A 72,089-nucleotide genomic window follows, 5' to 3' on the forward strand; every position below is an offset into this window, starting at 1 on the left:
TTAGAATGCAGTAGAGTATTAGTAGAATCCAAGTTCTCTAGATAACTTTTCAAATTTGGTTGATTTCTGGTTGAGTGTAGAAGCCTTTTAGTTTGTACCAAATTGGCTATATGTTATTGGGAAGTCCTTCTAGAACTGAAGAAAAAGTACAAGCTTATATTTCTAAAGAAGAGAAGTTGAAAGTTTCTTTGTGTAAGATTCACATTTTTGGTTGTATATATTTGTTCTTTTATTTTTCATCAAAGGCATCCTTTTTCCTTCATGTCAAAAGAGGGAGAAAGGAATATAAGTTCAAGGAATGTGGTTTTGAGGAATTATATGAGTAAAGGGGAGTTGCCGCAATCATGTTTTGAATATGTTTAGACATCAATGACAAAGGAGGAGATTGTTAGACTTATGTGAGTAATATTGTCATTGATGTAAAATGAGTCATTCGGTTCTATATTAGATAGTGTATGCAGACTTGGATATCAGTCCGTATGTCATGGACATCATGGATGTTATATAGATATAGTTATGCAAGAATTATATGCAGTCATTATGTATGTGTAGTTTAGGCGTTGTAGTTTTTGGTTAGAAGTTATTATCCAACATGGACAGCTTTGGGTGATGACTTTTTGAGGTCTCATTGAGTTCTCTTTGACCTCGGTATCCCAGTGTTAGGAATTATTGTTGATCCTAGTATCAGTTATGTATCCCATAGTTTGCATTTTTTATGGCTATCGGAAGTATCTCTTCAAGTTTTGTGATTGTGGTTTCCACATGTAGAGTCTACATTTTGGAGATATTGAGCTGAATCTTGTGATGATAGGTCCATTCTCTTGGGTTTATATAACCCTTACCCTTTTTTTGGTAATCTCGGTATATGCATTGGTAATCAAAAGTATGTAAAAGAATTGTGTAGAAGTATTGCAAAGGCTAATATGAGCTTATTGATAACGTGTTGGGCTTGACCGACACAATATTCTATAATCTTACCCTCTAGTATATATACATGTACATGAGTGGTGAATGATGACAATAAATCAAGAGAGATTTTGTGTGATGTACGGAAGATAGTTGGCAATGAAAGAAGTAGTGTATGTGAGAGTTGCAGACATCGAAGGTAATCAGTAGTGCAGTAGTCCTTTATCAAACTTGTTGCAGAACAATGGTGCAAAGATCTCTAACTAGATCTTTTGTAAACTCTAAGATTTGTAATTTAGCTTAACCTAGAGTTGATCTCATGCATTTGGAGATGCAAATATTTTTAGTTCAACCTTTTCAATTGCAGCGAGAATTTTGATAGTTAGTCATTTCTTTTTTGTATCTACAATGAGCAATTTGGTAGTGAGCTATTTTTGTAATCTGGCAATGAGCCACCCGAAAGTGAGCCGCCTATTTGTAAACACAACTATAACTAGTTATACTTTCTTGAGAGTTAACACTCTCTATGGTTTTTTCCCATTTGGGTTTTCCAAGTACAATTTTTTGTGTTTATCTTGTCGTTATGTTCTTCTTGTTTATTATGTATTAACTATTTACTTCAATCAAGTCTCTTTGATATCTTTGAGGACAACTTTAATTGGTAAAATTTTTAGTGTTTTAAATAAGTGGGAATATTTATTGACTCCACCCCTCTCAGTAATATAGTGCTTTCAACCTGATCAACAAGGTTACCTAATTTCTCTTGGTTATGAATTTTGAAATTCTGTTAGTTTTAGTGCTCCTTTTAAGACTGAATAAGCAAAAGTTATATCTTTGGAATTTACTCATGATGTTTGGAATAAATTATAAATACTTATGAAGGAGATCGTATAGTCAAAGAAGCTAAGTTACAAAATGCTAAGACTAAGTTACCTGCAAAAGATAGATGATGTTGAAAATGAGATCAGAGGTCTTGGTGGTAACTTGTTGGAAGATGAAGTTGTGAAAAAGGTGCTTATAATTATTTTTAAATCCTATATCTCTAAGGTTTCAACAATAGAAGAATCAAAGAATCAAAATAAGTATACTAAAGAATACTTGCATGGGTCATTACTTGCTTTTGAGATGAGAGAATTCGGTATTACCAGTGCAAGAATAGAAACTGCATTTAAGACTATTAAATCAGAAAAATATGAGGAATCTAATGAAGAAAAAATTGATGAGATTGAGGCAAACTTTGTGAGAAGAATGAAGGAAAAGTAAAGTACAAAGGCGAGTTTCCCTTTAAATGTTTTAGTTGTAGAAAGATAGGTCATTATTCTTCTAGATGTCCTGATAGAATTGCAATTCAAAATAATAAGGAAAACAAAGGAAAGTTCAATATGAAGGCTTATTATTTTAGAGAAGATGCTAGTATTTCTGATGATGAATCTAATTATGAAGAAGACAGTCAATGTTTTTCCTTCATGGTAAAGGAAGAATCTTGTATTGCTAACCCTAGCAAAAATTTTAAGGAAAAATCTCCAAAAGATGCTACTAAAACTGAAGGTAATGTTGTATCTTCTTTTCATGCTAGAAGAGATAAAGATGAATGGATTATTGACAATGGTTATTCAATTTATATGAATGGTGACAAGAGTAAGCTTATAAATCTTGAAAAATATGATGGAGTTATTTTTAGATCTAGAGATGATTAGACAACTAGGATAGTTGGAATTGGTTCTATCAGTTTTGATGGAAAATATAATATTGACAAAAAATTTTATGTTAAGGGGCTTAAATCATAATATTTTGAGCATTGGTCAATTGTGTTGAAATGGATATAATCTTGATTTTCAAGATAATGGGTGTGAGATTGTAAAAAGGTCCAAAACTATGATTGCAATAGGAAAGAGGACAAATGGAAATGTTTATTAGTTGAGGACAATAGGCAAATATTGCTTGATGGTACAAATTAATGAGAGTTGGTAATGACTTGAGAGGATGTGTCACATTAATTTTGATAATCTAGTGAGGGTTAGTTAAATTCAAGCTATGAGATTTTTTGAAGATTACAAAGCTTTCCAACACTATCTGCAAAGAATGTCAAGTTGGAGAACAAACAAGGAGAACTTTTAAGGTTGAGGAACAATCTTCTACTAGATTATTGGATTTAGTACACACTAATCTTTGTGGTCCTAACAAAATAAGAATTCAACAAGGTGATAGGTATTTTATTCTCTTAATTAATGATTACTCTATAATGACTTAGATTACTTTATTAAAACAAAAAATTGAGTCTCTAGAAAAGTTCAAGAAATTCAAGGCTATGGTTGAAAATGAGATAGATAGAAGAATAAAATGTTTTAGGTCTGATAGAGGTAGAGAGTTTATTTATTATAATTTCAATACTTTCTATGAGAATAATGGGATGCGAAGGAATTTGTTTGCTCCTAGGAAACCACAACGAAATGGTGTGGTTGAGAGGATGAATAGAAAATTCAAGAGGCTACTAGAAAAATGATGAATGAAGCAAGTCAAATGGAAACCTACTTGAAAGAGGTAGTACACACTGTGGTATACACACTAAATAGAGTACAAATTAGAAGAAACTATGGTATGGAAGGGCTCTATCTGTTTAATATTTTACAGTATTTTAAAGTAAATGTTACACCAGAAGAGATGAACAAAACTTGGGAAAGTTTGACACAAGAATTGATGAATGTATATTCCTTGGCTATTCTACTAAAAACAAAGCTTACATATGTTATAACAAAAGAATGTGAAGAATAACTATTGTATTTGTATAAGGTTTTTTGAAATGGGAAGAAAAGGAGAAGCAGAAGGAGTGAGGGAACATTTCTATAGGAGATTGTGTTGAGGACGATGAGGAAGAAGATGATGTAGAAGATGAGGATCTTCCTAACCCCCTCTCTCTACATTTTTTCATGGTTCCTATTAGGTAGGAGATGCACAAAGGATCGATTGATTAGTGTGGTGAGGGATGAGAGAGAGGTGGGAGTAGAGTTGAGGGCTCTACTATAGTTGGAGGTGAAGATGAAGATACTAGGGATATGAGAGTTCTCTACCCCATCCTGGAGGCTACCATGGTTTTTGGTGTGTTTGTCTATTTTACTTTCGAGAGGAATCTCTTGTGTGGGGTGTTATTTATGCCGACTTCAAGGATTCTTAGTAGCCATCTTCTTTGGATATTTTCTCTCGCTGGTGTGTTGGATTGGTTCAGCTTTTGGGTCTTCTTTGGGTGGAGATCTTTGTCTTATACATCATTCTAGCCTAAGGATTATTTTCCTCAAGGGCTATGTGGAATCTTTTTCTTCCCTGACTAGGAGAGCTTCACATTTATTTCTTTGAGGGCTTCTTTGGATGTCTCGGCTTCTTCTATGCCCTTGAGGTGGATTTATGGTGTTTTGTCCATTTCTTTTCTCTCCTTGCACCCCTCTATTTATTTTGATATTATGGGAGAGGTTTTTTTGTTTTAGATTCCTTTATAATATCTTTGGTATGTTTTTTTCCTTATGATGGGGTCTAGTTTTCTCTAGTTACATTTTTTGATTCTTGGGTCTCTCTAGGGTGAGGTTTATCTTGTCCCTCCCCTTCTTGGTTCCATGGATTTATTCTTTGGGCTTTATTTCTTGCATCATTGGGTTCCTCTGGTTTTTCTTATAGAAGTGGCCCTATCTTCTATTGAGGTGGAGATGGATGTGGTTGGAGGTGACCTTACTCCTATTGAGGTGGAATTGGATGGTATTGGTTATGATTGGAAGTGTTGTTGGGGGCCTAATGAAGCCTTGTCTTTTGGTTGCAAGGGAGCCGATTATGGCATTTTTGTTGACTTATTTCTTTTATCTCCTATAGAGGTGGAGATCTTGATTGGCAAGTTGTTCTCAGTGGTGATCACTCTCAAGGATAAGGTTGTGGGAGCCTAGATAAAACCCATGGTTATGGCTAAGGAAGCCTTGTTCCTTATGTTCATGTATGTTTGAGCTCCTTATGGTTGGCTTCCACTTTATTCTTTTAGTTTGTGGCTAAGCTATTGAATTTCTATATTGTATCTTACTACAATGTTCCATTGTGGGTTCTAGATCTATGAAAAATCTGAGGGTTTCAGGTCCCTTCAAAACTTGTTGTATAGGGTTTTGGGTCCCCCCAAAACCTGTTTTATTCTTAATAAAAAATAAAAGGCTGTGAGGAATTGTTGAAATCACAAATATGAAAGTTGATGAGAACATTATAAAGAATACTATTGTAGATATTAGATATGAAGCATATGAGTCTACCAATAAACAAGAAGAAGAAAAGGTTGAAGAAATAGAAGTATTGAATGATAAGGAAGATGATTCAGAAATTTCCCCTAAGAATTTGAGGTATGTGCATAAAACCATTCAAAGAAATAGATTATTGGAGATAAAAATGGAGGTGCTGTCACAAGAAGTAAAGCTACTAAAAAATAGGTGAACTTATGCTTAATTTCAGAAATAGAGCCAAATACTAAAAAAGAAGCTTGCATTGATCAACATTAGATAAGAGCTATGAAAGAATAATTGGAACAAAATGAGAATAATTAGACTTGGGAACTTGCCCCAAGACTAGTTGACAATAATGTGATAGGAACTAAATGGGTATTATTGAAAAAATTGGATGAAGATGGACACATAGTAAGGAATAAAGAAACACTTGTATGTAAAGGGTACTAATAGGTAAAAGGAGTAGATTTTGAGTAAACTTATTCTCCTATGGTAAGAATGGAAGCTATAAAAATGTTTCTAGATTTTGTGGTACATAAGGATTTCAAGGTCTATCAGATGAAGAAAGGCTTGATAGGTGTAGACACCTAAAAATGGTCAACGCTTGCGAGGTCATACTTTAACATTTGCGCATTGCCTCATTTTAGGTTTTTGCGTCGCATTAACATTTCTCCTATGACTCGCACTTGATCTTTATCATTTGCGAGCATCGAGTCATTCTTCTGCATTCTTTAATCATCTCGTCCTCGAATTTGGTCTTGTCAACAACACTATCCAATCATGATTTTGATCAATTTTATCTTGCCGCATCAATGTGCATGCTTATTTGTCATCATTTTGGACATCGTCAATCCTAATTAGGGTTTTGTCCTCTTTTCAATCCTGTCAATCTTGCGATCAATTTGTCATCGATCGTTGTCCTCTTATCAATATTGTCGATTTATCATCAATCCTTCAATCTTGTCATTTTAATGATTGATTTGTCATCGATCGTTGTCATGTTCGATCTTGTCATTTGGCGATCGATTTGTCATCGATCATGGTCATTTCCAATCTTCTCGTCTTGCAATCTATTTTATCATCGATCCTCGTCCTTTTGTCAATTTTGTCATTTTGCGATCATTTCGCTATCGATCATTGTCTGTCTCAATTATGTCAATTTGGATCAATTTGTCATTGTTCCTCATCAATTGGCGCATTTTTCAGTCAAATCGTTTATCACATTGGTTATTTATCAATCCAAAATCAAATCAAATCGAGTCAATTATCTTTCAAGACCTAATTCGTCTTCTAGGGTTTTATGATTTATTCATTTAACCTAATTTATCATTTCTTCCTCTAGGATTACTAAATTATTTATTAATCCTAGGTCTTCTCATTACAATTAAATCTTTATTTAATTGGCTAATTATTCTTCCTCTTGTAAATTAATTAATAAATGACAAATTATTAATTAATTTACCTAATTTCTTCTAGTTCCTAATTTCCTATTTTTCCATCAATTTCTAATTCCTAATTGTCATCAATTTCAATTTTCTAATTTTCTTAATTTCTAATTTCTTTTCCCTCCTATTTCATCTCCTAATTCCATGGGAATGACATTTCAATTTGTCATAAATTGTCATAATTGATAATCAATCAATTTTGACATAGAATGTGTCATAATTTGTCATCAATTATCAATCAATCAAATTGTGCATGGAAAGTGCATAATTTGTCATAATTTGTCATATTGATTTGCAATTTCCATTTGAATTGCATCATGCTAATCTTTTCATTTATCCAATTCTTCTATAAATTGGTTGATTTTCTTGAATCAACCCCGAATCCCTAATCAAACTATTGAACTTATGCTTCTAGTACTCTTGACCAATAACCAATATCAATCTTGCTTTCAATTGTGTGTGTGCACTTGTAGGTGAGATCCACAAATCCATTTGAAGAGGAAAGAAGAACAATGGAGCCACATGGAAGAAGCATCCAAATCGTCATCTGGTTTGCATGATATTTGCTTTTGAATGCTTTGTTTTTATGTCTCTATTGAGTGTGCTTAGGATTAGATCATTGCAATGTGTGATTGAGCTAATAATGATTAACATGTCTTTATACTTGCTTTGATGATTCCTAATTCCGATTCTACATTAATTGGTGAACCCAACGTGAATACTAACCTTCTAACCCCTTTCCTGTGTTTTGGAGTGCTTTCAAGTTGATTTTGCAGGTCAAAAACCCAAAAATAGGGTCGTGCAGGGTATTCTGGACACTTCTGCGCTTGTGTAAGACAACTTGCGCCTGTGTCCTGCATCTTGCACTTGTGTAGGTGACATTCTGCGCTTGTGTCAGACATCTTGCGCCTGTGTCATGAGTTCTGCGCTTGTGTAAAGTCCAGAACAGAGGTGAAAAATGCAGTGTTTACTTGAAATTTTTGGTGTTTTTGCATTCTGTTTTCTGTGCTTTGGATTTTGGTACTAATTATTTGTGCAGAATCTTGGCATACGCATGGCAAAGACTACAAATCAAATTACTAACATGTGTTATGCAGAATCGATGGTCAAAGACAACAAATCAAACCTCTAACTTGGGTTTTGCAGGTTGCCTTGGAGAAACAACCAAACTGTGTGTTTGAGATTTTTAATTAGGCACTTAGTGATTTATAAATAGGTTGGAATGAACATTTGTTTTCTTTGATTGTTAAGTGTGACATTGGAGTAGGAGAGTATGCTCTCATCCTTCATAGGGTGATCAGAAATCCAGATCTTCGATACCATGCTTGTGTTGTTGATTGTGTGTCACATTTAGAGGGCCTGCCTTCCCGACCACTTTGCTTTTGCAAGCAAGTGATAATCGTGAGAAGGGAACGACCCAAAGTGAGTATGGCTAGAATTCCTTGGCATCCTAACTCACTATAAAAAAATACCCGATGAGCGAAAGCTTTGAAGGAAGTATTACGTGGGAATTGCAGTTACTTGGGAAGTGATGACCCTTGGACTCTTTCTCATATCAACATCTAAGTAGGGCCTCTTGGTCTAAATCGTGCTTGTGCAACTACATTTGTTTGGTATCTTGATGGGCTTAATGTCTCAATCACGCTTGCGTGACATCAAGGAGTAATGCTTAACAGAAATCCTTACTAAACACCTTGTTTTTAGAGGCCAAAAACCCTTCTAGTTGCTTTAGAAGGACAAATTCAGATACTTGGAAGAGATACTAAGTTTGCCATGGGGAGATTTCCATGGGGACTGATGCTTGGCTGCCCTGAGAAGTGAGTGCCGTGGAGGGGAGCCCATGGGGTCAAGCATCTATGTATTCTCCTTGAATCCCATAATGAGTCTACCTCTCAAGTACCTAATGTCCTTGCCTACCATAAGAAATGTGGAAATGAGCATGATTGTCTTGAGTCTAAGTTGCAATATCTTGTATTCTTTGCTTGTCAAAAGTTGAATTGCATCCCATTTCAAAGAGCAAAACAAATTGATTCAAAACATAAGATTAAACACAAGAGACATTCATCCAACAAAAATTCAACAAGATTCAAAGATCATATTCCTAAAGCATGGTTATCCAACATTGTTCAAAAACTTGTCTCAACATCTATGTCACTTACATTTAGGTTCATCCTAGGTTGCATTTTTCAAAGTTCATTGTCAAGTACCAAGGTTAAGTTTCACCTAAGTCATACTCCTTTGCATATCAATAAGAGTCATCCATTTGCATGTGTCCTCTTGCATTAAAGTCATACCATTGTCATACATTCATATTTGCATACCCTATGTCTCTTCATTAAGCTTAAGTCATTATCATATCATAGCAATTGTCCCTTTGCATATAGTCTCAAAACTAGGTTTTGTCATACTTGAGTAATCCAAATCTTTGATAAACCCTAAGTCATTGTTAGGAAGTTTACACCTTATCAAACCTTTTGTCCTTTTGTCATCAATGTCATTTGGTCAAACCTAGCTTAGTATCCAAGCATATAGGGGAGACTTTGTCATTTGTCCTTTTGTCCTTTGAGGTCTAGATATCATTCCAATTTCCTAAGGGTCCCTCTCTTAGATTTGCATTCCAAAAAGTTTGTCAAAATCTTGAAAAACAACCAAAAACATAGGTTGCACTCTTGTCATAGATTGCATTTTCATCTATTTTAGTTTGCATTTAGTTGCGTATCATATATTGCCCTTGAAAAATTCCAAAAATATTGCATTTGCATAGTGACATGTCTATTGAAACAAGGTTCCAAGCACCAATGATGCAACAAAGTTTGACATATCAACCGACAATGCAATCGCAATTACATCCAACCCAACAACAAAGCAACATTGGTCAAACTTATCATGATGATGTAAATGTCCAAATACAAAAACTAGAGGAGAAACTAGCTCAAGAAAATGAGATATTGGAACAAAGATTGAAAAACATTCAAAAGAATAGATCACAAATGTCCAAAATGTTTCGAAAACTTCCAGGTCGAAATCCAAATATTGAGCCAATTGATGTCAAATCTCTTCTTGAACGATCAGACATACCAGCTCTCCTCTCCCAAATAGAGATGATGAAACAATTTCAAGAAAAGAGACAACATCAATTTCAACATTATGTGCCTCCACAACAAGAATAAGAAGGTGTTTACTATCAATTAGATTTTCAACCATCACAACAAATTGTTCAACATATTCAACCAACACAACCAATGGTTCAATTTCAACAATATGTCCAACCAGCTATACAATGTCAACAAATAGTTCAACCAATGGTGGAATATCAACAAGTTCAATCAACATATCAATGTCAACAATTCCAACCAAACATTCAAAAACAAAGGTTGCAGCACACACCAACCAAAGTTTCAAACATGTCAGAACAATTAAACCAAGTCCAATATCAAAACATGACATCAAACCAAAAACAAGTTCAAATTCCAGATCCAATCATGTCAAAACCTTGAAAGAAAGGTGGCTTTATTGCAATGATCTTAAGGAAACGACCAAGTGAGTTCTTTGAGGAAGATCAAGATAATACACTTATGTCTAGCAATGCCTCATCCCCCCGCAAACAAATTGACTCTCCAGTGGCATCTATCCCTACACCTTTAGAAGTTTCACAAGAACCTTCCATATTGTTCTCATCAAACAATACACCCAAGGATGCAATTATCCAAGAGCTATACATAATTGATTGCCAAGATAATCCAATTCATTATGCCCATCCTTGTCATGTTTCAGAAATACAAGACCCAATGCCACCATGCACTTTATTGCCATTACCTATTGTAGAGGACCCCATTCAAAGTCCCTCTTCCTCATGTTCAAGCATTGATTCCTTGCCAGAATCCATCACAAATGTTCAAAGTGCATCCCCTTCATGCCAAATCATTGATTCCTTGTCAGAATCTTCCATGCATATCCAAAGTCCAACCCCATGTCAAGAGGATAGTTTAGAGCATGAAGAAACGTGTCTTGAAATAGATGAAGATCAAGATCTTGAAACCTTATCATCCCATCCAATTGTTGACCAGGACCCCATCTTCCCAGACACTCATGACAATTCCCCTATTCTTGTCCATCCTATCCAAAGTCCTATTGACACTCCATTCCCCGAGCAAGATCAAGATATCCCAGTTCATCCAATCCCAAATGATCCCCTTCCATTTCATGAAAAAAATGTCCTTTCAAATCCCATTGACATTCCAGATATCCCTTCCATCCTTTCTGATGATCCCATTAAAAGTCAAGAGCAAAGCACCTTTAAAGAGGAATCCAATGATCTTCCCCCTTGTCAAGATCAAAGTATCCTTCCAAGTTCATTTCCAACACAAGACCCTATCATTCCTTCAGATCCTCCACAAGATCCACTTGTTCCACCATCTCCACATCCTAATCCTCCATATACACTCCAAGATCTCATTTCTTGTGATGATCCCATTATTCCTCCCATTCCATCTCTTGAAGAGCCTATCATTGAACCATGTCCACTACACAATCCTAGTCCCCCTCATGATCCTAATCCCCCTCATGATCCTAATCCCACTCATGATTCTAACGTGTCAGTGCAAGATGTTCATTAACCCTCGACATGCATAATGGGTTCTTCCACTTTGGTGCAATCCGATCCACTTCAAGATCTCATTATTTCTCTCATACCATATCCACCTCATAATGGACTTGCATCTTCTTCCCAAAGAAAAGAGTATCCTACAAGTCAAGATATTCATAAAGGCAAATGAGTAGACCTTCATGAGCAAGAACACCTCCATATCAAAGAATATACTAATGGTCATGGCTATAGAGCTCACACTCAAGGCGCTGGTATCCCTTCAAAGTCAAAATCCAAATGTCCACCTTCCCCATCATCGCTTCCATCCATTTTAGGTCCTTATATCCCTCCATCTCCTATGCAACATCAGCAAAGGCACACATCTTGGAGAACCTTCCATCCATCCCACATGCCTCCATATCATTCCCATCCACACCGACATTTATTCCCTCTTCCAAGCAATTTGGATGCCAAGTATAAATGTCATAAGTCTAGCAATCCACATGTATTCAAGGATCAACATGTCCAATATAATAGACATGTCAAAACAAAGAACAATATGATCTATAAAGAAAAAGAAATATCCAAAAGGCCACAAAGGCCCATTGAGCAAAATAAAGCAAAGTCAAAATATATATGGGTTCCTAAATCCCTTGTGCAAGCAATGCACTCCAAGGAACCACAAAAGCATGAAAAATCAAAAACCATGTGGATCCCTAAGCGACTCCTTGAAGCACAAAAGCCTAAAGAAACATCCAACTTGGCATCCAAAATTGCTATTCCTCCATCCAAACCTCTCAAATTTGTTCCTCCATCACCTCTTTCTTCCATTTTGGGTCCTTATTTCCCAAAATCCTAAGCTATTCCTCCATCACCTTCTTCATCCGTTTTGGGCCCTTATGTCCCAAAATCCCAAGCCTTTCCTCCATCCAAATCTCACAATCTGAGATCCATTTTTCCTCCATCAGTCCATCACCCATCAAGGTGTGTGCCAATGTCGATCTTGCCTTCATTTCCATCCACTGAAGCCCAATTATTCCAATACCCTATCTATTATCCAATGCATATTTTCCATCCTTCGATCCCTTTGATCCCATCCTTTGCATAAATCCTTGCCTTAGTTTCATCTCTTTTTCCATGTCCTTATCCTACCAACGTCTTTGAGCATACTTTTAAAGGTCATGGTCCATTTATTTCAAGGCTACTATCCAAACAAAAAGATGCTTGAGTCCTTCTTCCATACCCTATCATGTGTCCATCTTCTATTGAAAAAGTCAAAAATACAAAAAAAAATTCAAAAAAAAAAAAGAGAAAAAAGACAAAAAGTGAGAAAAAGAAAAAAAAAAATAAAGCAAAAACAATTCGTCCACTGGTGAAAACCTGGCAAACAGGTGCCTTGGGCAAGTACCATGATGAAAACCTGGCAAACAGGCATCATGCGTAATTTATGAACTTCTTGCACACTCACACTTAGGGGCAGTTTTCCTCCTTCATATCCTATTGCCCTTCATTATCCTATCATACCATGTCATTACCCTTCCTTGTCCTATCATCCCTCATGTTCATTTTCCCTTTCCACATTTGATCTTGACAAGGCTGAGGATCATCATGAGCATCATGCATATTGTTTGCAGCTTTTAGTCTATCATAGCTTTTGGTCATTTGCCCATTTGCTTATTTCAACCTTTCATCCATATTCCCTGGCTTATTGCAACTTTCTGCCACTATCCCTTAGCCAATCCCAACCTTCAATCCATGTCCCTTATCCATTCTTGGTCTTGCTTATCTTATCCATATCTTATCACTATCCATACACTCTTTTTTGTTCCTTGATCTTGATCTAACATAAGGACGCAAAATTTAAATATGGTTTCAAACACCTCTTGACATGTCCCTCATGCCATGTTCCTGCTTTACATTGTCATATCTAGTCTCTTGTCCCATCACGCAATAGCCCTTGGAAATTGCATTTGTATTGTCTCCATAATAAAAGGCCTTTGTCTTCCCTCTATCCACCATCATTTCAGCAAGCCTATTTATTCACCTGTCATATGCCTTGCCTTGCTAGACACTGGGGGCAAAATCTCACAAAAATTGAAAAATGTCCTGAAAAAATCATAAAAATTTAAAAATGTCTTTAAAAAAATCATTAAAATTGAAAATGTCCTAAAAAAATCTCAAAAACATTTAAAAATGTCATGAAAAAATCTCAAAAAAAATCGAATAATGTCTTGGAAAAAATCTCAAAAAAATCGAATAATGTCCTAAAAAAATATCTAAAAATTGAAAAATGAAAATCCCTAAAAATCATAAAAAGTCCTGAAAAAATGAACGCAAAAACATTTCAAAACATTGAACTCCAAAAATAAGCATTTTGCAATAATTATTCCTTTTGTGCATAAACAGATCACTGAGTATACATCCAACAACTCGCAATCAAATGCTGTGCTTTAAATGAAATCATACTTTAACAGATGACCTTTTTCAATCAAATCAAACATTCAAACTGATCAAAATTGTCTTATCAATCAAATATCAACATCAAAATCATTTGTCCTTGTTACTGCTATCGTGGGTCTTATATAGGGTGTGGTATACTCGAAACCAGACTGTGTCTAGTCTTAGACGGGGTACCGCATTCCCTGAAACCAGACAGCATGATCATCCTATCAGCACTTTCAACTTTTGACAATGAAGATCAAGATGTTTGTCTGATTTGTTGGAATTTGTGCATCTTATCTTTTTACTGATTTATCTTTGGCTTCAATCATGTTCCTATGTTGCTCGATGATGTCACTGAGTGATTTAGAGTGACCGGGATGGCTCATGGTCTCTTTCTTTTCTTTTTTGTGATTGTTGTTTGTCTATGATATGTCTGTCTTTTGCAAAAAGGGTTGCATTTCAGCTCTAGCCTTCAATGCCATGATGCTACGCATCCATTTTCCTACATAAAAATAAAGGTTCTCACCTACAAAGTGCATTACTGAAAGCAAGTTTTTCCTTCATCTCTATCTATCCTCTGTCTAATTTCTGCTTAGTAACATTTCTTCTATCATTATTGTCAGTTTGTTTGCTCCTATCATTTTCTATCATCTTTATTGATCAATTGGCCTCTTTTCTCGACATTTCCGGCCAATTCCTCGAGGGGGCATGCATATGTCATTATTATTGTCTGGGGCATTTTCATTATTGTTCTTTGAAACAACGCTTAAAATTGCATTGTCTCAAAGAGGGGCAAAATGTAGACATCTAAAAATGGTCAACGCTTGCGAGGTCATACTTTAACATTTGTGCATTGCCTCATTTTAGGTTTTTGCGTCGCATTAACATTTCTCCTATGACTCGCACTTGATCTTTATCATTTGCGAGCATCGATTCATTCTTCTGCATTCTTTAATCATCTCGTCCTCAAATTTGGTCTTGTCAACAACACTATCCAATCATGATTTTGATCAATTTTATCCTGCCGCATCAATGTGCATGCTTATTTGTCATCATTTTGGACATCGTCAATCGTAATTAGGGTTTTGTCCTCTTTTCAATCCTGTCAATCTTGCGATCAATTTGTCATCGATCGTTGTCCTCTTATCAATCTTGTCGATTTATCATCAATCCTTCAATCTTGTCATTTTAATGATTGATTTGTCATCGATCGTTGTCATGTTTGATCTTGTCATTTGGCGATCGATTTGTCATCGATCATGGTCATTTCCAATCTTCTCGTCTTGCAATCTATTTTATCATCGATCCTCGTCCTTTTGTCAATTTTGTCATTTTGCGATCATTTCGCTATCGATCGTTGTCTGTCTCAATTATGTCAATTTGGATCAATTTGTCATTGTTCCTCGTCAATTGGCGCATTTTTCAGTCAAATCGTTTATCACATTGATCATTTATCAATCCAAAATCAAATCAAATCAAGTCAATTATCTTTCAAGACCTAATTCATCTTCTAGGGTTTTATGATTTATTCATTTAACCTAATTTGTCATTTCTTCCTCTAGGATTACTAAATTATTTATTAATCCTAGGTCTTCTCATTACAATTAAATCTTTATTTAATTGGCTAATTATTCTTCCTCTTGTAAATTAATTAATAAATGACAAATTATTAATTAATTTACCTAATTTCTTCTAGTTCCTAATTTCCTATTTTTCCATCAATTTCTAATTCCTAATTGTCATCAATTTCAATTTTCTAATTTTCTTAATTTCTAATTTCTTTTCCCTCCTATTTCATCTCCTAATTCCATGGGAATGACATTTCAATTTGTCATAAATTGTCATAATTGATAATCAATCAATTTTGACATAGAATGTGTCATAATTTGTCATCAATTATCAATCAATCAAATTGTGCATGGAAAGTGCATAATTTGTCATAATTTGTCATATTGATTTGCAATTTCCATTTGAATTGCATCATGCTAATCTTGTCATTTATCCAATTCTTCTATAAATTGGATGATTTTCTTGAATCAACCCCGAATCCCTAATCAAACTATTGAACTTATGCTTCTAGTACTGTTGACCAATAACCAATATCAATCTTGCTTTCAATTGTGTGTGTGCACTTGTAGGTGAGATCCACAAATCCATTTGAAGAGGAAAGAAGAACAATGGAGCCGCATGGAAGAAGCATCCAAATCGTCATCTGGTTTGCATGATATTTGCTTTTGAATGCTTTGTTTTTATGTCTCTATTGAGTGTGCTTAGGATTAGATCATTGCAATGTGTGATTGAGCTAATAATGAATAATATGTCCTTTTATATATTGTTTTAATGATTCCTATTTCCTATGCTACAATAGGTATTTGTTGAAGAAAGGATTTTAAAAAGGTACTTTTGATAGTAATCCCTATTTTAAGGTTGAGGAAAATAAAATCTCTATTGTGGTTGTTTATGTGGATGACATAATCTTTAGAGGAAATGATGGAATGTTCAAGAAGTTTGTTGATGAGAAGCAAGAAGAGTTTGAAATATCTATGATTGGGGAAATGTATTTCTTTCTTGGTTTACACATTAGTCAGAAGGTTTGTGGTATATTTATTTCACAATCAATGTATGTTAAAGAAACATTGAAGAAGTTTGGAATGGAAAATGCTAAACTAGTATATATGTACTCCTATGGCTACTATCTATTAGTTGATTAAAGATGTTGTATCTCTAAATACTGATGAGAGAAAATATAGATTGATGATTGGATGATTAGTGTACCTAACTACTACTAGATTGAATATCATGCATGTTTTTTGTCTTTTAGCTAGATTCTAACAATATCCTAGAGCGACACATGTTTCTGTTGTGGAAAAAAAATTAGATGTACTTAAAAAGAATATAAGACAATAGACTATGGTATCCCAAAAGATATAAATTCACTCTTATTGCTTATATCAATGTAGATTGGGCTGGTTGTATGGATGACAAGAAAATTACAAGTGGGGGTACATTTTTCCTTAGACCTCAGTTGGTTGCTTGGTCAAGTAAGAAACAAGATTCAATATCTTTGTCTACTATAGAAGCTTAATATATTGATGTTGCATCTTTCTATACATAAGTATTATGGATGAAACAAACTCTTAACGATATTGGAATATTGTTTTATGAGCCAATTTATATCCTTTGTGACAATACAAGAGAAATAAATATTTTTAGGAATCTAGTACTACATTCAAGGATGAAACGTATTTCAATCTGGTATCACTTATCGAGGGAGTAAGTTTTGGAGAACGAGGTGAAGCTTGATTATGTACCGACAAAAGAATAGATTGTTGATATCTTTTCTAAATAACTTTCTAAGGATAGTTTTGAATATCTCCATAAGATATTGAGGTTAAATCCACTCCTTTTATGAACTAGATACATATAGAGGTGCATTAGTCTAGTGAACTTCATGAATATTATTATTATATACTAATGATTGGGGCTTCCTCTTAGGGGAAGCTAAGTGCGGTTCAATTTTTTTAAGGAGCTGAGAAGAATGAGCTATCAACTTTTGAGTTTGTTCCTTTTTCCTTGATGGCAAATAAGGAGAGAATGAGAAATTTGACCAAGGGATAATGTTAGAGTGTAGTTAGCAAAGAGGGAGAATAGTGTATTGGAAAGCATTAATTTTTTTATGAGAGATTGATATTGTTGATGTTATTGATGTGTTTCCATCAATAACAAAGGGCGTGATTATTGCAAGTTTGGGTAGAATGAGCTATTGGTGTGTTGTCATTGATGTCAACATACTTTGGCTATCATTAATGATTAGTCCTTATGTAGTTGTGCTGAGAGACTTGCTCCACATTTATTCTATATTGTACATCTATTCATGTGGTTTGGATATATCATTAAGTAGTATTTAGAGATATTAGATTTGAGATTTGGTGCTACAAATTACAATGCAATGAAAGTTGTGTTTACCGTTGTGTGATGGTGTTTGATAGTGGCTCTATGTGAAATGCATGCTTTGTATTTCTCCACTTTATGGTTTCTAGTGTTGCAGTTTTGGAGATAAGTTGGTTGATGTCCTTAGCTTCATTGTATTTAGTTGGAATGAGTTCTTGGGCTTCAGAGGCATAGATTCAAAGTTTGATGGTTTTTATTAGACAAGTTTGGTTGACATCAGTTGTTTACACTTCACATTATCGCTTTAATGATTATGGATCAATGTGTAACATGTATGATGTTTATTTTTGGTCTCAGTTAAGATATGTTTTGGTCTACTTTACATTCTTTTCCACCATGAGAATGTTTAGTGCTAACTTGATTTGAATTGTTTTTAGTTAAGATTCTTAGTTGACCTTGGGATATTTTTCATATGTAAAGATGATATAAATGAAGGATATTTTGTTGAGGATGAAAAGGAAAGAAAGTGTGATCTATGGCATATGTGTATCTACATATGTGATGAGGATGTGAAACAATGATTTATCTCCCTGATTGTTTGAGTTGTCAATGAGTGTTGTTTGAGTTGGTTAAAAGTGTCGATCAGTGTATAGTTTCATCTGTTAGCTACCAGAAAGAACGAGTTCAAGGTTTCTATAGATCGTACGGTTGCAAAGGTGTATTAGTGGTGGATTATTTATCTTTTATCCTTTTTTTTTTTTTTCAAAGACCAATTTTGCTCTTCAATTTTTTGTGGGTTATGGAGGACACTCATCGGTTGGTTTCATGGGCATATGTAGCCTAGGAGGATCCGCCACATACCCCTTAGTGGGTTTTTACTAGAGGTCATTGGGAAGACAAGGCTTGGCAAATTAGCAAAGTTGGGCAAAAGGGGTGGTTTCGGCCTGTTTCTAGATACTTTCAGGCTTTTTTTATAAATCAAGGCAACCCTTCTCGGTGGAATTTTTCTAGACTTAATCCTTCTCGATGGCTGCATTATTAGGACAAGTGGTTCCGCCAGCAGTCCATTTCAAAATCAAAATGGGATCATGTTCGGGGTGATAATCATTTATTTGCATAGGTTGTGGATTCGAGAAATGGGGTCAGTCTGCCAGGTGCTTTACATTCTGTGAAACAAGTGGAGAACAAGGTACTAAATCCTAAGGTAGCCTCTCCAGTGTAGGAAAAGCTAGGTACTCCTTTGGAACCCATTCCTTCATCTCCAGCTTGGGTGCCAATTCCTTGTATTGATTTCGTAGGATCTCATGTTGATAAGAAAGCACATTGCCTGCATTCGAATGCTAGCTTGGGGGAAATCTGGGGGGATCAATTGGGTTTGTCCAAGCTTCACAATAAATTGCAAAAATGGTGGGAATATATGCATTATTTCCAGTCAATTTCAGCCAATTCCTTCATTATTATTTTTTATTCACCTTTGGTTTGCGCTAGGGTTTTGGGTTCTGAACATCATTGGTTTGGAAAATACTTATTGTTTGTTTCATCTTGGAAATCGTTTTTTGTGCCTGCTTGGTCAAAAAAGAAAATAATCCCTTATTGGTATGGTTTTCCAAGGATTCCTTTTGAATTTATGGATCCTGAAGTTCTGTAGCAAATTGCTAATTCGTTTGGCACCTTTCTCACATCCAAAATGGATTTTTCAAAGGGGGAGGTTCTGGTAAAAAAATTTGTTTTGGTTAAATCTGGAAATGTGCATCCCCGTACATGCACTATCAAGTCTTAGGAGGGGATATGGCGTCAAAATATTGAAAGGTTGGACTCTGAACTTCTTCAATCTCCTCTTCTCTTAGATGCTCCATTATTTATGGATTTTAAGAAGCATTGTCTTATAGATGAGTCTGTTCCTAAGTCTTCTCCTGCATTATTATTTGTGGGTCAGTCAGGAGCGATTAATCTATGTCATACCTAGAATAACCCTATTGAAAGGGTTTCCTGTCATCTCCCTATTCATCCAAACAATATTGTTACACCAAATTCTATCATGGGGGGTCCTGAGTCTTTGTTACACCATTGAAAAGTTGTTTCTAGTTCTGATCTAGGTTTACCTTATACTTCTGATTGTGGGTTACATTTGAATCTTAAGCAAGCTAATGTTATTCCTTCTAACTCAAAGCCCTTGGATCCTTCTAAGATGGATACAATTAACAATTCTATCTCTAAGGTTCCTACTATTGTAGCACCACATGATTCGACTTTAATTACGGAAATTCAGAATCTTGCTTCTTTTCCTTCTCATCAGGGTCAAGTTAATATAGATAAGGAGGTGAATTTGGGTTTTAATACAATGTTGGAAGTAATTGTGCCTGACATAGAGTTGGTTCAACAACTAAATGATATTTTTATTAAACATGCCCCTCAGTTGGAAGGGAAGGTTGCAGATAGAGTTATCTATGCAATTGATAATGATTCAAGAGGGATTAACTCTTCCTTTCCTATTAATATAACAACTAACCCTTTTGAGATTCTGGCTTCTAAGGACTTGGGATTTGGCAATTCAGTTGTTTTAGCTTCTCCAAAATTTGTTAAGATCTTGCCAATTGTCCAAAAATATTTGGTCTTAACTCCATCTATTGGTTCTCCTAGGCGAGGTAGACCCCCTAAAAAAGCTCAAACTCAATTGGAAATTGATGCAGGGATACAAAAGACTGTGTCCCTTTCTCTTGCCATTGGTCTAGAGAGAAAGTCTCTTTCTTTAGGTAGACCTAAAAAGTCTAGCTCGACCCCATTGAAGGGGAAAAAGAAAAAGGGAAAGCATCTGATGGCCAGTCCTCCTGTGACTAGGTCAAGGACTGTAAAGAGAAATTTACAGGGTTGCTTTGGAGATAGCAATAAAGCTCTGGACATTGACAAGAGGGGAGCTCCAGCCTCCCCTCGAGGACAATGAAGATTATTTCTTGGAATGTTAGGGGCTTAAATGCCCCTAACAAGAGGCACTTGATTAAATCCTAGATGGATTTAATTAAGTGTGATATCTTTATGTTGCAGGAGACTAAATTGTCATGGGCTTTCACTGATGTGCTCTTTTCATCTTGGAAAAGGTGGAATTTTCTTTCTTGCTCAGCCAGTGGAGCTTCAGGAGGTTTAGCATTATTATGGAATAATTACAATATTAATGTGCAGTTAGTAACATCGGCTGCAAATTGGATGTTGTTTTTGGTTATTAGTAAGATTTCTAAGGTTAAGGTTTGGTTATTCAATATTTATGCTCCTTCTGGGATCTAGGTGAAAAGTAAGTTATTGTGTGATTTGAAAAGGATTGCTTCCCCCTTGAGGCAAGGGTCCCTAGTCATTTTTGGGGGAGATTTTAATGCAATCATAGACTCAAGTGAGAAAAGTGGAGGTATTTTACTGAATAAAAGAACTATGGAAGATATTGGGAATTTTGTCTTTGATATGGGTCTTTTTTATTGTAAATCTCAAAATGAGGTTTTTACTTGGACTAATATGAGAAGGGATTTTTCTCAAATTGTAGAAAGGCTAGATTGTTTCTTGCTTTCCAAAATTTGGTTAGAGTTAGATTTTGAGTTTTTTTCCTCTATTTTGCCTCTGTCAGGTTCTGACCATTTTCTGAGTTCATTATCTCTTTTGGAGGTTAAATCCTCTTTCAAGTCTTCTTTTAAATTTGAACCCATGTGGTTCAGGGATTATTCCTTCTTACCCCTCCTTAGGAAATGGTGGGACTCTGCTCCTTTCTGTCTAGGGTCTCGAATGTTTCAGATTGTCAAGAAGCTTAGCTCTTGAAATTGAACATTAGAGAGTGGAATTATTCGCATTTCAAGAATATTTTTCATGAGAAATGGAGAATTCAAGATATGATTGAATATCTAAATAGGCATGTACTTGATGTTGGTATGGTTCCACATGTATTTGATGAATTAAAATCTTTAAAATCAGAACTTGAGGAAGTTTTAGCTAGAGAAGAAACATATTGGAGGCAAAAATCTAGAAAGGTTTGGCTCTCAGATGGGGATAGAAATAAAAAGTTCTTTCACTCTTCCACCAAGTTAAAAAAAAGCAGATATAGGATATCCTGTATAGAGGATCCCAATGGGAAATTGCTTATTGAATCAGAGGACATTTCTTTAGAGGCAGTGAACTTTTTCAAATTATTACTATCCTCAGAGGGTGGTTATTGTGCGAATGATTTTATTTTTGAAATTCCCTCCTTAGTGTCCCTTGAGGATAATAGGATGTTGATGTCTCCTTTTTCACTAGAAGAAGTCAAATGTGCGGTTTTCAATATGAATCCCGACAAGGCCCTGAGGCTAGATGGGTTTACCCCTTTATTCTTTCAAAAGTGTTGGGACTTTGTGGGAAAAGATGTCCTTTTGGCTCTTGAAGAGGCTAGGAGAAATAGGTCAATTTTAAAAGAACTTAATACTATGTTGATTGCTATTATCCCTAAAAAAGAGGTTACTAAGACCTTTGTTGATTTCTGTCCTATTGCTTTATGCAACACTTTGTATAAAATTTTTACTAAGGCAATTTCCCTTCGTTTGGCAAAAATCCTTCCCAAAATTATCTCTTTGGAGCAAGGTGGCTTTGTTCCCTGTAGGGAAACAACGAAGGGAGCTATTATCACTCATGAAGTGTTGCATTCTATCTCCATTCAGAAGTTCCCGGCCATGATACTTAAATTGGACATGATGAAGGCTTATGATAGGGTTGAATGGGGGGATTTAGGTCTTGTTCTTGTAAAGTTAGGGTTCTCTAAGGCTTGGGTCAAATGGATCAATGCTTGCATCTCTTCTGCAAGATTCTTAGTTTTAATCAATGGTTCTCCTTGTAGTTTTTTCTCTTCTTTCAGAGGTTTGAAGTAGGGGGATCCTCTGTCCCCTTTTCTATTTATACTTTTAGTTGAGTCCATTAGTTGGGCTATTAAGGCTACGAAATTGAAAGGGCTTTGGAAGGGGGTTGGGATCCCGGGGGTTCTAGTTTCTATCTCACATTGTTTATTTGCAGATGATACTCTATTATTTGGTTAGGCTTCTTTGAGGGAGGCAAATACTATAAATTGAATTATTCAAAAGTATGCTTCTTTTTCAGGTCAAAAAGTGAATATTGAGAAGTCAAATATATTCTTCCTTAATACATCATAGTTAGTTCAACATAGATTGGAGTCCTTTTGGGGTTTTGAACCTAGTAACCTCCCATGTACGTATCTTGGTATACCTTTCTTCATTAAACAAGACAAACTAACCTTTTGGGATAAGCTTATTTCTGTCATTTCAAAGAGAATCTTCTCTTGGAGCCACAAATGGTTAAGCCTTGCTGGGAAAATTGTTCTTATTAAATCTATGTTGAATGCAGTTCCCATTTACCTTAGGTCAGTGTTAAAATCCCCTAAATTTTTTATTGTGAGCTTGTAGGACACTCTTAGGTCCTTTCTCTAGAGTAGTAATAAAGATGGAAGGAAAAAACTACCCCTAGTAGCCTGGGATAGAGTCTGTTTGCCTAAGGATCTTGGGGGTACAAGTATTAGGAACTTGGAAAATTAGAATTTGGCCCTTGGAGATAAGTTGGTCTGGAAGTTGTATGAGCATTCTAATTTTTTTTGGGCACAAATTATGTTTGCAAAGTATTTAAATAATGGTCCTAGAGGGTATAATTTTTAAATTTCAAATTTACCTTTAGGTTCAGTAATGTGGAACATTATATGCAAATGTAGGAATATTATCTTGCCACATCTTTCTTGGATTGTTCATAATGGGAAGAAGGTTAGATTTTGGGATGAGGTGTGGAATGGTAACACTCCATTACTAAATATAAGGGACTGATCCCCTCTGATATCTATCCTTTCTTCCCTTTTGGGGGTCTTTGTGGCAGATTACTTTGAGATAGTTTATAGTGGAAATATTAAGATGGCTAAGTGGAAGTCCATTGAGTTTTTGGATGTTGATCAAGATCTCAAAATGCATTTGGTAAAGGTTTTGGGAGAAAGAATGATTATCCTATCTGATTCCGAAGATGAACTCGTTTGGACAAAGAACATCTTGGGTAAATATATGGTCAAAGATGGATATAATTCTCTTATGTCTGTTAAAGACTCATCCTCTTGGCCACATAAACTTTTTTGGCATTCAGCCTGTCTACCAAAAGCCGGGGCTTTTCCCTAGTTAGTAGTTTAGGACAAGATTCTTACAAGCATGTGCTTGGATAGACTTGGTATCACTACTATTTTTCCTTGTGTGCTATGCAATAAAAATTTGGAATCCTCCTCCCATCTTTTCCTTCACTATGATTTTTCATATCAATGTTGGCAATGGCTAAATTGAATTTGACTTTTGTTATAGGGAAATATCTTATATCTCACTTTAGATCCTAGACTTTTCTGTTTGCCTCATCTTTCTATGCTTGTCTTTAGATTGTTTCTCCATCTATTTTAATTTGGAATATTTGGTTAGAACAAAATAACAGGATCTTTAAAAAGACTAGTTCTTCTCTTGAAGAGCTCTTATTGAAAATTGAATCTTCCATTTCAGAAGTTGTCTTATCTCATATCTACAAGAACTTAGAAAATCTTTCCTCTTTCTCGCACTGGGATAGTAGGGTGTTTAGGGTTTGGAAGTTGTTATCTACCTTTCCTTCTCATGGGTCAATTTTGAAAAAGAATGTTGTTTTAACCAAGAGAAATTCAGCTATCTGGAAGCCCCCTCCTCATGGGCATTTTAAACTAAATTTTTATGGTGCCTCTCACGAAAATCCTAGCTTGGCAGGGATAGGTATGGTGATTTTTGATCATCATGCCAACTTTGTCTAGGCTAGGTGCCATGCCATTGAGCACAAGACCAATAATTTTGTAGAGTTTAATGCCTTGTCGCTAGGATTGGATATGCCTATATCCCTAGGAATTAAGGATCTTGTAATTGAAGGGGATTTGATGGTGATCATACAAAGTGTTATGAAGAAGAAATCTACTTGTTGGAAATTACAATATGTTCTAGATTTAATTTTACAACCGTTGGAGTTTTTTAATTCCTTCTTGATTTCTCATTGTTTCAGAGAAATAAATAGAATTGTGGATTTCTTGGCAAATTTAGCTATAGACAGTAATGCCAATTTGTGTAATGTAAGCATGGAAGAGATTCTTGCTTTGGTTCTGAAATATCTGCAATAAGTCTTGGGGTTCCTCCTTTTATATGGTCATTGTGAAATTATCCTACACTTCTTCCTTGGAGGAAGTCATGTTTGTGGAATATGTATAGGTGGCAATTATGCTTTGTAGGTGAGAAACTCTTTTTAGCTACAAAGTAAAAAAATCATAAAATAATACCAATATCAAAAATAAATAAAAATAAATAAGTTTAGTGGCATTTCCACTTTTATCAAAAATAAATAAAAAGAAATCACTTAATAAATAATATCCAACAATAGGAATATCTTTATTAATTCAAAAATACAAGTAAAAATCTCCAATTATTAATTAATTTATAACACTCAAGTTATAATTAATATCAATAATTAAAATAACATAAAATTGTAAAATATCATAAAATAATACCAATATCAAAACAAGACTTACCATTGACAACAAAGCAATCAAATATTGTCTACATGACAAATCTGATGGAAAAAAAAGAGATAATTGTCCATAGGTTAGGATAATGGCTAGGGCTAGATACATTTTGGGCCTTGTACTATCTCTTGTACCACCATGGGGATTTAAACACGCACACACGCGCGCGCGCGTATGCTTTGATCTAAAATTCATCATAATGTCATTCATATGGGAAAGGAGAGGTATAACCATAGCAATCTCCAACATTGTGGTTTTCTTGCTCAAATGAGACAAAGAGAAAGAAATAAATCTTTGTCACCTTAAGTATGCTTGGTAAAACCCTAGGAGCTCCTTATGTTAATCCAATGTTGCATCAGCATGGTAGAGAATTGCATTAAACTTAGCTTCTACCAAGGCCTCTGTCATCTATGTGACTACTTTATTTTCCATTCTTGGAGCATCAAACCTTAATAGGTCAATTTCATTATTTATCCTCGAGATATCTAGTCTAGCCTAAGCTAAATCTCTTCTTAATCCAATACCCTCCTCAGAAGGATATTCTTGTAAAGTAGAAGTCTTGTATGTTGATCTTGAATATAACTTCTCCTCAAGTTGTTTCACACTATCCCTTAGGATGTGAACTTCCTCATTAGTCTTTAATGTCACCTTGTGGGAAAACTTCGCCATATGCATAGTCATATTTGTGGCTTCTGTGGCAAAAGTATCTACTACTCTCTTAACATTCAAGCTTCCAAAAAGTTGATCCATTTCTTGATTTAGTGTTGGCCTTCATGTAACTAGGTGTAAGCACTAAATAACTAATTGATCCAAGTGTTCATAAAAAATAGTACTAGAGAGCAACTTATTCCTTTGTTTTAAGATCCATAGTCTTCAAATCAATATCATGTCTTCTCCTTAAGGCATCAAATACAATAGCAGATGAATTATCTGACCCTTCAAGAAGATGTACACCACTCTTCTTTACCACTTGTCTTCCCATTTTAGGGGTCATGATAGATAATTTTTCCTTTGGGAATTTCAGAATTTCATCTTTTATTCTAAGTGTCTCCTCTTGCCTCAAACTATTAAGTTGAATTCCCTTCCTTATTTGGATTTCATCCACCATATTCCTTATCATGAAATGTTGAAACTCTCTTGTATGAATGTGTAGCGTTGTAAATTTTACACCCTTTATTAGTGTGTCCAACTTCACACTCTCCTAGCACCTATTTTAGTATTTCTATTTCCTCTATGCATTATAGGACCTTTATTGTAATTAATTAATATTTAATTCACTATTATGGGTCTTATTTCACTTTATTATATCATCACACTCTTATTTGGGCCCTTAATTCTAAGTATTCCCTTTATCATTTTATCCTGATTTTTGCTTAATATTGCCCTAATTTCAACTCCCAAAGCATATGTGAAACAACTTGAGGAGTAGTTGTATTCAAGACCAACATATAGGCCTCCTACTTTACAAGAATATCCTTCTAAGGAGGGTATTGGATTAAGATTAGATTTAGCTCAGGCTAGATTAGATATCTTGAGGGTGAATAATGAAATTGATCTACTAAGGTTTGATGCCTCAAGAATGGAGGAGAAGGAAGTCATAGAGATGATAGAGGCCTTGCTAGAAGCTAAGTTTAATGTGACTCTTGATCACGCTAATGCATCATGGGATGAACATGGGGAGATCCTAGGGTTTTACCAAGAACACTTAAGGTGGCAAAGATTTATTGCTTTCTCTCTGTCTCATTTGAGAAAGGCAATCACAGTGTTGGAGATTGCTTTGGTTAGACCTCTCCCTTCCCATTTGCATGACATTATGATGGATTTTAGATCAGGGTATAGTGTTATGAAACAAATTTTGATCACTTGTAGGATGCATACTCAGAGGATCAGTTAAATATTTTTCTACAATATGCTTAGGAAACCATAACCTAGACTTCATAGATTTATGGAATGCTTTGAAATATCCCCATACCTTATCATCTCTCTGACTACCTAGAGTAGAAATTGATTGTTTCAATTGTCTTCCTACTGGGATGTCAACTGTCCATTGCCTTTTACCAAAACCGGGTGTATCATTCATAAAAAATAACATTAAGCAGACTATTAAGTTTCCATATCGGAAGGTTCTCTTCTTTTCTCCCTTAATCTTTCCTAGGTTTATTAATAACTCATCTAACATCCAACCGCATAGATCCAATTGCACATTTATTCTCATCATTTTATATGCAGCCAAAATATAGGAACTAGAAACAAATTCAGTTGGTTTGACAGAGTTACCTTATACCCGATGATCATGCTACCAAATCTGATGTTTGTATCGGTAATAGTGCTTAGTCTCATAGATCTCCTATCAGATGTTGTGCCGATGATTTTGTTCATGAAATCATTCGAAACCTTTGTATCTGGATGTTGCCCAACTGATGGTAAAATAGTGATTTCTTGGATGAATTCCTTGGTGATCTTGTAAGGTCTATCTAGCTAGATAAACTCCCCATGTACTCTACTCAAAACATACCTAGATATCTCATCTTCAAATTCTGGGATGTCCAAAATGCTGGTAAACCCTAAGTCTTCAATGTGTTTGTATGCTGGTTTGATCTTTCCATATTCTCCCATCAGCTCACTCATGTACATGTCATTTATTTCAAATGTTGCCAAGTCCTCAATGTGACAGTGTACGTATGCCCTAACATCTTCAACATAGATAACTCCCTCCAGAACACAGGAAAATGCTCCAACTGAATATTCTAGGGTAGCCACATGCAGATACCGCTTGAAAATTGGCCTAGGGAGGTCCTTGACCTCTACTACAGTAGGGTTTGCAAAAAAGATAGGAGTAGATGATGATCCCGCTTCCATGTTTAAAGATAAATACCTATTGATCGCTTTCAGTGAAAACCTTTAACAAATTCTTCTAGTCATCGGTGAAATCGCTCAAGAAGAAGTTTGATTGCTCTGAAATGTCTTTCATCGCTCTTAGTCGCTCTTAATCACTTAGAATGCAAGGTGATCAATAATGAAGTGAATTCAACCTTTTAACCTCTGAGAAAAACCCTAATCTTCCATTGACATAAATGACTACCGGTGAAAGATACTGGATCTCGAACAAAACATATCCATGCCGGATAAGCATCTCCATTGTTTGGAACATCTTTCAGAACCTCTTTCTGGGGCATATGCAACATCTTCATGAATTTTTCCTACCCCTAAGGGATTTGCCTTAGTTACCTAATGTAGTACCCTTGCCCTAATCAGATTCTAATTTCAGTTTGACCTTGGTTAGTTTATCATGTTATTATGTTATAGTCAAATTTTTTGATTATTGTGCATACTGGTTAATGTGGTTTTCGCATCAATTTGTATGTAAGCTTATTAGTTCTCCTGCTTTGTGTTATTAATCTTGGGCTAACACTTTTATTAAATAAATATATGTATGCATGTGTGATTCATGGTTGTAGGAGATTGCAAGTACAGTACCGCATGGGTGCGAGGTTCATCTCCACCTAGATTTGCAGGTTTGAGTGTTCCTCATTGACCCTTAGAAATTTGATTAGGTGGTCTTGAGACCCTCGTTTGACCATAGTCGTGCTCAAGTGAGTGTCGTCAGTATCCCCTTTGGTGGGGTATGCAAGTCGTCTGTCTATTTGGCTTTCTTGGGTTGCATGTTTTGTGTATGGTTAAATTGAGTACTTAATCCTTAAATGTTTAAATTGATTTAATGTGTGTTTACACATTAGTAATTAAGGGACTAAATTAAATAGGTTCCCTTTATGCAATTAATCATTAATTAGAATTGTTCAATTCAAGTTGGTAGCAAGTTTGATTAAATGGTTAAATTTAAATGATAAATTTATTCTGTTTATGCTTTTGGAAAGGAAAGATTTAAATTTATTTGAAATAGAATTAATTTAATTTCTTTGCCCTTTTAAAAAAAAAAGCCTTAATTACTTTTAGAAAAGTTAATTAAATATCACGAGAAAAGAGAAATAAAAGAAATGTTTTTTACAAATAACTTTCCCATTTAATTTTTGGAAATTAGAAAAATAATTTCTTTTATTATTAAATATTATGATTTATTAGAAAACATTTTTCAACCTAAAAGTTTAGGTTGAGTATTTTTCTATATTATGCCTGTGAGTTCATGGGAAAGGAAAAATGCATATTTTTGGAGAAATTTTGGAGGCCAAATTGGAAATCAGAACTGGATCTTGGAGGTTTGATTCAGATTGTTTGTAGAGTATTCATCCACGATTGCTATCACCTGTTGGGTGTTTGTCACTCTTTTTTTTGTTTTGAAATTTTGAAATTTAGTTTTAAAAAAAATACTTCTCTATATGTTGATTTTTCTGAAAGATCCCTATTTGGAAAGTTTTTAAAGTTGTTTAATTTTGAGAAAGGGTTTCCTAGTTTGGGAAAGGGTTTTGTTTTCCTGTTGTATGAATTTGCAAATTTGTGGTGAAAGGAAAGGTCATGCTGGTAAAATTTTTGGGAATTTCTTCTTTCTATGTGTTTTTGTGTTCTTCCTATGTAAGGAGAAAATTAGAGATTTTTGGTTTAATAAATTTCCCTTAAGGCTTTGTGAAAGAAAGATTTAGCAAACTTTATGTTTTTCTCAAATCTTTGCTCTATCACAGACATTTTTTTGGTTCCTGGTATAAATTCTTTTTCAGAAATTTTTTTTATGGATGGTTGTAGTTTATTAAACGTTTTTATTTAAACAAAAATAAATTTGTCTGTGATTTTATTAAACTCTGTTTTCTCAGAGTGCTGGGAAAAGAGATTTTTTTTATAATCTCTAGGAAAAGAGATTTTTATAATCTCTGATTAAAATAATAAAAATAAAAGATATGTTTTGTTGGGTCTGGGTATTAAATTTATTAGTTTTAATAAATTAAAAAAAAAAAAATTTAAAATTAAAAATTTAAAAAAATATAATTTTTAAGGATCTGGGTATTAAATTTATTAGTTTTAAGGGTCTGGGTATAAAATTAAAAATTAAACATGCATAGGCATAGATTGGAAAAGACAATCTTCTTTCCTATGCATGTTTAATTTTTTGTATTCGCATTTGCTTAAGAAATGGCAAGTCTTTGCTTATGTTTGTTGGATCCTCTCTTAAGTTTGAATTGGGTACCTATTTCTGTCCTCGATCTTGAGTTTTGACTGTTGTCTTGTGGTGGTGTTGTAACCGGTCATGTCCCTTATGCGGGTGTTGAATGTTGGTTTGTGGTTGACCATAGCTGGTTAGGTCTCTAGTTAGAGTACCGTCAGCCAATACACCTCCTATGAAATCTTATTTGACCAAGTAGGTATTCCTACCGTGTTGAACTTCGTTTACTTGACATTGTATATTCTTTGGTTTAAGAGTTCGTTTGAGTATAGTCTAGTGTCATTTGGGAAAATGGCTTTCGATTGGGGGCGCGCCCAAAGTGGTTGTTAGGTAACCCATGAAAAGTGTTTCTAAATAAGTGATAATCTAATAGCATATCAGAAAGTTAGTTAATGAATCACTAAGTAAGATAATTGTGCATCACGCATGGGATGAGTGCTAGCACAGACTCAACATGCAGTGAGAAGGCCTGAAATGGCAAACCATCAACCTTGTCTTCACAAAAGGTTGTGTTCGGTCCACATGAGGCTTGGATGGGCTGGAGGTTTGGAATAGGTTGTCAGGGTAAACCAGTCAATGGGGCCAGAACCTATGAAGACCTACCATGGTAACCATACCAGGTTATGTGATGACACTTGTCCCTTATGTTCGCTAGTGTGTTGTTTTGTTGTCTTGATAGGAGCATTGTTGAGGAGTCATCCTGATGTTTATGCCCTCGTGAGAACCTGATATCATGTTAGACCTTGGGTTGTGAAGATTTAGTTCCATTGATGCTCCAGTTGATCCTTTGTAATTGCTTCTTATTATGTTTAGTTGGATCCTTTCCTATTGAGGGATCATCCATGTATTTATTTGACCAATGGGGTCATATGTATTATTGGTTATATTCGCCTTGATGGCAGGATTGTAAATGATGTGAACCTTATGTATTCTTCTCTATTATTTAATTATCAGAGGGGTCTTACAATTGAGCAGACCCAGAGATGTAGCCCACTAGGGGTGAACTTCGAGATCATTTCAGTGTTATGTGGTGTTTTACATTCTTATGTTTCCTTTTAATTTAGCATCTATGGATGAAATTATGTTAGTATGTATAATGTGGATTAGATAAAGTTAATCTTAAATGCATGTATGTAGTCATGTTATTAAATGTAGTAAATTGGATCATGAAGAATGTAGATTTGAATAATGGAATGTATTCAGTTATTGATTATGCAATTAAGTATGCATAGAAAGTATTCATTAGTTTATGATGAAATTAAAGTACGTTATGAAATTAGATGCATGACATATGTTTAATGTAGGATTGTACGTAATGCTTGGTTAAATTTTATTGGGTGAACTTAATAATGTCACCTATACTTTTAACTTTAATGGATGAACCTTATCATGTGATCTATATTTTTATCTTATTGAAATAAATTATCCTTGTTTAAGTATTATCTTGTCATTAAGTTAATCAGCTTAATTGGATTAATTAGTGTGAGTTGAGTTAAATGTTGAATTAATTAATCACGTTGGGAAACTCTTTAGGTGTTATTTAGTCTTCCGTTGTAGTATCTAAACTTATGATAACTCATTGTACCATTGTATTGTGTTTAATTTAAAATAAAAAAAATTGCACTCTATTCTTGTGTTTTAGCTTAATCCCTTTAGGGTTTCCTGGCAGGGCATTACATTTGGTATCAGAGCTAGGTTGCAAACACTGGGATCTCTGGTGTTGCTTATGCCCTTAGTTGGTGTGAGGTGTATCGACCTTATGTTGTATGCTTGTCCTTCATTTGTATGTGTGTGATTGAGGCATAGGATCTTGAAGATCTTAAGGACTCATCTTCTATTCTTTTGCGTATTCTTTTGAGCAAACCTTAATTGTGTGTAACATGTGTGTTCACACCTTGCTTTCACCTTCTTGATGTTGGTTCTTTTTGAGTGATTATGTGTGCTTGTCTTGAATCTAAAAGAATGAAATGTGCTTCTATTAAGATTATGACCTAGCTTAGTGTTGTCCACTTGAAGGACTTGTATGGTAGATATTGAAGGCTTATTTTGCAGAAAATTTAATGATTATCACCCTTCCTCCTCTTTCTCTCTAGAAATTAAAATGTTTGTTATATGTGTATTTATATCTTATGTGAGTTTTCTTGTTGCAAGAGAAAGGTTGTGACTTCTTGAACCATTGTGTGAACCTTATGATGCTTTTGTGCTTCTAGATAATAAGAGGGCTATGGGTTTAAAAGATCATAATGGTTATTGGGAGGAAAATTTTTATGTTTTTGTAAGAGGATTCTTCATGTGTATTGTAGGAGTAACATAATTAAATTCTATCTTAAGTAATGTGCATTAATGTGTGAATAGTTGTTATGTGAAATTGCCTTGTGGGTAAAAGAGGTATAAAAAGGGAACATGTTATAGTGGCTAAGAGTGTATTAATGTGTTCCATGAAAGATTGTTTTATGTGTTTCATTATACCAATTTGATTGAGGACCTATTTTAACATTGCTACACTAAACTTTCTTTTGGATATATATAACGACTTAACTTGACTAGAGAGTGCAAAATGAAAAAGCTTGTTTGATGTGCATACATTAATATATATTATTTTGTTGATAGTTCCTTGTTACCTTCTTATCATACCTTAGGTTTTCAAAGAAAGGATGCATTGATTTAAAGAGAATGTTTATAAAGCATATGAAATTGTATTTTTGCATTTTGACTTCTTATTGAAAGATGGAAGTCTTAAGCTTCGGAAAGAAAATTTGTATGTCTAGTAATGTGAATATGAATGCTTAGTGGAATTAGTGAAAGATATAGGAATGACGTTACTTCCTTAAGTAATTTTTAATTGTTTAAAATTTTAGTACTTATATCTAGAATAAACTTTCTTCAGTTATTCATGTGAAAAGCATAATTAACACCTTCCTTGAGTAGATGATAGCGTACTAAAAAAGTACTCCCCATAAATGTGACTAAACCAGTACTGGTGCTTTCTTTGTGTAATGTAAGAAACTCATGCTTGCTTTATGTGCCCATGGGATGGTGAAGTAATCAACCATGGAGGATATGTTTACTTATGAGTATGGGAAAACCATACTATTTATGAGATGTTGCTTATTTGTTACCCTACTGAGTACCAAACCTCGGGTTGTTGGTAATTCAGTATGTTAAGGGGTAGTATTAGAAGTCACCATTCCTTGAATAGTATGGATCAACATACGAGTAATGTCGGCACAAAGCGACTTTAGCTTCTCTATTTTGAGGAAAAATATAGTTATATAATGAAACTGTATTAAAGGTGTACTCAATACTTTCCCTTTTTGATGAACCAATTTATAAGGTTTATGTGTGCCAACCTATTCCTCTCCTTTATTTGAGCATATTGATGGCCATTCTTGCGCATTGTGATGGTGTATTTTGGAGGATATTTTGCCTTGTCTTCATTGAAGGTAGGCTTTGTCCACATGAGCTGCTAGTTAGTAGGTGTTGGTAGACATGTGGGTGGACCTTAGCCATGTATACCTTTGTCTTACGACGAGTATCCTGTGAGGTACATCACTATGCGGGATGTGACTTGTGCATGCTTTTTTCCATGAGGTACACTACCATGTGGGATACGTCCATTGCGTGTCTTCTCCGCTTGGAGTATTTCCATGTCACGTGACGATGTGATGTAGGGTGATGTTGATGTGCACACTGCCATGTCATGTGGATGTGTGACTAGGTTGCACCACATGATGAGCTACTGTGACAACTATATGATTGTTCCCTCCTTCCTTGTTGGTGGCTAGATGCTAGTCACATAGTGATGTTATGTGCAGTTGTGATATTCTTATTTATTTCTTTGTGGACTAGCAATTTATTCTACTTTGACTTTGAAGGTTTAGCCATGATCTTGTGATCTTTTGCTTCTTGATTTGGTGTTGCAAATTCTAGATTATTTTATTGCCTTACTATTGGAATTGATGATTTATTATCTTTATTCATCTGTACTTTGGTGGTTAAACTAGTTTATCCTAATTATTTTCGTATGTTGGTCTTGTGTTGAAATGTGAATTCCTCTCCAAGGACATATGAGATGGTCTTGGTTGAGTGTGTATGAGGAAGTAGACATAGGGAACCTTGAGGTTGGGGGTATGTGAGGCTGTGATACAGCTAGGATTCACTACCTACCTATGTGTGGTGACTATCACTTGGAGGTTAACCACCTTACTCAACAAGGGATGTTCACGAAGGTCTTTTATGGAAGGTAGCACTGCTATGGTGTGCCCTAGCACCATCGAGCCCTTGAGTGAGATGTTGGATATTTATGATCATGTTATTGTTCTGAGATTAGGCATAGCGATGTTGATCGTACATGTTATCTTTGACTGAGCATTAGACATGCTCACATGTGGCCTTTTGAGTTGTGCATTCCAGTTATGTGGATGGTTATTATGTGTAATCATGGAGTAAAATTGTGTTGCCTTGTCATTATATTATGGGACATAGTCATTGGAAAGGTTCTTATATGCCTGACAAGTGTAAGCAATTGTGTTCTATATGTTGCTCTTATTCCATGAAAGCTAACTTGGTTGTAGTATTTGAATTTTTAAGCTAGTTCTATGTGATAAAGTTTTATGAAAAGATGGATTGGTAAAGGAAATTGATCATGATGGCATGTTTTCTTGTCATATTAGTAGATGAGTATGGTAATTGTTGGTTACCTCTTTTGGTATGATGAAAGGGAGAAAATTCTTGTTTCTCTACTATGATTATAGATAGTTCTTAGAATATTTTAAGGAAAGTATGGATTTATATGTATCTTGCCAATGGATAATGGCATTCGTAGAGGATTTAGCAATAATGTTTCATTTATTTGTGGAAATATTCCTATGTGCAATTTGATATTTGTTGAATGCGTTTCAGGGCTGATGCGTGCGACATGTTCTCCGTCTAGCCTTATGACTTATAGGAGTAAGTTGGAACCTAGGGGGTGAGAATGTAGTACCCCTGCCCTAATCAGATTCTAATTTCAGTTTGACCTTGGTTAGTTTATCATGTTATAATCTTATTGTCAGACGTTTTGATTATTGTGTGTACCAATTATTGTGGTTTTCGTATCAATTTGTATGTAAGCTTATTATTTCTCCTGATTCATGTTATTAGACTCAAGCTAACACTTTTATTAAATAAATATATGTATGCATGTGTGATTCATGGTTGCAGGAGATTCCAGGTACAGTACCGCATGGGTGTGAGGTTTGTCTCCACCTAGATGCGCAGGTTTGAGTGTTCCTCATTGACTCTTAGAAATTTCATTAGGTGGTCATGAGACCCTCATTTGACCATAGTCATGCTCAAGTGAGCGTCATCAGTATCCCCTTTGGTGGGGTATGCAAGTCGTCTGTCTGTTTGGCTTTTTTGGGTTGCATGTTTTGTGTATGGTTAAATTAAGTACTTAATCCTTAAATGTTTAAATTGATTTAATGTGTGTTTACACATTAGTAATTAAGGGACTAAATTAAATAGGTTCCCTTTATGCGATTAATCGTTAATTAGAATTGCTCAATTCAAGTTGGTAGCAAGTTCGATTAAATGGTTAAATTTAAATGATAAATTTATTTTGTTTATGCTTTTCGAAAGGAAAGATTTGAATTTATTTGAAATAGAATTAATTTAATTTATTTGCCATTAAAAAAAAAAAAAGAGTTAAAACTATTGCCTTAATTACTTTTAGAAAAGTTAATTAAATGTCATGAGAAAAGAGAAATAAAAGAAATGATTTTTGCAAATAACTTTCCCATTTACTTTTTGGAAATGAGAAAAATAATTTCTTTTATTATTAAATATTATGATCTATTAGAAAACATTTTTCAATCTAAAAGATTAGGTTGAATATTTTTCTATATTATTCCTGTGAGTTCACGGGAAAGGAAAAATGCATATTTTTGGAGAAATCTTGGAGGCCAGATTGGAAACTAGAACTGGAGCTTGGAGGTTTGATTCAGATTGTTTGTAGAGTATTCATCCAGGATTGCTATCACCGATTGGGTGTTTGTCACTCTTCTTTTTGTTTTGAAATTATGAAATTTAGTTTTCAAAATAATACTTCTCTGTATGTTAATTTTTCTGAAAGATCCCTGTTTGGAGAGTTTTTAAAGTTGTTTAAATTTGAGAAAGGGTTTCCTGGTTTGGGAAAGGGTTTTGTTTTCCTGTTGTATGAATTTGCAAATTTGTGGTGAAAGGAAAAGTCATGCTGGTAAAATTTTTGGGAATTTCTTCTTTCTGTGTATTTTTGTGTTCTTCCTGTGTAAGGAGAAAATTAGAGATTTTTGGTTTAATAAATTTCCCTTAAGCCTTTGTGAAAGAAAGATTTAGCAAACTTTATGTTTTCTCAAATCTTTGTTCTGTCACGGACATTTTTTTGATTCCTAATATAAATTCTTTTTCAGAAAATAATTTTATGGATGGCTACAGTTTATTAAACATTTTTATTTAAACAAAAGTAAATTTGTCTGTGATTTTATTAAACTCTGTTTTCTCAGAGTGCTAGGAAAAGAGGTTATTTTTATAATCTCTGATTAAAAAAATAAAAATAAAAGATATGTTTTGTTGGGTCTGTGTATACCCAGAGTTTGGGTATTGAATTTATTAGTTTTAATAATTTTAAAAAAATAAAAAATCATTCCCTGCTTATTTCACTAAAAAAAATTTCCAAATAAACTTGGCAATGGGAGTTTGATTTTTACAGAAAGAAAAAGAAATAAAAAATTCATAACCTATGAAAATATATAAAAATAAATAAAAAAAAATAAATCAAATTGACTTTTAAAATATTAAGTCAAGAAATTTATGAGTTTGCTAGAAAACTCATAAATTTCTGAGTTTTGCTTTGTGTTCTCGGAAGTGAAATTTTTGTTAAAAAAAAAAAATAGGTTTTCATTTTTATTTTATTAAAATAGTTTTTTAATAGTTATTTATTTATTTATTAATTATTATTTAATATATATTTTATTAATGATAATATATATATATATATATATATATATATATATATATATATATATATATATATATATATATATATATATATATATATATATATATATATATATATATATTGTCCAAGGGGTTGAGCTTAATTGGTTAAAACACTGGGTTCTCACTATGGAGACCCAAGTTCAATTCCCAATAAGGACATCTAAAATGAATTCTAAGATGTGACTCTTGGCCTCCCATAAAAATGGGGAAGGTCTAGGGTCAATCTAATCAAACATAATAATAATAATAATAATAATAATTCAAAATACCGCGGCTTCGGCCTATTACCTACCAAAAATATATATATATGTGTGTGTGTGTGTGTGTGTGTGTGTGTGTGTGTGTGTGTGTGTGTGTGTGTGTGTGTGTGTGTGTGTGTTAATTAATATTTAATTGGTAATTTTTTATTATTAATTATTAATTATTTATATTTTATTAATCGCAGATTAATAAATATTTATTAATTAATATTTAATTTTGGTATTTGTCTTTATGTACGCAGGAAGTATCTTTTTTAGGAAAAAGATAAAATAATGTATTATTTGGAAACATTGGAAAATTTAGTAATGTATCGTTTGGAAAATTGGCAAGTAAATGATATTTTCATTTAGTAAAATAAATTGTTTAATTTATATTTCTCTCTGTATTGGGAAATAGGCAAAATTGTACTATTCCAATTGTGGTATTGAATTTATCTTGTATGCTGATTTTCTGTTATTGTTTTTTGAAATACTTAGATCCTTTAAAAAACTGGATCAATTGTTCTGTGAAAACAATAGGAAAGAAGATTGTCTTTTCCAATCTATGCCTATGCATGTTTAATTTTATGTATTTGCATTTGCTTAAGAAATGGCAAGTCTTTTCTTATGTTTGTTGGATCCTGTTGTAAGTTTGAATTGGGTACCTGTTTCTTTCCTTGATCTTGAGTTTTGAATGTTGTCTTGTGGTCATGTTGTAATCGGTCATGCCCCTTATGTGGGTGTTAAATGTTGTCTTGTGGTTGACCATAGCTGGTCAGGTCTCTTGTTAGAGTACCTTCAGCCAGTACACCTCGTATGAAGTCTTGTTTGACCAAGTAAGTATTCCTACCGTGTTGAACTCCATTTACTTGACCTTGTGTATTCTTTGGTTTAGGAGTTTATTTGAGTATAGTCTAGTGTCATTTGGGAAAATGGCTTTCGATTTGGGGTGCACCCAAAGTGGTTGTTGGGTAACCCATCAAAACTATTTCTAAATAAATGATAAACTAATTGCATATCAGAAATTTAGTTAATGAATCACTAAGTAAGATAACTATGCCTCACGCATGGGATGAGTGCTAGCACAGACTCGACATACAGTGAGAAGGCCTGAAATGGCAAACCATCAACCTTGTCTTCATGAAAGGTTGTGTTGGGTCCATATGAGGCTTGGATGGGCTAGAGGTTCGGAATAGGTTGTTAGGGTAAACCAGTGGATGGAGTCAAAACCAATGAAGACCTACCATGGTAACCATACTAGGTTATGTGATGACACTTGTCCCTTATGTTCACTAGTGTGTTGTTTTGTTGTCTTGATAGGAGCATTGTTGAGGAGTCATCCTGATGTTTATGCCCTCGTGAGAACCTGATATCATGTTAGACCTTGGGTTGCAAAGATTTAGTTCCATTGATGCTCCAATTGATCCTTTGTAATTGCTTCTTATTATGTTCAGTTGGATCCTTTCCTATTGAGGGACCATTCATGTATTTATTTGACCAATGGGGTCATATGTATTATTGGTTATGTTCACCTTGATAGAAAGATTGTAAATGATGTGAACCTTGTGTATTCTTCTCTATTATTTAATTATCAGAGGGGTCTTGCAGTTGAGCAAACCCAGAGATGTAGCCCACTAGTGGTGAACTCCAAGATCATTTCGGTGTTATGTGGTGTTTTACATTCTTTTGTTTCCTTTTTAATTTAGCATGTATGGATGGCATTATGTTAGTATGTATAATATGGATTAGATAAAGTTAATCTTAAATGCATGTATATAGTCATCTTATTAAATGCAGTAAATTGGATCATGAAGAATATAGATTTGAATAATGGAATGTATTCAGTTATTGATTATGAAATTAAGTATACATGGAAAGTATTCATTAGTTTATGATGAAATTAAAGTACATTATGAAATTAGATGCATGACATATGTTTAATGTAGGATTGTACGTAATGCCTGGTTAAATTTTATTGGGTGAACTTAATCATGTCACCTATACTTTTAACCTCAATGGATGAACCTTATCATGTGATCTATATTTTAAGCTTACCAAAATAAATTATCCTTGTTTAAGTATTATCTTGTCATTAAGTTATTCGGCTTAATTTGATTAATTAAGGTGAGTTGAGTTAAATGTGGAATTAAATAATCACGTTGGGAAACTCTTTAGGTGTTATTTAGTCTTTCGCTATAGTATCTGAACTTATGATAACTCATTCTACCATTGTGTTGTGTTTAATTTTTAAAAAAAAATTGCACTCTATTATTGTGTTTTAGCTTAATCCCTTTAGGGTTTCCTGGCGAGGCATTACATACCTAGTGAGCTACTTGTCGATGCAGGAGAAACCTCCTTTGTCAAATGAGTAGCTAGTGCATTTACATCTGATGATTGTTCTTCAATCTTCCTAGCCAATCTCTGAGTTTGATCTTGTCGAATTTCACTAACCTTCTCTTTTCCTTTCTCATTTAATCCTCCATTACCAACTGGTGGATTTATGCTTCTACAAAATTTAGCAATGTAGTGTCCTAAAATTGCGACACTTGCAATTTTGACTGCATTTGGGTCTTCACGATGGCGACGCAACACTGAACCTGAATGGAGACCCCGAAACTTGTCCACAACATCAAAAACTCCATTTTTCCAGCACCCTGCTTGATCCCTCCTTGCACCCTACCGTCCCGGGAGGTGGGACCTGGTCCTTTAGGACTAGGGCGCCCAGTGCCTTGGTCCCCCAGGACCATGGCGCCCAGCGCCCTGGTCCCTGGCCCTATTTTGGGCCCGGTCTCCTATGGGACTTCGGGTCTTTTTGTTTGCAAATTGGAAAATAACATTTCCTGGTCGGCCTAAGGTCGAGAAAATTAGTCTATCAACCCTAATTGGCAAGTATATAAACTAAATTTTCCTCTCTCATTTGGATAGAGGCGAAAAAGGTGGAAACGATACTCAAACATTCAAGCATTCAAGCATTCAAGCATTCAAACATTCCTTCAAGCAATTGATCATTCTAAGTCTCCATTCAAGGCTAAGTGTTGCATTCAAGACAAGGATTCAACCATTGAAGAGGAGATCACATGCTACAACATACAACATACAACAAACAACAACATCTATACCTTCGCATATAAGGATACAAACATCCTTACAACAAGGTACTAGTACTTGTTTTACATTACAGTCATTTACATTTACAGCATTTCTCATTTCTTGGTTAATTCCAAAACTAGGGTTTGACCTAAGGGCAAACCCCTAATCCCTAACCCCCCAATCATCTTCGCTTTTCTGTGTGTAGGTTGCAGGTACGCAGCTGAAATTGAAGATCTGGAATCCTTGTGCAGAGACGAACAGATCCCCCTTCGTTTCGCAGATTTTTCGAAGGACCGTGTGCACGCCGGGCGCCATCGTCCCATCAACTTTTGCTCAAATTTGCAGGACAGTGTCATCTCGACATTTTACTGCTAATTCCAGGTCCGCAACTTCATCCTATATCCCTACCTCAGTTTATTAGCGAATCTTTCTCACTTTCTATGTATTCCTAGCTTAATCATTCTATCTACATTCTTTACAAAAGAGGGTAGCCTTGCTGTCTTAACCCTTGAAACTCATATAGAATCCAATCTTGCATTGCATGGGATTGGATCTTGTGGGTTTCAACCCCTCTTTTGAATGTAAAGTCCCTCCTAAGTGAAAACCATCAACCCTAGTGACTCTCCCTTCTCTCTCCTTGGAGTTGGGGAGGGGAGAACAACTAGGGTTCGATTTTTCCGCTTTACAAGCAATATGTCCAACCTCATTACATGCATAACATGTAACATTGTTCCTTTGAATTGCTTTGCTAAAAGTGGTGAAATTGCTTGACCTACACTGATTAGCCATATGTCCAAACTTTCCACATGCATAGCATTTAACATTCATTCTACAATCTTTTGTCTTATGACCATACTTATTGCATTTAGAACATTTACCAGGAGCAGAATCAGGGTTTTGATTTTCTCTGTTTCTACATTGTCTAGCCATGTGACCAAATCTATTACAAACAAAACATCTACCATTAAATTTATAAGCATTAAACTGACTTACCAGTGCTTTATAGTTTTGATCTTCATTAGCAATACCAGAACTCTGTCCTTGCAAAAATCTAAGTCCACTAGAATCTCCAATTTGCCTTTGTCTCTTCAATAACTCATCTAGTTGTGCTAAGCTAATCTTGAATTTTTCTTTATACTCACTTGTAGTAGTTAGATCTTCTCTTAGAATTATCATTTGTCTCTCAAGCTCTTGTTCATTACTCTAGGATTGTACTAAATCAGTTCTCAACATATCATTCTCATGAACCAACCTACCACATTCTTCAAATTTGTTCTTTAGGGATACAACAAGATTTTCTTCCTTTTTCTTTCGATCCTCAATCTCCTTAGACATTCTCATAGTTATAACTTGCATTTCATTTTTCATAACCATGTTCTCCTGACTCAATTTCTGAAATTGTTCCTTAAGTGCATCTTTCTCCTCATCATCCCAACTTTGCAAAAGTTCCTTCCTCCTAGCTTGAACAGATGATAGTCTCTCTTGTAGGACAATAATGAATTCCTTAGCAGAATTCAGTTTATCTTGTAGCTTTAATTTCTTCAACCTTTCAGCATCATAATCTTCAAGTACCATCTCAAGTTGCTTCTCCAAAGCCATATCTATGGATTTTGGATTCAGGATCTTCCTCAAGCTATTAAACTTCCTCTAAGGCACAAGGCTTTGATACCAATTGTTGGAATCTAATAACATTGAGAGGGGGGATGAATCAGTGTTATACCGGATTGATCAATTTCAGCCTTAATAAAACATGCATACACCAACCTGTATACCAATATATAGAATTCAAAGAAGTAAAGCAACCAATAAGACAATCACATAAATGAGAATCATAACACAGATTTCTACGTGGAAAACCTCAAAGAGGAAAAACCATGGTGGGATTTGTGACCCACAATATAAACCCACTGGCCATATGAAGATATTACAAAATATAAGGGGCCTACACTTGCAGGAAGGCTCAGCCTAGAGCACACTGCTCAATCACAAAAGGAGCCTCACTGACTGCATATAATCCAGACTACAATGTGGAGAAGTTTTTAACTGCTAATATAGCATCTTCTATGCCAGAATACAGTTCCGGTTTAAGCTCTATTTGTTCCAATCTGAAACCCTAAACCCTTTACCATAATAACCCTTACATAGATATCCTCACATACATAATCTCTCTGATATATTTCGCATTATATCACATTCGCATATCCATCACCATATCTATTATTATCATCTTACAAAATGATCTAATCCAACTGACCTATATACCCTATACAATTTATCATTCCTCATGTCGGCTTACAAAGATAATTACTGATGGTATGATGAAAGAAAAAGTATTTGATAGAATACTGAGAGGCAGGGGTGAATCAGTATATTGAAAAACTGATACAAAGTTCCCAAACTCAAACTCAGTCAAGATCAATATTCATAAGAATACTTGACATCAATAGGTTTAACTGTTATGACAACTTTAATAGTAAACAACTTCAATCTTGTAAACATCAACAATTCTTAATCATAACTCAACATATTCAACTCTCAATGCTTCTACATACCATGCCTTATCAAAAGTTAACCAAATCAACAAATAAGATCACAACTACAAAAGCATTCAACATTTGACACAAATGTTTATACGTGGAAAACCCAAATAGGTAAAAACCATGGCGAGATGGGACTCACAAGGATAGCTATCTGAACTCTTCTGAAGTTCACCCTATTAGGAGCCAAGCCTATTAAAACTTTACAATAAGTCATGTTAAGAACTAATTCCGGTTAGGAATCACCCAGTTAAGGTATTTACAAATATGCCTTGATGAAAAGCACAACACCCTTTTAGGAGTAACCTCGCTGGAGGATTTAAGAATCCAAGCTAATGGACCACCTTGTTTGAGGATTTAATGAGTAACCAAGCTTGTTAGAGCTTACCCGGTTAAGGGATTTCACATCTTCTATAATTGTTTGAAAACAACAGGTTTTATTGATCTGTCTGAGTAGCACTACATTTGCTTGATCAAATCCTTCTAAGCTTCAATCTACCTTAACTCAAAGTGCAGATCCTTTTACTGGTTAGGCAACTACACACTCAATAGGGTTTTATCAACCTTGCCAACACTCTTTACAAACAACTTCATCGACCTTAAATACAAATCAATTAGGTCAGTAATACAACAAAAACCTAATTCTCATCATCGAGATTACAAAACAAGTCGGTACAATCTTGACCATTAGAAATCATGACAATCTCTTCACATTCTTCAAGAAAATTCCTATCGCTCCATGATCACTGCTTCATCAGACTTTGTAACTCATCATGCATTGTGTATTAGATGCAATCCACTTTTCTCCTTCCCTATAAAAGAAAAAAACACTCCAAAACAATTTGAACATATCCTCATATAATGATCACACGTGTCTCCATCATTACTGCTTATTAGAAAATAAACCATCAAACTTGATCAATTAGGGTTTACCAGTTACATTACATAGAAATGTTTAACCCTTTACACTGGTTCATCGGTTCAACTCACAAACTTTACATACCGGTTTACAACATCTTCCACAAATCTCTTCTTACCGATTACTAGCCAATATAAAAAACAACAATATTAGCATTAACATGAATACCATTACTGGTTCAATTGACATCAGTGACAACATATCATTAATGCAATCTCTATACAAAATGCCAACAATTACAATATCAAATTACATGTCAGATAGATAACATGAATGCATAAATATTAAAAGCAATTGCCGATGCCGGATCCAAGAGATGTCAGCCTCCAATACCGATAACCTTATTCTAACCAAGTTGACCTGCATTACCGATAACCAAAGAAATCCTTCTGTCCTGTCAGTGCTAGTGAAGTGCCTGTCAGTACACAACTGAACCAAAACATGAAGTTGGAATAAGATACCATGTTTCCATCAATGACAACATAGTGAAACCAACCAATTGAGTTTCAATTGCCAACATTCTTTACTACTTGTCTTCCCATTTTAGGGGTCATGAAAATTAACTATTCCTTTGCAACATTTAGAAGTTCATCTTTTATTCCACCTCTCCTCTTGCCTCAAACTCTCAAGAAAAATTCCCTTCCTTCTTTACATTGCATCCACCATATTGCTTATCATAAACTACTAAAACTCTCTTTTATAAATGAAATCAGCATCACTCATAAATTGCTCATAGGAATTGAGCCTTGTAGCTTCACTATGGTCCCCACCTAACTTGAATGCATCAAGGGCCCATTCTTGAGAGGGCTCCTCTATCCTCACTCCTATTCTAGTTTCAAATCTATCAGGGGGCATAGGTGCCTCACCTTGGAAGTCAAAACCTTCATAAGATAGTAATGGAATGTCTCTACCAGGAGACAAAATATGTAGGGTGGTAACAACCCTAGGACTTTCTAGAATCTAATGGGGTTGTCCACTTGAGGAAGAGGATGCAACCATAAGACTCTTTGTGGTGGCCTTAACAAGTAACTTAGATAGTGGAAGGGGCTCTTGAGATGGTGGGTGTAATGTCATATTAGTGGAAGGAATGGATGATGACTCGTCAAAACTAGGTGGAGGAGATTTTGGAGGGAAAGTAGGGCCAATTGGGGAACAAATAGATTGAGGAGAATCAGGTTCCTCCTCTACCACTTATTTAACTTGGGGCTCTACCACCTTAGGCCTTTTATGAGGCAAAGGCAGCTGATCCACATCTATGTATGTACTAAAAATGCTTTAGATTCTTGCTTCTAGTATCAATAGTTGTTCCAATGTAGGGGAATATGAGCTATAAGATCTTCTTTTCTTATTCTCCTCATACTATATTTTGTATCATCTCTCCTTCATATTTAACACCTCATTATAATTAGCAACATTCCTTATGAGATCCTTGTCATCATCCCATTGATGTTGTTGAGACTTTTCCTTCCCAAGTCCTTGGATAAACCATTATGATTCATAATATCTATATCTGGTCTGGGGGAGGTTGTGTTTTTTCAACATAGAATCCAAAATACCATAATCTTTTCTATACGTAAAATGATACATTCCCACAATGATTTGAGATGGAAGAAGTGTACCCTTTTATTGAGATCCCATAATAAATGATGTCTCCACTTTATCCAATTAATGCATGATCTCTACAAAACAAACTTTATCTAACATTGTTATGGGGAGGAGTGTGCGAGTAATAGGGCTACCAAAAATCCTCATAATTGTATGGTCCCTAAACTAAAACCATGATCTCGAATAAATGGTTGATCCCTAATGCAAGCACAAGATCCTTAGGCTTTATAAATTCCCTTACCTCCTTACTTAAACTCCATCTCATCTCCCCTTTAAGGATACTTACCAAGTTCCTAACAAAATGATTTTCAAAATCCAAAAAACTAGACTCCTTTAAATGCATATCTGAAATATAATTCTATTCTTGGATAGGGAGTGATTCAACTTTAAAAACTAGAATCCTTTAAGTTAGAGTGTCAAACCTTGAGGTCTTTATACAATAAAATATGCATCAAGATAGAATAGGGATCACAGATTGAATGTTGAAGCTCAATTTTCTTTTCTTCATAACATCCCTTGTCTCATTGATGATCAAATGAATGTCTCCCTCTCTTCCATTCCTTTGAAATTGGAAATTAAAAATGTTGTTTTTTCCTTTGATGGTAACAAAGTGCTTGGCCCAAATGGCTTCCCCATGTTCTTTTTTCAAGATTTTTGGGAAATTGTTGGGAAAGATGTCTCCAATGGGGTTAAGGAATTTTTTGGGGCTAGAAAACTTTTGAAATAAATCAATGGTATGTTTATTGCTCTCATCCCCAAAACCCAAGGTGCTGACTCAATGGAAAAATTTAGACCTATCAGTCTGTGCAATTCTTTTTATAAGATTATCTCCAAGGTTCTTACTTCTAGAATTTTGTCTATCCTTCCTACTTTAATTAATCACCAGCAAAATGGTTTTGTCCCTGGAAGAAAAATTCTTGACTCTATTATAACTGTCCATGAGAACATTCATTCTCTTGTTAGAGCAAAGAAGCAGGGTCTCATCCTCAAACTTGATCTCTCCAAAGCCTATGATAGGGTTGACTAGCCTTTTCTTGAGAAGGTTCTTATGTCTTTTGGTTTCTCCTCTAGAGTTATTGACCTCCTCGGCCAACTTATTACCTTTGCCTCTTTTGTTGATCTTGTCAATGGTTCCCCTTCACCCTTCTTTCAAGCCTATAGAGGTCTAAGGCAAGGGGATCCTATTTCCCCCATCCTCTTCATAATTATGGCAGAATTATTTGGAAGGACTATGGAAAATATGGTTTTACAAGGCTCCTTTAAGGGTCTCCAACCTTCCTCTGCTGACCTTATCTGTTCCCACCAACAGTTTGTCAATGATACTATTATCATGGGGTAATCTAGTATATCTGAAGCTAAAATCTTGAAAAGTACTCTTTGTAAGTTTGCCTCTGCTTCTGGGCAGCTTATTAACTGGGTCAAAAGCAAAGTTTTTTTCATCAATACTCCTGAGAGAAGACAACCAAGAATTAGCAGAATCCTGGATTGTAGGATTGTTGATCTTCCTGCAACCTATCTTGGTCTCCCCATCGGCACTGCACCTCTTGATCCCTTCTGTAGTTCTCTAGTGGATAAATTTCATAAAAAACTACCTAGTTGGAAAGGAGCCCTTTTAAGTCAGGCTGGAAAGCTCCAATTACTTAAAGTTTCTCTTCAAAGTATTTCGATTTATGCTCTAAGTCTTTTCAAAATTCCAGTTAAGTATGTGGATGCAATCAAGAAAATTCAAAGAAGATTCCTATGGTCTAGGGTTGAGGACAAGAAAAGAATGTCTCTGGTGGCTTGGGACCAGGTTTGTAGACCAAAAAGTATAGGAGGTCTGGGCCTGAGGAGAATTTGAACCTTAAATGAAGCTCTCCTGTCAAAACAGGTTTGGAGAATGTTTCATTCAGACACTGAATGGTGTAAAATCTAGCGAAGTAAATATTCTCTTCTGTCCTCCTCTCTTTCTTCTTTCATCAATTTAGATCTCAGTATTAACGGATCCCACATATGGAATCATGCCTCTAAATACAAAGAAAATATAGTCAAAGGAGTGATCTGGAAAGTTGGAAATGGTAGCAAAGTTAAATTCTGGGAGGATCCCTGGCTTTTTGATAAACCCTTGACTGAAATCAATGAATGGGCCCTCCATTCTCCCTCCTATATTAGAATTTTTGTCTCATTAGTTGCTGAGTACTGGTCTGGTAACAAATGGTAGAACATTGAAAGCATTCACCCTAGCCTTTCTAAGCTCAAGATCCATCTATCTTCAGTCTGGTTGAATAAAGAGGAAGACTTCCTGATTTAGAAACATGAACCTAAAGGTACTTTAACTATTTCCTCTATGTATTGTATCCTTTCCCCCACCCCTTCTGGCAATCCTTACTGGTCTAAATCCTGGATTAAGGGTCTTACCCCCAAGATTAATTTTTTCTTCTTGACCATCCTCCAAAATAAGATCCTAACCCTAGACAACCTAAAGGGCAAAGGCTTTGCCTTCCCTAATAGATGTGATTTGTGCCTTCAGGAGGAAGAGTCTATGGACCACCTTGCCATCCACTATTCCTACTCAGCCTCAGTATAGGAAAGATTTCTTAAATGTTTTTGCATTGATTGGGTGTTTTCTAACACTATCAGTGATCTGTTTTCTTCCTGGAACTTATATTGGACTAACTCTTTTTTGAGATCTCTATGGCAGATATCTCTTCCTCACATCCAGTGGGGACTATGGAAAGAAAGAAATAATCTTATCTTTAGGGATGTCTCACTCAATCGAGATATTATGTTCCAGAAAATTCACAGGGCAATTGTGGAAAATATTGGGATCATTGAGGGTCCTTGTTTCTCGAACAACCCTCTGGATTCAAATATCTTAAGTGCATGGAATTTGAAGATTGTCAACAGTTTTGACCTCAATCACAATAAAAGACTTGAAGATAGATGGTAAACACCCCCTTATGGTTGGTTCAAAGTTAATTTTGATGGTGCTGCAAAAGGTAACCCAGGTCCTTCAAGTTGTGGAGCTATTCTTAGAGATGACAAAGGAATTTGCAAGGAAATGGTTGTTGTCCCTATTGGAACCCAAACAAACCATAAAGGTGAAGCAATGGCAGCTCTCCAAGGTATTCTTCTTGCTAAAAAATGGAATTGCCCCTACCTATGGATTGAAGGGGACTCAAACAATATCATAAAATGTCTTAAGGGGATCTCAAAGCCCTCATGGTCGATCAATAACATCATCAATACTATGATAGACCTTATTAGGACTTTTAAAAAAAGTTACATATCCCACATTTACCAGGAGGCCAATGGGTCTGCTGACTAGGCTGCCAACGTGATGGTTAACAAAGAGGAAATGTTTACGTGGACGGGAGAACAAGGACTCCCCACAAATGTCAGGCAAATCATTTTTAATGATCGATATAGAAGCACTCCAAATATTTTTGATGGATAGGATAATAATGAAAAGGATTGATTGGAGTACTTCGAGTCATTATAATAATGAGAGCCTCATTTATTATAATACTTGTTTCATTAGTTCCCACGCTTTCTGGGTAACTTTGATAGCTTCGACAAGATTTCTGGTTAATTTGCTCTGCAAGTTTCAAAATTTGGCACTGAATAGTGAGAACATGGGTGGTAACAGGCGGCGATACGAACCAAGCAGTTGCAAAGAATGTAACTAGAAGGAGGAGGTCTGGAGCATCCTGCAGAAGGGTGGTTTTTCGAAATTCATGGAGAGACTCCATAGTTGGGATGGCACGGTCACCAATTTTTTCTGCAAAAACTAGAGAAAGGGTATGCTGAAAATGGGAGATCAGACTATTGAAATTGATGAAGATCTTATTGCTCAAGCCATGGGCCTCAGAAGAGAAGGTTGCAACTTCTACAGAGATAGGAAAGTTAGCAAGGAGGTTATTAAGAGATATCTAGATACTAAGAAGGAGAAAACATGACTGGTAAAGTTGAGCAAAAACTACTACCCCCCTAGGGCTTTTGTCAAACCCTGGTGGGAGGTCCTCTTTATTTCAATGTGCTACATTACATAAGATGGTAGGTTTACAAAAGTTTATGGTTACCATTTCATCCTGTTGCATCATTTTAGGTATGATGAAAAGGTTAATTTTCATTATTTTCTGCTCTACTTGATGAATGCCACTATTAAGGCCTACAAAGATAACCCAATGGGGGATACTACCATGTATCAAGGCCTAATGGTCCTTATTTATGACCATCTCAAGGCCAATCAAATAACCCATATGTAGCCTTCTATAGAGACTGAAGAGGAGGGGTCTGACTCTGCCTTCTCACTGGAGGAGGAGTCTGACAGTGACCCCTCGAGTGATTCTAAGGAGAGCATGGATGTTTCAGATTATGAAACTGGAAAGAAGAGGAGACACAGGAAAACAAGACCTTCTTCCTCTAAGGGTAAAAAGCCTAAAGGAAGAATCCCCCATATTAGCCTTTCCTTGAAGGAGGAGGTCTCGGAAGACTCGAAGGAGGAGAACCCTCAAGGGTTACTGAAAAAGAAGACAAAAGTCCACACCCAGAATATAAATAAGTATAAATGGAAGGAGGAGAATGTTACAGAGCTAGAGGTCTATAAGCAGGAAATGACCTTGGAAGCAGAACAGAGTCTGGAGAAGGTGACCATTGACGAGGTTCTTAGGGTTGTAACTACTTTTCGGGACACCCCAAAAAAGGAATAGGATATCCCTGATAAGGCTGATCCCCCCCTAACTCTCCTCCAGAGGGTATGCAAGGTTTCATGGATACTATGGAGTGGCTTATAATTGGTTACAAGAAAGTTGTGGACGATAACAAAAAACTCTGCAACAGAATTCTGATTTTGGAAACCATCAACAATGGGGAAGGGAAGACCATGGCTAATTACATAGAGGACTTGAAAAATACCATTGCTAAAGCCAAAAACATAAGAGATGCCTTCAACCCCAGGTTTGAGAAAAATAAAGAAAGATTTGCTGGAAAGGAAAAATCTTGCTAGCGCTAATGACCAAACTATCTAGGATACTGTTAGTAAAGTCGGTAAAATTGAGGTGTCTGAAGAGCATTGTTAAACATAGTTTAAGCATCCTGAAGGTTTCTGCTAGCAACACTAACACTCTCATCAGCAAACTAGATGAAGAAAAGGGAATAATGGATATTGACCCGGACACTGAAGGAACAGGAGAAGCTCAAGGTCCTAGAACTTGTACCAGAGGCAAAAACAAAGAAAAGAAAGCTAACAAGGACCTAGAAGATCTCAAAGCTGTTGGGGCCACCTATGACCAGCTGGTGAACAAGGCAGAGGATCTGTTGAAGATTATAGCTGGGTAGCACCTTCCTTGTTTCTTTGTTGTTGTTTTTCTTAGTTGTCTTTTTGGTTTGCTGTCTTTTCTGCCAGTCATTTTGTATACAGTTGTTAAGCACTGGACTTTTTGGTGTCTTATTTTAATCTCCTTTGTTAAAGGTTTTAGGTCCTGAAAACCTATTTTTCTAATTAATCAAAACAAATTTGGTCATAGAGGCAAATCAGTATAGATTTAGAAATAATCAGAATACAAATTTACCCACCGATCAATGTTCCAAATGAAATAAAGTTGGTCATAACTCAGACAATTGCAAAATGAATGTGAAATGTTATGTTTGTGGTAGATTTGGACATCTATCTAATCAATGCAGAACACAAAACGGTCAAGGATATGGAAAGGCTATTTAGAGGAATAATGTAACTTTTTATGCATGTAACAAGATTGGGCATATTGCAAAATTTTGTAGAAGCAAGACTATACCGATGAACAATAAAGGATCTAATGAGAAGGGAAAGGAAAAAGTAGATGAAATAAAGAAGGAATTTTCAAAACAATGGATCAAGAAGAGAGATCAGAGAGTTGATGAATCTGTCTCTACACTGGTAGAACAGAGTAACCCTCCATCGGTAGGTGATTATTCATCTAACTAAGGAATAATCCTTAGGGGGTATGGCAGAAAACTGAAAATCATGCATTCTACCCTCGATTGATTGTAAAAAGTTATATTTTTACCGGTGGATATGTTGAGTTTTTCACTTCACCAGCAAGAATTTAATGTGGTTGTTGAAGAATTTTTTATTATAAAGCACGGGAAAACCCTCATTTCAATTCACCAAGCATCCAAGCATTCAAAGAGTGCAAAGAGAGAGCAAAGGTATTCTAAAGGTGAAGCAACAAGGTATTTTCAAGCATTTAAGGATTTCAAGTTAAAAGGCATTTATCTTTCGAGATGGAATCTTCATCTTTTGTACCTGAATTATTACAAAACCTATTGTGGTATAAAACATTAAGCACCCTAGACCCATGTTTAAAATCATTCCAAAAATTGCCAAGCAAGATGATTCTATCGGAGCCTTTTCTAAGATTCTGAAGGGAGTTATTTTTGCCGAAACCCAAGGATTTATATCCACTGCAACGTAGAGAATTTAGGGTCTGATTACTTGAGGAACATGTATAAAGATGTTATAATTGATGAACAAGGTTTAGTCAAACTGGAGCATAAGATTGTTGAGAACTTAGAATTTGTTGAAATGTTGAACATTCCTGAATTTTTGGATGAAATAGTTCGTCTTGTACTGAGTAGAGTTCATGGGGAGCTTATGTGGCTAGATTCTATTTGTAAAATCACTAAGGAGGCAATCAAGGTTGTTATTGGTTTACCCTCAACTGGTATTAGGCCTAACAAAAAGAAGAAGATACCAAACAAGGGTGTTATGGACCTAATCGGAGCTACATCTGACAACAAATCTCTTAGGGTTAGTGATATCAATGATGCAAATGTGAAATATGTGAGCATGGTATTTGGACACAGAGTTACACATGCAAATAGATTAAATTTTGTTTCTAGTTTATGTATTCATAGTGCATATGAGATGGTTAAAAACAATACAAGGATTGATATCTCTGAATGGCTTAAGGATGAACTGATAGATAACTTAAAGAAAATTAAGGGTGATAAGAAGGGAACATTCCGTTTTGGCAACCTACTTGTGTGTTTAATGCTTTACTTCACAAAGGATATACCCGACATTGGTCACAAGGACTTTGCATATGATATCCTGGTAGGTAGACAGATCATGGAAGCTATTACCAGCATTAGTGCCAACAGTGATAACATCGTAGTAGACTACTTCAAAAACTTCCAAATCAAAATGAAGGCTAGAGAAAGGATTCCGTAGAGCATTGTGGATAACTATGAAAAGATTTGTTTTGTAATCAAAAGAGATGAAACATGGATGGAAGCTATTACTCCTAGAACTATTTGGATAACAAAGATGGGATATGAAGTTGATCTGAATATTCTTGAGGCTTATACTAAGATACTTCTTGATGCACCTAAGGAACCCTCTGAAGAAATTTTTGGCAATGCTAGCACTATTGAGAGTGTTGTTTTGATGTAGAAGCAAAGAAAGAAAATAGAAAAATTCATCAAAGATGCATCCAAAATGGCTAAAGAAGTTAAAGAAAATGTGATGAACATAAGTGGTATTTCTGCTAGTGAATTGGAAGGACTGGAACCGGTAGCTCATGTTTCACCGATTGTCACTTCTATGGATATAGGCAGTGTTAAGGTAGCAGAGTTCAAGAGAGTTGAAAGGAAGAAGAGGAAACCTTCACCGACTCCCACTACTTCTCCTAAAAGAACAAGAACATTAAGGAAGAAGCAGTAGGTTGTAAGACAGCTTAAGAAGAAATTAACTCCAAAGAAGAAACAGCAACCTAAGGCACCAGATACCCTTACACTAGAGGAATTAATCAATGAAATAACACAAGAAGGTAATCTTAGTAATGTGAATAAATTTTATCATTCTTTCAAGGATTCTGACAAGGAGACAATAGAGGAAAGCATTATATTGCATCTTGACATCTACAAGAAAGATTTGATTGAGGTTGTAGATGATCTACCAAATGACTTATACATTAGATTAGAGGCTAAAAGAATGTTAGTGATGGAATTGGATAAAAAGTTAAAGGTTGAAGCATTGCTGGTTGTTCACCCTATAAATTCCCAAGAAGAGATTGATGAACTGATTGTTGAAACCAACCGGTTAGCTTTTTTGAGTGGGCACCAGCAGGTTAGTCTAATGGCAAGGAGAATGAAAGAAATAGCAGATGAAACCACAAAACAATGGGACATATTTTTTGTAGAAAAAGAAAAGAAAGAAGAAAGGGGTAGATAGAAAATGGATGTCTTTTACAAAGGTATATCAAAAGGATAAAGGTAAAGGTAAAATTGGTAGTGTACTAGTAATAAAGATCAAAGATAACCTTTCTCCACTGACATAGGACACCTCATCAATAACAGTAGAAACACCGATACATACAGACAATCAATCGGGTAAGGAGGCTGAAGAAATAACTCATGATGATACTAATTTGGAATCATAAATTCTTTTTACTATGAATGTAGATACACAAGATTTTAATATTGTTATGGTAAAGAGACTACAGAGGTTAAGCCAATTGATGCTACAAACATTAAGATCTCTGAGTCACCGGTCAACATTGTTGACTCTCAGAACATTGAGATACCGACTGAACCTGAGAAACCTGATACAATCCCTGATGAGAAACCAATAGAAGCAGAGGTAATAACAGAAAGTGAGTCACCGGTAGAAACTATAAATAAAGAGGAAGTAGTTAAGGCAATTGGACAAGTATCTGTGGAAAAGAAAGTTATTGCAAAACTGAGCACATCCACTATAGATTTCAGACCTACAAATGTAACAGATGTTCTTTTCTATTCAATTAAGAGGATCACAGATTGTAACACCTTAGCATTTAAGGCCATTGATGACACATTGCCTATTTTGAAAATGATTGCACCAGCATGTAAGATAGATCATATTGATGAATCTTTAGGTAAATTGGATGCGTTGTCCAAATTTATTGCTTCAAATGCTCCAACTATAGATAAGATCAATGAATAAACCATTAAGGAAAAGGTGAAAAAATAAAAAGGTGAATTCTTTGAGAAGACTATCAAGGACTGTACTGAGTGTATTGATTCCTTATTACTGGTACTTAATTCAACAATTTTGGAATATAAGGATTTGTATAAAGAAGCTTGCAAGCCTCACCACCTGACTGGAGACATTGATGAGGAAATTAAGAAAACACAAAAAGAGATAGATGACATAGCAGATAATATGACAGGTTCTTCCGAACTTACCTCAGTTTTTTATCAAGAAATTACAGTTTTTGAGGAAAAGATAGAGAAACTGGAGCAGGAAAAAGCAAGGATAAGGTTGAAGGCCTGGGAACTGAAAAACAAACTTGGTCCAAGATTGGATAGTCTTACAACTCAGTGGGTTGAGCTATCTAAAGCAACAATTCAAGGAGAACGGTCACCGGAGCAACAAATGCATTATCTGAACGACGTGATCCAGTAGACAAAAAACCATTATTTTAGACAATAATAAATTCATGCAGAGTCTTAATTTGATTTTGGTGGATATCTTTCAAATTGTACACAACCGGTTACAGGCTATGAGGTAGAATTTTTCTATTCTCTAATTCTTTTTGACATTCTTTGTTATTGATGTCAAAGGGGGAGTAGTATTGAGAAAAATGTATGGAGGAAAATGCATACAAGAGATCACTTGCTCAGGGGGAGCACACTTCTTTTGGGGATCAGTTTTGGACTTCATTTTTGGATAATAGTTTTGGATTTTTCTCATTAGTGTTGCCATCAATGCCAAAGGGGGAGATTGTTGGCATTCTACAATCAAATGAGAATGGTTGATGTTGTCATTGATGACAACCAATCGGTAACAGGATTCTACAGGTTCACCGGCAATGCAAACATCATTTACTAGCACCGGTAGGCACAAAAAAGTTCATTCACCGACATCCAGGCTAACATGCGACAAGTTTTGTTTATGTGAATTGTATTGTAATGTAATTAATTATTTGTAAGCTGACATGATGTATTGTAAAGACTCATATATGTATGAGATCTTATAGTTCATTTTGATATGTGCTAGTGTGATAGAATGGAGAATAGTAAATAGAATATATAGGTGATTTTGTAATAAGACAGATAGATTATGAGAGCGAATATCTATGTATGCATTATTGATACAATCATCTTATGAGCAAATAAGGAGTAGAGCATAGCAAAGTCAATTTAATTCACCGACAAGTTTTTTGGTTATGGTTTCTAACAGAGCTTAAACCGGTATTGAATCAAGCATTGTAGATGTTATTTTAAGAAGTACATTATCTTAGATTTAATTATCCACCTTGTAGTTAGTGAGACTCTTTCATTGAGAAATGAGCTCTAGGTTGTTGGCCTTCCTGCATGTGAAGGCCCCTATTGTAAGTAATATTTATTCATATTAGTGAGTGAGTAAATATTGTGGGTCACAAATCCCACCGAGGTTTTTCCCTTATCGGGTTTCCTCGCCAAAACATCTTGTGTTATGGTTTGCATTTGTGTTGTCTCTATTATTTTTCTTTACTGCACTATTGCTTGTTTACCGATACATTAATTTGGGTTGCAAAGTTACAAATAAGTTCAAGTATTCCACCAACTGATTAGACACTGATTCACCCCCCTCCCCTCTTAGCATCTTTGGGACTGTCATTGCATCTAACAGTTTCCACTTGTCATCCTTGTTGACATCCACCTATGCTCAGTTTTCTATGTTGGTTTGACATCCTTCATTGACCAAGATTGACTACCAGTATAACCTAACTTCACGGGTGGTCCTTCATACTTGCTAACCTCTAATCTATTAGTAGATCAACTTGGCCTTCCATCAAACATGTTAGACCTACTACTTAGTCCATTTATCGGCAGCATTAAACTTCTCTGTGTATACCGGTTCACATCCTTCAATTCTTCTTTTTCTTGCTTTCTTTTCCTTGCTGGTGGTCCTTCTTTACCGATCATGTGTACCAGTAACATACCTTTCTATCTACTCACACACATATGGATTGAAATGATCATGTCTTACTTCTCCCATATGGGTCACCACTACTTACTCACCAGTGAGCATGCCATACCAATTGACATCAATGACAACCTAATGCCAACAATGCCAACAATCTCGCCCTTTGGCATTGATTTCAACTCATTGCAAGTCTTCACATCGATATATTTCTCCCCCTTTGACACAATGACAAAGGGTCAGGTTATTTCATTCTCCCCCTTGGATTCATACTTATCTCCACCTTAGTCAAATCTTCTCTTCGTGATTACAACTAATACTGAGACATACAATCCTGAACAATTCCTATGATCAACATGTGGTTCAATAGATATGGATACTTCTATGAACTCCCCCTGAACCATATATCTCCTTACAAACTTAAGTGCATGAGGCAGGTGACACAACTCCAAACTTGTGTCTTAAGTACTCAAAAGTGCTTACCAAAAATGGTTTGGTGAAGATATCTTCCACTTGTTCTCCTATAGGGACATATTCCATCTTTACTTCTTGTTCTTCAACCTTCTCTCTGAGAAAATGATACTTGATGGCTATATGCTTTGTCCTTGAATGCATCACCGAGTTTTTTGATATGTTGATGGCACTAATTATCACACCAAATGGGAATAGGATCAGAGATGTCCACCTATATGTCCTTGAGGGTTCACTTCACCCAAAGCACCTGAGAACAGCATGTAGCAACAACAATGTATTATGCTTCAATAGTTGATAGGGAGAATGAATCCTACTTCTTGCTATGCCATGAGACCAACTGGTCACCTAGGAAGAATGCACCACCACTTGTTCTCTTTTGGTCATCAATGCAACTTGCTCAATTAGCATTAGTATATGCTTCCAAGATGAATTCCCCTTGTTTAGGGTGCCACAATCCATAATTGATTGTCCCTTGCAGGTACCTAAAATTTTTGCTTACGACATTCATATGTGACTTCTTAGGTGTTGCTTGAAATATAGCCACCATGCACATTTCCTGCATTATATCTAGTCTAGAAGCAGTAAGATACAATAAGTTGCATATCATGGGTCTATACAATGTTTGATCCACCACCGGTGATTCATCATTCTTGCTTAATTTTCTTCTAGTCACCATGGGGGTACTCACCAGTTTGTAGTTCTCCATTTGAAACTTCTTTAACATATCCTTTGCATACTTGGTTTGTGAGATAAAGATTCCCTTATCTAGTTGTGATATCTGCAAACCAAGGAAGTATGTCAATTCTCCAAGCATTGACATCTCAAATTTTGACTGCATTTGATTAGCAAAATCTTTACAAAGAGTGTCCTTATTTCCTCCAAAAATGATGTCATCTACATACACAACCACAATGATCATATGATTTCCATCTACCTCAATGCATAGATTGCTATTAGCACTCCTCTTTTTGAATCCTTTCTCCTTAAGGTACTAATCTAGCCTTGAATACCATGCTCTAGGAGCCTGCTTTAAACCATATAGGGCTTTCTTCAACTAGCACACAAAGGTTTCATCATCATGTAATAGAAACCCTTTCGGTTTCTCCATGCACACTTCTTCCAAATTTCCATTAAGGAAGGTAGATTTAACATTCATTCGATATACCTTATAACCCTTGTAGACTGAAAAATCTAGAAACATCCTAACTACTTCTAATCTAGCTAATGGTGCAAACATTTCTTCAAAATCAATTCCCTCTACTTGAGAGTAACCCTTGCACATAAGTCTAGCTTTATGCCTAACAATTTTACCTTCTTCATTCATCTTATTTCGGTAGACCCATTTGGTGCCAATGATGTTCTTGTCTTTAGGTCTAGGGACTAATTCCCAAGTCTTGTTCTTCTCAATCTACTGCAACTCTTCTTCCATGGCATCCATCCATTTTTGACTTTTGTTGGCCTCATTGACTGTTTTATGTTCTACTTCAGTCATGAGGAAGAAATTGACTTGTTCATCATTCTGGGCAAGTCTTCTCCTAGTCTACACACCATCACTTTTATTACCTAAAATCTTCTCTTCTGAGTGCTTTATCTGCACATACTGGTTAGGGACCTTTTTTGATGCTTCTTCCAATTCATTGTCTGACTGACCTTCTTCTCCTTCATCACTAGAATCTTTGTATTGGTTCACTTGTGCTTGTCTTCCTATGTGCATATCCTCATCAACTCTTACATGCACACTCTCAATGACTCTTCTTAGTCTTTTATTGTAGAATTTATATACCTTGTTGTTAGTAGAGTAACCAAGGAAGATTCTTCATCACTCTTGGAATCAAAACTTCCTAAACAATCCATATCTCTCTTGATAAAACACTTGCTTCCAAATACCTTGAAGTACTTGACTGATGGTTTCCACTCATACCACAACTCATAAAATATCATTATGTTGTTTGTTCTTAGTTGAACCTAGTTCAAGGTATATGCAGTAGTATGAACCACTTCCTTCCAATACACATTCGACAAAATTGCCTCATTTAACATGGTTCTAGCCATCTCCTTGACTTTCCTATTCTTCCTTTCTACCACACCATTTTTTTGTGGTGTCTTGGGGGCTGATTATTGCCTTCTGATTCCATGTCTTTTACAGTAATATTCAAACTCATTTGATGTGAACTCTCCACCCTGATTTGATCTTAGGCATTTTAGTTTGGACCCACTTTCCTTCTCTACCATCTTCTTAAACATCTTGAATCTGTCAAATGCTTGTGATTTATCTTGTAGGAAATTGACCCATGTCATTCTTGAATAGTCATCAACGAAGAGCATAAAGTACTTTTTGTCGACAAGAGCTATTGTCCTAGTTAGACCACATAGATATGTATGTACAAGTTCAAGTGGTCTTGAAGTTGTTAGATAGTTCAAATAACCAGAAGACAACTAAGAAGGGGAGGGTGAATCAATTGTCACAGATTACTAGAACCATTAACTATTAAAACTTTAATACTGAAACCCAAAACATTAATACCAGAATAGTAGTTAAACCAATTAAGTATAAATAATAATCACATAATAAATACCATCTACATGATACCAATATTTATATGTGGAAAACCCAATAAAGGAAAAAACCACAATGGGAAGTCTACCCACAGTCAGATAATACTTCTGCAGTAAGTATGTGAATTAGAATTGAGGGGCCTGCACTTGCAGGAAGGCCAACGGCTTAGAGTGCACTTCTCATCACAAAAGGAGCCTCACTAAATACATAGAAATCCAAACCACAATCCGAAGAAGTGTTGAACTCCAAAAGATAACATCTCATCTGCCTGAGTACAGTTTCGGTTAAGCTCAATACCAGAGGACTAAATCCTCTTACATAAACCCAATTTGATCTCCAATGGTCAACCAAATCCTCTTCCTGAATGATATTACATTATTCGCACATTACATATCCATTTCCCATAACCATGATGATCTATAATGAGATCTTACATCTATATATACAAACCCTTGACCATAAACAATTAGGTCGGCCACTAAATAATAAACCAATTACATAATTACAAACCATGTCGGCCTTAGACCAAACAAATAATATCCAACACATAAGACATCCCAGAAACACATCGAGAGATCCAATCCACACGTTACATTAAAGCCGGTCCATAACCTAGATCAACCAGGACCCATTATAGGTCCACACGCTACAACAATGATCTCCATCCGCCAAGTCTTGAACATGATCACCATCAGTATCCTGAAACTCCACTAGAAACTGCACCAACACCACTTATACAATTCATCGAGGATCTTCCTCAAAAGCTCTACTGGTGAAACCCTCATCGAAACCAGAAACCAAACATCTAAGTAAATAGGATAGCATCTAATCACCAGACAAAAACCAACTTACTAAATATGAGCATGAGTATCATGAACAAGCCAATTTTATAATCAAACCATACCAAAGCCTACCAAATCATGCCAGAACCAAACCAACCAGAAAACCACTCAACCTACCAGGACCAAAAGGGTGCCAATAAAGCATCCAAATATCTAGTGTTGGCATCAATGACAAAACATGAATGCAACACATAATCAATTCCACCAAATGGCCAACAATATCCCCCTTTGGCATTGATGGCAACACTAGATGTGAAAAACATCTAAGTACCAAGAAATGCCAAACAAGTCTCCCCGAATGGAAGACAACCAACAATCTCCCACTCAAAGATATAGCAATAAAGTTCTGAAACAAAGACCAAACTCCCCTTATGAATGATATCTCTATAAAGCTATGAATCTCTTTATCAATATCTCTCCCCTTTACTTTTTCTTTTTCACATCAATATCTCTCCCCCTTTGACATCAATGCCATAAATCTAACAAAAATATCAAAGCAAAAAGCATAAACCACTGAATCACAAAGCTGACTACTCCCCTTGAGCAATAGCATCCCCACATCAATGCCAGAATGAATAGTATATCTGATAATGCATACCATACTGATGCCAAACCACATCAATCAAATCTCTACCAGAGGGGCAGAAACTCCCAATCTATCTCTCAAGTACTCAAACAATTCCTCGGGAAAAGGTTTAGTGAAAATATCTGCAATATACTCTTTAGTGTTCACATAAACCAGTCTAACTTCATTTTCTTCCACCTTCTCCTTCAAAAAGTTTTACTTAATAGATATGTGCTTTGTCTTAGAATGAAATACCGGATTCTTTGATATATCTATAGCAGCAAAGTTATCATAGTGAATAACTACCGGTGCATTATAATCCACCTTTATATCCTTCAACATTTGCTTCATCCATGAAAGTTGTATACAGTTAGTAGAAACAACAACAACATACTCAGCTTCAGCAGTAGATAAAGAAGTACATGATTGTTTCTTGCTGATCCATGAAACCAACTTCTTTCCAAGAAATAAAGCTCCACTGGAATTACTTTTCTGATCATCAACATTTCTAGCCCAATTAGCATCTGTATATGTAAATAAAGTAAAGTCATCATCCTTAGGGTACCAAAAACCATATTCTGATGTACCTTGCAAGTATCTAAAACTCGTTTTCACTACACTCTCATGATTTTCTCTAGGATCACTCTAAAATATTGAAACAATACAAACAACATTCATTATGTCAGGCCTAGTCCAAGTCAAATAAAGAAGACCTCCAATCATAGATTTGTATCTTGTAGGATTTACCGATGCAGAAACATATTTTCTTGTCAATTTCTCACTTGTAACCATAGGAGTACTTACCATTTTAGAATCTCCCATACCAAATTTCTTCAACAATTCCTTAGTATACTTAGTTTGACAAATGAAAATACCTTTGTTAGTCTAATTAATCTACAAACCTAAGAAAAAATTCATTTGTCCAATCATAGACATCTCAAATTCTTTCTCCATATTCTTAGAAAATTCTATGCATAACTTATCTTCACCTCCAAAATAATGTGATAAAAAAATACTTCAATGATCAACATATCATCATCACTGATCTTATAATATAAATGACTGTCAAAACTACCCTTAGTAAAACCAAGCTTCAAAAGATATGTATCCAACCTTGCATACCAAGCTCTAGGTGCTTGTTTCAATCCATATAAAGCTTTCCTTAACTTGCAAACCATGTTTGTATCATCTGATAGTGAAAAACCATCAAGTTGCTCAATATAAACTTCCTCATCAAGATCCCCATTCAAAAATGCACATTTAACATTCATCTGATAAACCTTATAGTTTTTATAAGCAGCATAGGCAAGAAATAATCTTACAACTTCAATCCTAGCTATAGGTGCAAAAGTCTCTCCATAATCAATTCCTTCCTTCTGAGAATATCCTTTACAAACCAATCTAGCCTTATTCCTTATAACTTGACCATCCACATTCAATTTATTTCTAAAAATCCATTTAGCTCCAATAACATTCTTATTTTTAGGCCGGGGAACCAAAGTCCATGTGTTATTTTTCCCAATCTGATCTAATTATTCTTCCATAGCTTTCAACCAATATTCATATTTACATGCCTCAATTACTGATATCGGTTCAACTTGTGAAATTGAACATACCTCATTAGTTTCCTGTATTCTTCTTGTCATTACTCCATTGTTCTTATCCCCAATGATCTAATCTTCTGAATGATTCAATCTCACATACCTAGGAGTCCTCTAACTCTCCATTCCTCTTCCCTATTCTTCAGTTACTATAGAATTATCTGATACTACCGGAGTAACTAGTTCAACACTCTGTTCTGATAAAGGTGCTACCGGTTCAGATATAATCATTTCCATTGTCAGTTCCTTCTCATAAACTCTGATTTGACTTTTATTTAGCTCATCTACTTTGACATTAGCACTCTCCACAATTATTTGCAATCTCTTGTTATAACATCTATATGCCTTGCTTTCATTAGAATAACCAAGAAATATGCCTTCATCACATCTAGGATCAAATTTGCAAATGATATCATCTCTCCTAATATAACATTTACTACTAAAGATTCTGAAATACTTAACTATAGGTGTATTGCCAAACCATAATTCATAAGGTGTCTTATCGATTTCTCCTTTGATATGTACTTTGTTGAATGTATAAACTGCTATGCTCACTACTTCTCTCTAGTAGATATAAGGTAGACTAGCTTCCATCATCATTGTTCTAGCAACATCCAAGATAGTTATGTTCTTCCTTTCCACAACTCCATTCTGCTGAGGTGTTCAGGGAGCAAAAAAATGTCTTCTTATACCATGCTTCTCACAAAAATTATTAAACTTACCAGATGTGAATTATCCACCATGATCGGACCTCAAACATTTTATCTTCAATCCTATCTCTATTTCCAATTTAGCTTTAAACATTTTAAACTTTTCAAATGCCTTAGATTTTTCTTTTAGAAAATTAACCCACATCATTCTAGAATAATCATCAATGATTAGAATGAAATATCTATCACCTTGAAAACTTTTAACTCTAGCAGGGCCACACAAATCAGTATGAATAAGATCAAGAATATCATTAGATTTATCTTGTATACTCCTAAAAGAGGTTTTGCCCTATTTACCCAATTGACATTCTTTACATATCGGATTATAGGGCTTCCTAATATTAGGTATATCCCTATCTGCCTTAGTTGAACTGATCTTTACAATACAATCAAAATTCACATGACACAACCTTTTATGCCATAACCAGACCTCATCAATCTATGTAATCAAACATTACTTCTCACTGGATTTCAAATGAAATATGTTACTTTTGTCTGTATACCAGTTGCAATCTCCAAGCTAGATTTGTTAATGATTTTGCATTTTCCATACTTGAACTATAATTGAAATCCCTTATCCACTAATTTCCCTACACTCAAAAGATTATGCCTTAAACCTTCAACATAACAAACATTATCAATATTGTTCTTACCATCCAATGATATAGTTTCTTTTCCTTTGATCATACATGCTTTGTCATCTCCAAATCTAACTAGGTTGCCATCAAATTTTTGCAAAGATAGAAACTTCCCTTTATCTCGAGTCATATGATGTGAGCAACCACTATCAGTTACCCATTCATCCTTGTCTTCAATTTTAGCAGCAAGTGCCTTCTCTTAAGGTATATTCTCTTCCAGTGTCGGAACATCTTCCATGATACCTAGGAACACCCATTCCTTCCCATTGTCAGAATCACTAGCAATGTCTTTTGTCAGATCATCATCAGAATCAGTAATGCCTTCCTCATCCGCTATGTAGCATGATTTGTCTCTATTTTTCCTATACTTATAGTTGTTCTAATATCTAGGATTAGGCTTAAAAGATCTTCTAACTCTTTCTTCAAATCTTGAATTCCTTACAGGACATCTAGATGCAAAATGACCAATATTATTACACGCAAAACATTTAAAAGGTTCTTTTCCTTCATACTTACTTCCTACTGGTCCTTTAGGTACTCTTCTAGAAAATAGTGCTTCAAGTTTCTCAAAATCATCATCTTCTCTCTTCATATCTTCCAATTCCTTTGCATATAAAGCTTTCCAATCTTGCTTACCGGTTGCAGATGTAGATGCATGAAAAGCAAGTTCAGTCTTCACAGCTCTAGAAGGTCCAAATTCTTCAAGCTCAAAAGCAAATAGTTTCCCAACAAAAGTATCTTTGTTCATAGATGTATTAGTCATTGTTCTTAACTCATTAATAGCAGTAGCCTTCATTTTGAAAGCCAGTGGTAGGGCTCTCAAAACTTTAGAAACAATTTAATCTTTGCTTAGAGTTCCACCACAACATTGAATTCCCATAACAATCTCATTTACCCTTTCCATGAATGAAATAATCCTTTCATCTTCTTCCATCTTCAAGTTTTCATATCTCACTCTGTAACTCTCAATTTTAGCAATCTTCACTATAGGGTAACCTTCATTAAGAGTCTCCAACTTATCCCATATAGCATTTCTAGATGATTTGTCGGTTAATCCCATTATTTTCTTATCAGAAAGTGCACACAAGAGGGCTTCTCTTTCTCTACAATCATTCTCAAGCTCCTCATCCAGGTTTGCCAGAGGAGGATTGCTAGATGCTAGATTATAAGGTGTGACACCATTCTGTGTGATCTCTGAAATCTCCTTGCTAAGACATCTCAGATGAGTCTCCATCTGAATCTTCCATACTATGTAATTTCTTCCATCAAGCATAGGAATATCTCTCCAAAAGATAGCTCTAGATGAACTAGATGAACTTGAACTATTATTCATCATAGGATCTTCCTTAAGAGGTTAAGCTTTCTGTAGAGAGGACCAAAGCTCTGATACCAATTGTTAGACAGTTCAAATAACGGGAAGACAACTGAGAAGGGTGGGGGTGAATCAGTTGTCACAGATTACCAGAACCATTAGCAATTAAAACTTTAATACCAGAACCCAAAACATTAATACCGCAATAGTAGTTAAACCAATTAAGCATAAACAATAATCACAGAATAAATACAATCCACATGACACCAAGATTTATATGTGGAAAACCTAGTAAAGGGAAAAATCACGGTGAGAAGCCTACCCATAGTTAGATAATACTTTTGCAGTAAGTATGTGAATTACAATTGAGGGGCCTTCACTTGCAGGAAGGCCAATAGCCTAGAGAACACTCCTCATCACAAAAGGAGCCTCATTGACTAAATAGAAATCTAGACTACAATCAGGAGAAGTGTTGAACTACAAAATATATCATCTCCTATGCTTGAGTACAGTTTCGGTTAAGCTGAATACCAAAGGAATAAGTCCTCTTACATAAACCCAATTCAATATCCAATGATCAACCAAATTGTCTACCTGAATGATATTACATTATTCGCACATTAAATATCCATTTCCCATAACCATGATGATCTACAATGAGATCTTACATCTATATATACAAAACCTCGACCATAAACAATTAGGTCGACCACTAGATAATAAACCAATTACATAATTGCAAACCATGTCGGCCTTAGACCAAATAAATAATATCCAACACATAAGACATCCCAGAAATATATCGAGAGGTCCAATCCACATGTTACATTAAAGCCAATCCATAACCTAGATCAACCGGGACCCACTATAGGTCCACACGCTGCACCAATGATCTCCATCCGCCAAGTATCGAATATGATCACAATCAACATCCCGAAATTCCACCAGAAACTACACCAACACCATTTATGCAGTTCATCAAATATCTTCATCAAAATCTCTACCAGTGAAACCCTTGTCAGAACTAGAAACCAATCTTCTAAGCAAACAGGATAGCAATCAATCACTAGACCAAAACCAACTTACTAAATATGAGCATGAGTATCATGAACAAGACAATTCCATAACCAAACCATATTGGATCCTATCGGATCATGCAGGATCCAAACCAACCAGAAAACTACTCAACCTACTGGGACTAGAAGGGTGTCAATAAAGCATCCAGACATCTTGTGTGGGCATCAATGACAAAACATTAATGCAACACATAATCAATTCCACCAAATGGCCAATATAAGTGTTATGTTTTTTTTGTCCTGAAGCTCACCTTAGTCTTCTTTCCTTTCACACATTCATCACAAAATGTGCTTATCATTTTGATGATGGGTGGAATATTTCTCACAAAGCCCTTTTTGCTTACCATAATTAGATTATCAAAATTTATGTGGCCTAATCTTCTGTGCCACAACTATCTTTCATCCACTTGTCCCAACATGGATTGGGATTCAAAGTATTCTTTCAGATTGTATACATTATCATCTGTCCTCTTACCTTCAGCTACAATTTAGCCAGTACTCTCCCTCTTTATATGGAAACTGGTAGAATCAAAGGTGAATCTATAACCTTTGTCACACATCTGACTAAAACTCAACAAATTGTGCTTTAGGCCTTGCACCTAATAGACATCATGTGCTTTCATCTTTCCATCAATGTTTAGAGTACCTTTTCCCTTTATTTTGATGGATGAGTTGTCTCCAAATCTCACTGAGCCACCATTCCAATCTTCAAGCTTAATAAATTTATTTTTATCACTGGTCATGTGGTTGGAACAATCATTGTCTATAACCCATAGATTTCTTCTTTCGTCATATAGGGCAGTCTGCACTATCAAACTTGATTCTTCTTTGTCCTTTTCTTTCTCAACCCAAACCGGTTGAGTTTCCTTCTTCTTATCAGTTGCAATTTTGTGCTCTGGTTTGACTACCAGTTCCTGATCAGGATTTGTCCTCTTCTGCTTGATTTTCCTATTCTTATAAAGCTTTTCTATATGTCCAAACTCTTGAAAGTTATAGCATTTCACATTTACATTGAAAGATGAATCTTTTTAACTATTTTAGGACACCAGTTTACTCTTCCTACATTCAAAACTCCTATGACCAAATCCATTGCACTAATAACAAACAAAATTCATATCCCATAGTGCATTAAATGGATTTCTACTTTCATAACTCATAGTGGGATTATTTGTTAATTTACAATCAGCTAACCTATGTCCAAATTTGTTACATCGGTAACAATAACCATGAAAGTTTGGAACATACTAGTTAGGTTGCCTTGGTCCTCCAAACGTCTATCTCACTAGGGGTCTTCCTTTCATGTTGCTAACTCTAGTGAATCCTTCATGATCAACTCTTGCATTTATTCTAAGATTTGCATTCTGGTACATTGAGTGTGGCCTTCAGTTCATTGATTGTGTATACGGGTTTGTGTGGCAATTTCTAATAGCTTTTGCATAAGTCTTCTTACTGGTATCCTTGCTTACCACTGGTATCCTTTCTACCATGATTGTCTTCTTCTCTTCATCTTCATTTGAAGAAGTTAACTATATCTCCTTACCGTATGTGTCTTTCTATTTGAACTTTGTCCTTCTTTAAATCCTAAGCCACAAGTATCTTTAGATTGCTTCTTTTTTCTCAACATCTTGTCCAAGGCTTCTGTGCTACCCTCATATTTGCTTCTCACTTTCAATTCATCCTTACTCTTTTCAAGCTCCTTTTTGAGCTTCACTATTTCTTCTTCCAGATCTTGATGCTCCTTTTCCTTCTTCATCAGATCAGAAGATGTAACTTCACATATCCTCTTGGATTCTTCCAACTGGAGTTTCAAGTCAGAGATAACTTGATTGGACTCATCCAGAGATTGCTTCAAGTGATCTTGTTCTTCTATCACAGCAAGCTTGACCTTCTTGAGTTCTCTTATATTTTTACTTAACTCCTCAAGAGAACTTACGAGCTCACCCTTTAGATCCACTTCAGCTTCAATGTCTTCTTCTTCCTCATCTTCACCAACTGGTTCACCTAGTGCCATAAAGAGATTAACTTCTCTTTCATTCTCATGACACTCATCTTCTAATGCACTTTCTTCATCTATGGCATCATCCTCAATAGTATATAGGTTGTTCTGCTTTCGGTAGCCTCTTCTTCCTTGCTGGTAGATATTCCTTTCTTTGTCTTTACCAGAAGATCTGCCAAAAATTCTTTGCTCATCTCCACTGATTTCATTATAAGGACATTTTGTAGCAAAGTGTCCAACTTTACCACAGTTGAAGCATTTGAGTGGTAACTTTCCTTTAGACTTGCCAAATCCTCTCTTGACATTTTTGACAAATTTTTCTACCTCTGCATTCAAGTCTTCACTGGATCCTTTATGAGAAACCTCTTCCTTGCCATTTTTGGTGGAGTTGAACATTGCCTCTTTCCTTGAGTATGCTTCACAAGTTGTTCTCATCTCATAGGTTGTTAGAGAGCCAAATAGCTCATCCATTATGAAGGCATTCAGATCCTTGGCTTCCTATATGGAAGAAACCTTAGTATCATACTTAGATGTGAGAGATCTAAGTACCTTCTTGACAATAATCTCATCAACAATTCCTTCTCTAAGTCCTTTGATGGTGTTCATAGTTTCATCTACTCTATGAGGGTAGTCTGCAATATTTTCTTCATCTTTAATATTGATGCCTTCAAGATGACCTCTTATTGATTGTAGCTTGGCCTCTTTAGCTTTGGCATTTCCTTCAAATAATCTCTACAATTTATCTGAAGTCTCCTTGGTGTTCGCATAGTGAATGACCTTGACAAACTCATTTTCTAACAACCCACTTAAGATAGCACATTTAGCCTTTGCATTATTCTCATACTCCTTCTTAGCATCCATATTAGTGGGAGGAACACTAGGGACAATATACCCATTCTTGATAGACATCCACACATCAAATCCAAGTGAGGAAATATAGGTCTCCATTCTTCTATTCCAAAAGGCATAGTTAGATCCATCAAACATGGGGGCAATTGAGGAGGAGGATTCATTTCTTGCCATTGTGTTCTTTGACCAAAATCTACCCAAGCTAGAGAAATATTTAATCAACCAAGAACCTAGGCTCTAATACCAATTGTTGAACACAATGTACCACTAAGAGGGGGGTGAATCATTGGTTCCTAAAATATTTTCCTTTTAAACCAAGCCTTGAGTATCGGTTAACAACCTAAACACTAAACAATCAAACTAGTAAGATAAGAGTGGATATCAAAAGAGCCAAACACACAAATGCCTAACCCACAACACCAGATTTATGAGGAAAACCCAATATGGGAAAAACCTCGATGAAAATGTTGCTAGAGTCTACTACTCCAATCCAACCTCGCAATGAAACAACAGATTTATAATGATTTAGGGCACCAACCCAAGGAGCACCAACTCCTACTGATTTAGGACACCAATTCAAGGAGCACCAACTTGGTATAATGTCATGAAATACAATTTTAATGCAGTGATAGCATATCATTGCAAATGATTTTTGCAACACTTGATCAATTGATTTCTATCGGTTAACAACCTCCTCTTCTTCGCTAGTTCTCACACTGTCGGTTATCAAATTACTGTCTCTGATCACTCACCGGTTACTCCTAGCCTTTCTTCTCTCTCTCTCAACCTCACACTTCATATTTTCACTCTTGGATTCCTCCCTAACCAATCACTCCTTATTGGTTCACTTGACTATTAGAATTGCAACAATTTGCTGGTTACTCTATCTCTACCGATTAGACCCTCTCATCGGTTCATCCTGCTAACACACATTGTCACTCTGAGAGATAATTCTAAGGAATATAGTCTTTCTTCTTGCATAGGCTCTCTTATCTCTCACACCTTGCATCTAGCATCAACTAATTTCAGTCTCGAGCTGACATATTTATCTTTTAGGGTTCCTGCCAAAGGTTGCATTCAAACAGTGTCGTGTTAGGTTTTTCCTTCACAAACTCGATATGTATTAGATTTGATCCGATCTATTTTTATGGAATGGTAATCTACATCACACCAAATAACACTTCCATCTCCTCACTTTTTGATGTGCTTTTTCTATTTTAGGATGTCTATAACATACTTTTCTGCATTTCTCTATCAATCACCATTAATGGCTTGACTGTTTCCTTCGACAAGTAGGTACAAAGATTAGATCTTCTTACAAGGTTAGTTCAGTCATCTTGCCACCTTTTTTTCCTCGAGGTGCAACATTCTACCATCCTTCCATGATTTTTGGGTTCTTCATTAAAGATGACCTATTTGTTTACTACTATGTCGATGAACACTTCACTGATCTCTATGTGCTCACCACTTGGTTTCCACCTATCATCCTTGTCGACATCCACCTATGCTCAGTTTTCTATGTTGGTTTGACATCCTTCACTGACCAAGATTGACTACCGGTTAAACTCAGCTTATTGGTATAACCTAACTTCACTGGTGGTCCTTCATACTTGCTGACCTCTTATCTATCGGTGGATCCACTTGGCCTTCCATCTATTGGCTTGATGATGATTGTAATGAATGACTTTATGTGTTGTCATTGATGGAACATGTACACACGCATATGTTCACATTGTCTACTGGTATTACTTCTAAATTTACTTGTATTGCAACCGGTATTGGAAGTTTAGTTTTTTATAGTTTAGAGAGTGTCAAACTGGTACATGTAGACAACCGTTATATGCAGGAATAACTTGACACCAACTTAAAGATACAGTGGAGACCATCAAAGAAGAAAATGGAGGACAATCAGTTTACATGTTGAAATGGTTAACTATAAGTGGTATCGGTGTTCCAACTAGTATTCATTGATTGTATGATGAGTTATCACCAGTCGTGATGAGTTACCCTAACCGACAAATTTTGGTGGTAATTTGTGATGAGTTATGTTTGATTGTCCAGAAATACTACACCTAGGAGATTGTGATATAATTTTTAAGGCCAACATGAAATCTAAATGTCCATATAATGACATTATGATGAATTGTTTTAGAGACATGATATGAGATGATTTGATGCAAAGATAGAAGTGTTAAGTTGTTGAAGGCATTGCAGAATATGTTGGTGATGCAGTTTTGAGTGCACAAAAGAGGATTTATTCAAGCAAGTTGTGTTGCTTCTAGATTACACCACTTGTTGTTTTCTAATCACTAGAATAGTCAAATCCCCTAACTGGGTAAGCTCTAACAAGCTTCATTGTACAAATCCTTTAACAAGGTGATCCATTAGTTTGGATTTAGAAATCCTCTACTGAGGTTACTCCTAACAAGGTACTACCTTTAATAGGGTATAGCTCCTAACAGAGCTTTGGGATCTTTAACAGGATTTGCTCCTAGCAGAGTACTTGTGTAGACCTTAACTGATCAGTTACCTATTACTACAAATAGTTAACTTGTGAGCCCCATGTCACTGTGGTTTTTCCCATTTGGGTTTTCCACATATAAACACTTGTATTATGGTGGATGTTTTACTTATTGTGGATGCTTTAATATCATTTTGGATTGCATGCATAGTGTTGAGTAAACATATTAAGTATATATACTGGTTAGTGTTTAAAGTAGTATTGTTTTTGGTGTCACCAATTCACCCCCCCTCTCAATGCTTTATAAGTCTATCGATTGGTATCAGAGCATAACTTCTTTAACGCTTAATCACTTGGAAGGAAACCCTAAAGCCACCATGGGGGATATGAGCTACTTTGAGATGGATAGAATGCTTGAAGCTACCAAGGATGAGCTTGAAACCCCTAAGGGTTAGATTTAAAGCTTCACAAGTCAAAAGGAGAGAGTTGACCAAAC

This window comes from Cryptomeria japonica, chromosome 7 (assembly GCF_030272615.1).
Source record: "Cryptomeria japonica chromosome 7, Sugi_1.0, whole genome shotgun sequence".
Taxonomy (NCBI): Eukaryota; Viridiplantae; Streptophyta; class Pinopsida; order Cupressales; family Cupressaceae; genus Cryptomeria; species Cryptomeria japonica.